This window comes from Humulus lupulus, chromosome 8 (genome assembly GCF_963169125.1).
Source record: "Humulus lupulus chromosome 8, drHumLupu1.1, whole genome shotgun sequence".
In the NCBI taxonomy this organism is placed as follows: domain Eukaryota; kingdom Viridiplantae; phylum Streptophyta; class Magnoliopsida; order Rosales; family Cannabaceae; genus Humulus; species Humulus lupulus.
The window spans coordinates 84,905,096-84,977,184 of NC_084800.1; the positions used below are offsets into that span (position 1 = coordinate 84,905,096).

A 72,089-nucleotide genomic window follows, 5' to 3' on the forward strand; every position below is an offset into this window, starting at 1 on the left:
AAGATCAGAATAAAAAGTTAATGAAACCACATGCTCCCTACGTGTTGACTCCTGAAGATAGGCGAGAATTTCTTCAATTTCTAAAAGGTGTTAAACTACCAGATGTTTTTTATTCGAACTTGAAGAAGAAAGTTACTGATAATGACTCAAATATCATTGGGTTGAAGTCACACAACTGTCATGTGATAATGCAACGATTACTTCCAGTGGGTATCCGCAATTTTCTTCCAAAATCTATATCAGGCACCATAATGGAACTATGTAATTTCTTTAGACAATTATGTTCGCGAACCTTGAATGTAAATGATATGGAGAAAGCTCAAAGGGAGGTCATTCACATCTTATGCAAAATGGAGTTGATTTTTCCTCCAGCTTTTTTTTGACATAATGATACATTTGGTCTTGCATTTGCCAGAAGAGGCTTTATTGGGTGGGCCTGTATTTATGAGATGGATGTATTCTTTAGAAAGATACATGAAGAAATTAAAAAACTACGTCAGGAATAAAGCTCGTCCTGAAGGGTCCATAGCTGAAGGATATGTGGCGGATGAGGCTTTAACATTTTGTTCCATGTATTTCAAAGGTGTGGAAACCAAATTTAATCATTCGGATCGAAATGCAGATATAGTTTATGTTCCACGGTACCTATCAGTGTTTCAATCTCAATGTCGTCCATTGAGTAAGGGACTTCAAGTGTCTCTCGATGAAAAGACTCGGAATATAGCTGAGTGGTTCATACAGGAGAATTCTTCGGAAATTGAAGTCTATGTGGAGTAGGTTAATTTAACTATCTTTATTTTTTATGTTGTTTTTAATGTAGCATATATCAACTGTAATGGTAACACTATGTTAATCAACAACGAACACCTTCGTGAGATCAAACAGAGGGATCCATTGGGCGATCATAACCTTTTGCACAAAAAAGGATTTCGTTCCTGGTTTCACGAGAAGGTAATCTATAACTAGGACATTCTTTGTTGATAGATTGAAATATAAGTTTCTTATTATAATATGTTTGCTATATTTAGATATATGACTTGCACCAGCTCGGGTCATTAGAGAATGGAGATGAGTTGCTAGCTTTAGCATCTGGGTCTGATCTTTTGGCGTACTCCTATCAAGCATGTATAGTGAATGGGGTTCGATATGTTACACACAATCGAGATCAAAATCGTATTACACAAAATAGTGGAGTGTGTGTTGCTGGGACAGAAGGTTTTAACTATTATGGACAACTTGAAGAGATACTGGAGGTATCTTATACTGGTGTATATTCAGTGGTATTGTTTCGATGTAAATGGTTCAACACGGACCCGAAAAAAAAGAAAACAATTACTAAAAATAATGTCACTAGTATAAATGTGAGCGACGAATGGTATAAAGATGAACCATACATACTTGCTAGCCAAGCTAAACAGGTTTTCTATCTCGATGATTTACTTAGAGGTCGAGCTTGGAAAGTTGTTGAAGAAGTGAATCATAGGCAAGTTTGGGATATTCCGAGCAGTTCTGATCAAATTACTGATAATGATGTTGTACATGACACAAACTCATCCAATTTCATATTGACTGTTGAGCTCGGGGAGTTGGTTGTTCAACAATCTAATCAACCAGCAACATTCATAGGCAACGTCGCTCGACCTTATTCAACTGCTCAAGATACTGATGATTTTATTAATGATGATGAAGAAGTCGAAGACGTAGAAGAAGCAGATGATAAGGATGATTTACTTGTTGACTTTAGTGAAGATGATAACACCAATCATGTTTCACCTTTAGATGTTAATTTATTAAGTGATGACAGTGACTATTGTATTTAGTTCTTGTATCTGTGTAAGAAAAACTTTATATTTAAATAATTATATATCAGAAATGTTGAACGATTTATGGATTTGTCATGTTGTTGATGTTTTGGAATTTTATGTGGTCATTACAACTATATATCCCTAAATAATATATATCTGATATTCATACTAACAAACAAATTTGGTTATATTTAGTTTAAAGATGTCAGCAGATGTATCTTCATACCATGGCGGAGATGGTGGTGGTGAAGATCCATCGGATCCTACTACGATCCCCTCCAGTTGCGAGTCAGGTATTTTAAAATTAATTTCTAATTAGACTTTATTATACAACATACCAAGTTATATGATGCACTTATTTTAAAAAATACAGTAGCTCCACTAAAGAGAAAAGGTCGTGGGCCTGCCGCTGGGAAAAATTTAGATGACAAAAGGCGAGAAGCTGGACATCCACTTCCCATAGTGGTTGACCCTATCACGTACAAGGTGGTGGGAACAGAACATGCTGCTTTTGTACGGCTTTTGGGCACCCAAGTCACATCAGTGATTCCAGGATATTACAAGGATTGGACGAGTGTCCCAAAACGGTATAAGGACAATGTCATTAGAAAAGTGAAGGTAAATTTCTTAGAATTTACTTTAATAATAATTGTATTATAATTCCAACATTATTAACATGTTTTTTCTTTATTGTAGCACATTTATCAAATAGATGGGCGGCCAGATTACAATATCGATGCTGAGATGTCTGAGAGATACCGAGATAGGAAAATTAAGTGGCACACCCACTTCAAAAAGTTCTACAAAGGACCAGATGATTAGGATGAGGTCCTAAAGAATCCACCTAAAGATATCAATGCCAATGAGTGGAAACAAATTTGTGAGTTTTTCAGGAGTCCAAAGTTTATTGCGCGCTTAGTGAAAAACAAAATAAATTGAGACCAAATGAAATACTCTACAACACAAGGCACGAAATCATTAGCAGCCACTCGTCACGAAAAAGTAAGTGAAAATATTGACTTAATTAAGTTGTATGAATTTATAAGTTTTCTAACATTCTCATTTTCTTTATTAGTTGAACCCGAACCTCATTGAGAAATGGAAGGAGTATCATTGGACAAAAAAGAGTAAGAGTTTTGTCAACGAGGATGTTGAACGAGATTATGTAAGTTTAACTTTATTATCAATTCAAATAATTATATATTTCTTTTGTATTATAATATTTTTTAAAACAGGTTAAGTTAAAGTCAACTCTTGAAGCTGAGACTCAACAGACAGTTGAATCTGGTACCGATGATTCTTCCTCGATCGATTAAATGAAGATATTAAGTCAAGTTCTTGGTGAAAGGCGAGGCCACCAGCGAGGAGTTGGCCGCACATTAAAGGGAAAATCGTTAACCCGTCCATCTCAAAGATCTCAATCTCAGGCACCACCTCAACAACCGACTGAGGAAATGCGTGAATTGGTTGACATTGTGAAGGTCATGAATGAACAACTTCAGTACGTGTATCAACAGCTTCCGCCTGAAAAACGTCCAACAACAAACGTGGATATACAGAATACATATCAACGGTTTTTCGAGAAGTATGTCGGCTCGTCTTCTGAAACTCAGACATAGCACACGTCTCAAGCTTCAGCTTCTCGGCCTTCACCAGGCCATCCCGACACGTCTGCACCAAATTTGTCATCTCAACCTTCGGCTAATCCATATATGTATCAATGGCCTATGCCTCCGTACCCTCAGGCTTATCATCCTCATATGGGTGGACCTTCTTCCCAACCCTCGCCTCCTCATATGAGTGGATCGTTGTCTCAACCACCGCCATATCCTTATCCATACATATATGGACCTGGAGGATCGTCGTTACCTCCACAGTATCCATGGTCGATGCCTCCGCACACACCACAAGCACTGCAGCCACCGCCGTCACTACCGCAGGCACCAGAAGAAGGGGACAATACAGATGACGCTGATGGTTGAGATGTATTAAATAATAACTTTTAATTAATATATTATTGCATGAATATTTAATTTGGATAATATTGTATTTGTGGTGTAATTTGAACAAATTATTAATTTTATGCATATTTAAATTTAATATTTTTTTTTGCATATTTAATTTTGATATTATAAATTAAAAAATATTATTTAAATTTTTAATTTTAATAAATTTTTTTATTATATCAAATTATTAGGGGCGACATCTGTCGCGGCTAATAATATAGCAGTCGCCGCTAATAATATTCAAGTCACCGCTGATAATATCCAATGTCGCCGCTAATATTAAATTATTAGGGACGAATTTTTATTATCAGGGGCAAAATATGATATGAGAATCACGATTATTAGGGGCGACTATTGATTTATTAGAGGCGAAAATGTCGCCGCTAATATTAATTATTAGGGGCGACATTAAAGTCGCTGCTAATAACCTACATTAGCGTCGACATATTAGCTGTGGCAGGTCAGCGGCGACATGTCGCCGCTAATAGACATTAACGGCGAATTTGGATATTATTAGGGGCGACATCCGTCGCTCCTAAATGCTATTTTTGTTGTAGTGTCATACCAAACACCCCCTTATTGTATTGTTAATATACCCATGTTCTTAAAGGTTTGTAATCTCAAACTCTTATTTTAGCTGCAACAAATTAGAACTTTTGTCAAGAGAGGCATATTCAATGTTGACCAATGAATGTGAAACAACAAAGCAAAAAAAAATAAAAGATGCATGGTTTGTTGTAAACGAGCTTCTTCATCTTTGTAAATATAAAGCTTGTTGGTTTAGTGTGAGATAAAGCCCAAGAACTCAACTTTATATTGGCAAAATTATTCTATGTAAAAGTCAATATGAATGCTAATTTTTTGGTCAGCATCTCTGATTATTATATCTGACATTGTATTGAGTCATTTACAATTTATATAAATATAACTTTTGTATTAATGATCTATATATTGTTTGCTTCAGAATGAGGCATCAATTTAAAAAACAATGAATCTGTATAGTGTTTTTTATGTAATTTGAAGTGTTGTGTTTATCATCTTTGTGCCATAAGCATGAGAGTTATGCTAAACTTATGAATTTTTACTGTCTCAAAAGCTTATCCAAGTCATGGGAGTTATCATCTTCGTGGCATAAGAAGCCAACTTGTGAAGCAAATCAATCTTTGTTATAAATTCATTGGTGAGCCCTATACTATACATGCTTAATGTGAGTGTGAACAATTGCCTTTGTCGTAATCATGACTACGTACTAAATAAAAAAATAACTCATTCAGAAAAGAAGGTGATGAAGTGTTCAATAATCAAATAACTCAGAAAATTTCAACCCTCTATTTTAAGAGAAGGATGATTCTCCATGCTCTTTTTGTTTGGCTGGAAAGAATACGAGTATAATATAATTAATTTTGAATCTAAAAATTTAATTTTTGAATATATTATTGTTGTCGTTGCTTCCACCAAATGTGTTTTTTTTTTGCTAAGACATAACCTACATTTTGTCATATGTATATTATTTGTTTAAAAGTTTGGGGTAAACACATAAATATTTGTTGGCACGAACAAAACAATATTTTTTTTTATTTGAAGAAATTATCAATATTTTATATCAGCTATTTGTTACCAGTTCGCTTTATTTTCTTTCTGCTTTTTGGTTTGGTATACTACGAGATACTGATGTTTGGTGGTGAGATATAGAGAGAGGAATGACACGATTTGATAAAGTTGGGTTGTGATTTGTACAAACTAAGCGACACATGGGAAATAAAAAAATGTCAATAGTTGATATTACCCTATTATTTACTCCGTACAATGTGATATATTCTTTATTTACTTCTAGACTTTGTGGGCTGTACCAGTATCAGCTTGAAATTTATATAGTTGAGCAATACTCTTTATCAAGAAATAATAAATTTTGGTGGTTGAATTTGTCCTTTTGATTTTATAGGCCTTTTGTATATTGCTCTGTTCTTTTCTAGGAATTTTATATATCGCATTTTGGTATAAATAGATCATTGGCTGCATTTATTTTTTCTTATTTTCTTATAAAAAAAAATGGGTTGTATACAATGCTTAGTGTAGTGCACTTGTGATATTAGTTTCGAATTTTTTATACTAGGGACCCTCATTTCTCAATGATGCATAATGTTGGTGCTGAGCTGAATGAAATAGGTTGTTTACAGGTTTAATAATTATAATAGTCTTCAAAGTTTATTAGTATGAGATATTATTGTAATCCTAAGCCATCTTTGAAACTCATGTCGAAATTTCATCATCGATTTAATATCAGACTAGAAACTTGCTCCTTAATAAAATTGTCTTCCCAAAAGTATTAGGAAAGGAAATCCGAATATGCTTTATTGATATTGTGAAAAAATGTGCTTAGCTAAAGAGGCTAAGTGACAGTTTTATAGCTATCAAGAGTAATGTTACAGCTAGAAAGGAGTGGTTACCAGTTACTGGTACAATAACAGAAAAGGGTTACAAGTAACAGAAAATGGTTAAAAGATTAAACCAGTAAACAACAAACCAAATCGTGAATAATAACCACTAATAGGTTCTAATACGCCCCCTCAAGATGAAGAGTATAAGTTTTGGACATTCATCTTGGAGACAAACTCTTTGAATTGAGCTGTAAAGAGAGCTTTGGTGAGGTTATCTGCAATGTTGTTTTGAGTAGGAACATGGTTGAGCTTTAAAGTGCCAACCTAAATTTTTTCGCGAACGATGTGGCAATCATTGTCAACATACTTTGTTCGTTCATGGAAGACGGGGTTCTCGGAGATGTGGATGGCAGTTGTATTATCACAGAAGAGGAGAGTTGGTTGTGAGTGTTTGATGCCAAAGTCACGAAGCAAAGAAAGCAGCCAAAAAACTCATAAGTGGCATTGGCTATGGCACAATATTTTGCTTCAGCTGAGGAATGAGAGACTATGGACTGTTTCTTGGAACAAAGACTTGAAAAAATACCTCATGTAATTTACTATGCTAGCATAACCTTGAATGATGCACAATTAAACTATTCCACAGCCAAAAAAGAATTGTTTGCTGTTGTTTTTGCATTGGAGAAATTTAGATATTATTTGTTAGGGGCTAAAATTATTGTCTATTTTGATCATGCTACATTAAAATATCTCTTGTCGAAAAAAGATGCTAAGTCTGGTTTGATTTGTTGGATCCTACTTTTACAAGAATTTGACTTAGAAATATGTGATAAAAAAATATCTGAAAATGTTGTTGCTGATCATTTATCTAGACTAGTTGTTGAAACTATACATGACTCCACTCCTATCTCAGAAACTTTTCCTGGTGAATAATTGATGCATGTTTCTTCATTGCCTTAGTATGCTGATATTGTTAATTATTTGGTCACTAAAGAAATACCATCTCATTGGTCTAAGCATGACAAATCTAAATTTTATTCTGAGGTAAAATTTTTTATATGGGATGATCCTTACTTATTTAAATACTGTCCTGATCAAATAATTAGAAGATGCACTCCAAATTGTGACCAATGTAAAATTATATCTTTTTGTCACGATCATGCATGTGTGGAGGAAATTTTAGTGGTAAGAAAACAGCTGTTAAAGTTTTACAATGTGGTTTTTATTGGCCTACTATCTTTCATGATACATATGTTTATTGTAAAGCTTGTGAACGTTGCCAAAAGTTAGGAAGTTTAACTAAAAGAAACATGATGCATTTAAATCCTATTCTTATTATTGATATATTTGATCTTTGGGGCATTGATTTTATGAGACCATTTCCTAACTCTTTTGGTAATTTTTATATTCGTATTGGAGTTGATTATGTGTCTAAATGGGTTGAAGCTATTGTATGCCACACTAATGACCACAAAGTTGTGCTTCGGTTTTTAAAAGAAAATATATTTTCCCATTTTGGTTCACCATGTGCTATCATTAGTGATAACGGTACACACTTTTGTAATAAGCCATTTGAACATTTGATGAAACAATACATTACACATAAAGTCTCAACACCATATCATCTGCAAATTAGTGGCCAAGTCGAAGTATCTAATAGGGAAGTTAAGCACATTTTAGAAAAAACTGTGAATCCAACTAGGAAAGATTGGTCCTTAAGACTCACTGATGCATTATGGGTGTATCGTACAAATGTCCATTGGCATGTCACTCTACAGACTTGTGTATAGGAAGGTGTGCCACTTACCTGTTCAGTTAGAACATAGAGCCTTTTGGGAAATTAAGCAGTTAAATTTTTCTTTAGACAAGGCAGGTGAGAAAAGAAAACTTCAATTGAATGAGCTAGACGAAATTAGGAATGATGCATATGACTATTCAAAAAAATATAAAGATCGTATGAATTTTTACCATGACAAAAATATTTTTCTCCAGGTCAAAAAGTCATTTTATACAACCCTCGTTTGCATTTATTCCCGAGAAAATTACGCTCTAGGTGGATCCGTCCTTATATTGTTCGAGTTGTTTTTCCACGTGGAGCTATCGAAATTGAAAATTCTAACAATGGTGATATTTTTTAAGTTAATGGATAAAAATTAAAACCATTTTTAGAATTAAAAACCGATGAAATTGATGAAATGCTCCTTGAGGACCTTGTTTACCAAGCTCTTTGATTCCTATTGATCTTGATAACTTGTGTTTTTTGTTTTGTTTTGTTTGTTTTATGTGTGATTTAATTTTTGTTTGTTGTATTTCTTACTCTCTTGGCGATGCACCGTATTGAAGTATGACTATTCTAAATTCTAACCTCTTTTACTTTTCAAATTATAATTGTGCTTTAACACATTGAGGACAAATGCTTAAGTTAAGTTTGGGGGTATCAAGTTTATATGGTTATTATTATTAGGAGAGTATGTTTTATTGTGTTTATGTTCTGTGTTAATATTTTTTATTATTGTGTTTTGTGTGGTTTGTTTGAAAAAAAACTTTATTATTTTTTGTGTTGTCTAGAAAAACATATATAATGTTGTTCTGTTTTTTATAAAATATATATATAAACAAATTTTGGTGATATTTTTCATTTTCAATGATAAAAATCTTGATTGAGTTTGAGTTTAATTCTCTTAAAAATATAAATAATTTTTAAGCTTTGTCTTTAATTATTGGGTCAATTTTACTTATAATGAAAATTACATTTTTCATAACAAGAACACTTTTGTTTCCTATAAATTGAAGTGAATTTTTTTTTTTAAAACCTCTTTTTAAAAGTGAAATTGACAATTTAATTTATTATATAAGCTTAACTTTTATTCATAATAATTTTTTAGATTTATTTTCATTGTGCAATTTTTGAGAAAATCTTTTTTATATCACCAATAATAAAAAAATGTGTGTTTTAATTTTCTTTTGCTTGAGGACTAGCTGTAACGACCCAACTATTCTAGACTTTGGACCATTAATGACTACTATACTAATCTTAAGAAAACATACATATGAAATAACCATAACTTTATTTAAAAACTGTAAAGTAAAGGATAAATACATAAAAATTCATTTAGGATATGAGATCCCATTGTTTTGAAAACAAAACATAACTTAAATAAATTGGTTACAAAATTAAGTGCGGAAAAATAATACATAGAAATCATAACTAAAAGACTTAAAAACTTCATCCTCGAATCGAACGCGCAATCCACCGATTCCATCCTGCCTCAATACACATCCTCAAGCTGCCAAGAATCTTTCCGCCGCCATAACTATTTTCCTGCACATATAAAACATAAAGGAATGAGCCTAATGCCCAGCAAGGAAAATCTACTACAAGCATGAAACATACACATACACATAACTATAAGCATATAACATATATCTATAAAAACGTACATCATATAAGACTATACTATTAATGGCCATTAAAAACATGTGACAAACCATCTAAGTCCCTGTTGACGCCATTTTTCGTCAAACAGTGAAAGAAGAGCACATAAACAATAATTGATAATGGCCAATTGAAATAAGACAACACAAACATGCAATTTTTACGTGGTTCAGCAGTTAAATCTGCCTAGTCCACGAGTCTCTGTTATTAAACTCAAGATTATCTCTGAAAATTCTTCAGCATGAATTCTTCAGAGTTTTCTCTCAAGGTTCAGAATTTCGGTCCCTTACAATGGTGCATGGCCTCTCTATTTATAGAGAAGGCTGCAGAATACTATCCCACATATTTTGGGTAGTTACTCTTTTCGTGTAAATAAAATTAATGGCTTTAAATGCCTATAATCAGATATAAAAGGAAACGTCCCCTGAAGACCAGGGGACGTATAACTGACCAAATAATATCCCACGATTCTAGGGGATTTTTAGTAATAAATGAGGATTACATCTCGTATTTACAACACTTATAGTTATTCAAGGTTTTTATCATATATCCTCCAAGGCCTTAGCTTCCCAGGTTTCTCGTCATCCTTCGAACTAGAGACATCTCCCGAGGTCACTTGGCTTTCGAGATCGTATGTGCGTCGAGCTCGGACCCCCTGATCCGAGGTCATTCCTGAAGATAGATATGTTAAGGGAGCTACCTTTCGAGATCGTGAACGTTCGAGGTCATCGTATTCGAGGTCATATCGAATCTTGCAGGCTCGATATTCAATTCTGGAGCATACTTTAAACCTTACGAGACCATTTGTTGCAAATCCAACTTTCGAGATCATATTTACCATAGCTCGAAATCTGGGTATAACATCTTGCCCCCTCAAAAGTATTTGTTCGAATCCTAAGAGAAGGAAACTTTTGAACTACTTTCTTTGGGGACCGTACCGTCATACACTCTTGAAAATGGACACGCGTCAGCTGGGTATTGCTCATTTTTGGTACTTGAGTACCTTGGAAACACGCCCACGATTGTCCGTCTGACACCTTTTCGGCGCCATCTTGTCATTGACCCCTGACCGTTGGATTTTGCAAGGATTTCGTTCAACGTTCTAGATTAATTCCTTTTTTCCATCTATATATACAAGACTCCACTCTTCATCTTCTTTTTCACTTTCGTTCACCAGAAGCGAGAAAAGAAGAAAAAAGAAAACCAGAGACCTTCCTTAAAAAGCTTCTGTCCCGCGCATGTTTTCTCGGCCAAAGAAACAAAGAAACCCTGGTCTGTTCGAGTTCGTGAGTTCTTATTTGCAACCTCTTCTTCAATCGACAATCTCTCTGCAATCGCCATTATTGTGTAAGTATGCAATCTTTGTTTTCCATTTTGTCAGTTTTTATTCATGTTGTTCTTGCTGTGTATGTGTATATACTAGTTTACATCCTTAGCATAATATGATAGGAGGTTTTGATCCGACAGGCTCTTATGCTTTTTAGACCTCCATACTGGATTTACATCACTGGCTTATACCCAGTTTTCGTATTTGAGTGAGGTTCCTATTTTCTGGGTTTTGAAATTTTTTAGGCGACGTTTCTTGTACACTAAGTTTTCGGGAAAAAAACATGGGCCTTGACAAATGCACGAAACCCAAGGCTGCCTTTCCTGGTTAACCGCCACTCTCTTTTCCCTTGATTTTCAAATTTTCAAAAAAAAATTCACTCTCCTTCCTTTCCCGTGGAACGCACGTCCTGACTCTTTAATAAGGGTCTTGATATATAGCTTGTTTTGCTCCTTAACCTCGAGCTCGTAAGTTCGAGCTCGGAACTCTTGCATGCATGGCCCTCACCATTTTTTCTTTCTCGCTAGATGTCACAGAATCTGGAAAGACGGTGGGGGTCGTTGCTGGCAATCCCGTACGAGCCAAAATCTCCGAGCCCAGAATCGTTGTTCGCCTGGAATCAACGTCGGATAAGAGAATACGATCTTGCGTGCGAGCAAGAGGACATTCGAGCTCACTACCGCCGCCAGATAGACGAGGTCATAGAGGGGAAGAGGAGAATTCTTCGGGAGGCCCTCTATCCAGAATCCTATTCAGGACCTAGGCCAATTCCTCTTGATCCTGCATTAAAGGTTACTGTCGCGTACTATCCAGGAGAGCTCAAATTTTCATTAATGGGGGAACCTTCTTCCTCGCAGCCGAGGAGAGAAATGTTTGAGGCCGAGCACTACTGGAGCTCGGTTACCACAACTAGTCAGATAACTGACATCCTGGCTTTCCACGGCCTTAGCCTGTCAGGCTCCTTGAAGTGTCAACCTCCGGTCGACCATGAACGAAGTTGTTTCGCCCCTGGGGGCCGCGACGCCAGTGTGAAATACGCGGCCTGGAGCCAGGAACATATGAGGGCAGGAGCTCTGTTGCCTTTGAAGTCTTTTTTCAAAGACTTCACGGATTTCGTTGGGTTGGCCCCGTTCCAACTCAACACCAACTCTTACAGGGTACTGTCTGCCCTGAGGTCCTTATACCACGAGATGGGGTGGAAAGGACCTTCGCCTCAAGAGATCTTATATCTCTTTTGTCTGAAAAGTAACCCCTCCCGAGCTCGGGGAGGGGATGGCTTTTACTACCTCTCGAGCTATCCCAAGGAGAAGAAGGTCTTTGGAGATCTTCCCAATCATCCGCCTGATTTCAAGAGGGCCTTCTTCTGGACAGACGGTCTGTCCCCGTCTCGACACTACTCGTTCAAGCGGATTCGTAAGTATTCTTGTTATCTTTATTTCTGTGCTCGAGATTTTAGCTCTTAGATCCGTACTTAGTAGAAATATGTTATCTTTCAGCCAATTTTTAGCGTCCCACTCCTGACGATAAAATGAAGGAGCATAGAGAGACCCTGCTCCAACTCCCCTATGGCAGGAGGTCTCTCCTATACCTTTTACATGAGGATAAGCTCCGAAAGTGCGGACTTTTGGAGGAGGGCCAGTCCACCTTTGACTGGTCCAATATAAAATATGAACACTGGGAGCAGGTGCCCCTGCCCACAGGCGCCCTCCCTCCGAGGAGAGAAATGAGGCCACCACTTCCAGTTCGCCAGAGGAGTCCGCCGTCTGGGAATGAGGCTAATGATGAAGCCTCGAGCTCGGATTTGGATGAAGGTAAAGTCCTCCCTACCTCGAGAATGTGGTCCCCCACCTTACTAAAACACAGGCCCAATAGGTTAGTCTCGTGCCCACATGATAGATACCACTTCTACATATGGAGTTGGGTAGATGACTGTGTCCATAGGTTTGATAGTGGGCTCGGGAAATACGACACCATGTATACCACAGACGAGGTGTGGAACGAGATAGCTGTTCAGTACGGGACCAACGATTATAGGGACCTTTCGAGGTTATCACCTACATATAGGGAAGGCACTCCCCCCGCCTCCTCTGAAGACGGGGGAATTTCATGGTCCCCAAGCTCGAGCTCGGGGGAGAGTTCCAGTTAGGTTTCTTCTATCATCACTTTATATGTCTGTGATACTGAAACAACTTGTATGCTTCTCTTTTACTGGCTCACTCTGTGTTGTCACTTGTGCAGGCAAGATGGACTCCGACCTCGACAACATCATCGATGGTGCTGGCGCCAAGAGGAGCAAGCGTCCCAGAGCGGGGTCGTTTAAGACTGACCAGCCGGGCAAGGGCCCCAAGAGGTCCAAGAAAACACCTCCCCTTGCTCTGCCGGTTTTGAGCTCCATCGCTGCGGCGACTTCCCAGGCTGGCGCTTCCACAACGGCGCCGTCCTCGCAGGTCGTCGCCTCTGCTGTGGCGCCGACTTCGCTAGTTGGTCCCTCCATTATGGTTGAGTCCCAACCTCCTGTGGTAGGTCAGCCATCCTCAGGTCCGCCTACTAGAAGGCCTTCTGCTTCTCGAGCTCAGAAGCTATCAATTTCCACCCACATGGATGCATATGTGGTCGATAATGCCGCTGGGTCCCATGGATCTACGCTGGTCTCGGATGTTATGTCCCGGATCGGCCAGAGCTATGGCAGTCTTGAAGCTCCCCAATGGCAGTGCTTAAATGACACCTGAGACTACACTGTTCTCTACGAGAAGAGTATCGAGCATACTGCCGCGGTGAGTATCCTTCTATAGTCCTTCCTTTTCTGCTTATAATCATATTGACCTGGAGCTAATGGTGGTCTCTTCCTTTTTCAGGCTCTTGCCTTCACTTCCCAGCTCAACTATAAGCTGAACAATGAGATCCACTCGAGCAAGTCTCATGCTCAGGAGGCGAAGGATCTCCAGCTCAAAGCATGCGATGATCTGAAGGCAGCGAATACGAAGCTTGAGGCAGGAGCCAAGGAACATGAGGACATGGCCACCGAGATCGGGAAGCTGAAAGCTGAGCTCGAGGAGCATAAGAAGGAGATCACACAGCTTCAGGAGACCAACAAGAAGCTTGAAGGGGAAAAGGCTGCTACCTTCGACATCATGGAGGATGAAAAAGCTCGCCTCCTTGCTGAGTACAAAGAGAAGAAGGATCAAGCGGTTGACTCTGCTATGTACCGAATGTGGGCCTACAATGAAGATATGGACACCAGCTTCTTAGGTCCTCACGAGGCGCCACTTCTTAAAAGGTGGAATGCTCGGCTCGAGAAGGAAGAGGCTAAGCAGCTCGAGAAGGAGAAGGCCGATCAGCTCGAGAAGGAAAAGGCTGCTCGGGACGCCGTTTCGGAGGGAGCCTAAGAGGATAGTCATGCTATTCGTCCTGATGACTCTGGTGCTGCTGGTGCTGAGAAGGTCAAGGAGACTCCTCTTCCTCAAGTCTGATCTCGGGGAAACCATCTATCGGGGCTGCGTCCCCTTATTTTTGTAACTATTCTAATTTATGCCCATGGGGCTGATACAATTTCTTTAACTATTCTTTTATATGCTTTACATTTCTCGGCTCGAAATATTTTGCACATTTTATGTTGATGAATCATTTATGTTTATTTATTCATACATACATAGTTTGGATTTAGGCTCGAAGCTCGATGCATTCATGCATAGTTTGTTCGAATTATCTGCTTCCGACCTCGTTATTCACCAAAGTCGGATATTACTTTAACCATGAACCCGAAAGTACTCATATGGTATGTAATGTGAATGATTTGGTTATATCTTTTTTGTTTAGTCACTTTTCCTCATACTCAGTTTTTTGCTCCGAGGTTAAGAGTTCGAAACTATTTTTCTTTAAGATATTCCAGCCTCGATCTCGACTTATCTCGAAATAGGTTTAGGTTCCTACTTATCATCGACTGGTTTTTGGCTGGTTTGTTCCAAACCTGTTAAGTTTGCACATCTGGTTAACTCCAAACGTTTTAGGTTTTTGGTAGTTCGATTATGTCCGAACTATCTAAGCTCGCGTATTTGGTTATCTCCAAATACTTTATGTTTTTGATAATTCAGTTATGTCCGAACCATCTAAGCTCGCGTATTTGGTTACATCCAAATACTTTATGTTTTTGATAATTCGGTTATGTCCGAACTATCTAAGCTCGCGTATTTGGTTGCATCCAAATACTTTATGTTTTTTATAATTCGGTTATGTCCGAACTGTCTAAGCTCGCGTATTTGGTTACATCCAAACACTTTATGTTTTTATTATTTTTTTATTTTTTAAGCCGATGGTATATATACCAATGATGCCCCCTTAATATCCTATGAGTGTGACCATAGGTTATTAAATTAAGAGAGATTGCAAAAATAAAAAGAGATTACATATTGAACAAAATAGATCTTTTATTTGATGGAATTCAAAAACAGACAAACTAATACAGATAGAAAATCATGGTTACAGGCAACACTCTTCCTACACTACTGATAGTAAGGTCTAAGGTGTTCGCCATTCCATGCTCGCGGTATCAGGCTCCCGTCCAATCTCGCAAGTTTGTACACACCAGGTCGGATGACTGACTCTATCTGGTACGGTCCTTCCCAGTTCGGCCGGAGCACTCCAGCTGCTGGATCTCGGGTTGCCAAGAATACGCGTCTCAACACCAGATCTCCCATTCCAAACTTTCAATCTCGAACCCTCTTGTTGAAATATCTTGTAGTTCGTTGTTGGTAGGCAGCGTTTCTCAGCTGAGCCTCTTCTCTTTTTTCTTCAATCAAGTCTAAGGTTTCTTCGAGCTGAGTGTGGTTTGAACTTTGATCGTAAATCTGAGTTCGGATAGTTGGGATTTCTACCTCAATGGGCAACATTGCCTCGCAGCCGTATGCAAGAGAGAACGGGGTATGCCCTGTTGATGTTCGAGCCGTGGTCCTGTATCCCCAAAGGACCTGGGGCAATTCTTCGGACCACCGTCCCTTCGCTTCCTCCAATTTTTTCTTCAAAGAACTCTTGAGGGTTTTGTTTACGGCTTCGACCTGGCCATTCGCTTGAGGGTGAGCCACTGATGAAAAACTCTTTATTATACCGTTCTTTTGACAAAAGTTGGTGAATAGGTCGCAATCGAACTGGGTTCCGTTGTCGGATACGATCTTCCTCGGCACTCCGTATCGGCATACGATGCTCTTTACCACGAAATCAAGAATCTTTTTCAAAGTTATGGTCGCCAGTGGTTCAACCTCCGTCCATTTTGTGAAGTAATCAACGGCGACCACAGCATATTTCACTCCGCCTTTGCCAGTCGGGAGAGAGCCTATGAGGTCGATGCCCCATACTGCGAAAGGCCATGGGGATGTGAACATGGTCAGCTCGGAGGGTGGGGCTCGGGGTATTGTGGCGAATCTCTGGCATTTTTCGCATTTCTTCACATACTTGAAAGAATCCGTTTTAATGGTTGGCCAGAAATATCCCTAGCGTATGATCTTCTTGGACAGGCTATGCCCCCTAGTGTGATCTCCGTAGAACCCTTCATGAATTTTTTCAATGATTTTCTTAGCTTCGGGAGGGGTTACGCACCTGAGTAACGGCATGGAATATCCCCTTCGATACAGCCTTCCATCCAAAATTGTGTAACGGGGAAGTTGATACATCAACTTTCGAGCTTGGTTCCGATCTTTCAGGAGAACTCCGTTTTCGAGATAATCAACTATCGGGGTCATCCAGGTCGACTCTGTTTCGATCATACACACATCTTCCTCTTCTGGCTCGTTAATGCTGGTGCTGATAGGTGTTCTATGGGTACAACATTCAGCTCTTCATTTTCGGCGGACGTAGCGAGTCGAGCTAAGGCATCTGTGTTTGAATTCTGCTCGCGTGGAACCTGTTCGATTGTATAGAATTCGAAACACTCTAACGCTGATTTTGCCTTCTCCAAATAAGCTGCCATCCTCGTGTCGCGAGCCTGGTATTCACCCAAGATTTGATTAACCACTAGCTGGGAGTCACTGTAGCAATGTATAGCTTTAGCTTTGAGCTCCTTAGCTATACGAAGTCCCGCGAGTAAAGCCTCGTATTCGGCCTCATTATTCGACGCTTTGAAGTCAAATCTTAGGGCAGAATGAAATCTGCTTCCCACTGGGGTAACTAAAATGATCCCTGCCCCCGCTCCATTTTCATTTGACGAGTCGTCGACGTAAAGTTTCCACAGCTCGTGGGCCGTGGTTATTACCTCGTCGTCGGCTATACCAGTACATTCCACTATAAAGTCCACCAATGCCTGTGCCTTAATGGTCGTTCTCGGGTGGTAGGTGATCTCGAACTGTCCGAGCTCAACAGCCCATTTAAGAAGTCGACCTGAAGCTTCTGGTTTAGACATGACTTGCCTAAGTGGTTGATCTGTCAGCACATGGATGGGATGTGCCTGAAAGTAGGGGCGGAGCTTACGGGGTGAATGAATTAGACTGAGGGCGAGTTTCTCCATCAATGGATATCTTGACTCTGCCCCCAGTAATCTTTTACTGATGTAGTAAATGGGTCTCTGCACCCTCTCTTCTTCTCGAACGAGCACTACGCTTATCGCATGTTCGGTGGTTGAGATGTATAGATACAATACTTCCCCCGTTTCAGGTTTTGATAGGATGGGCGATTCTGCTAGGTGCTTTTTGAGCTCCTGAAAGGCCAGCTCGCATTCCTCTGTCCATTCAAACTTCTTACCTCCTCTTAATAAGTTGAAGAATGGAAGACCACGATCCGTTGACTTTGAGATGAATCTGCTTAGGGCTGCCATCCTGCCAGTCAAGCTTTGGACATCTTTGTGCTTCCGAGGTGAAGGCATGTCAATCAGGGCCTTTATTTTGTCGGGGTTAGCCTCGATTCCACGGGAGTTCACAATAAAGCCCAGAAATTTTCCCGAAGATACCCCAAAAGTGCACTTTTGAGGATTCAGCTTCATGTTATACTTCCTGAGCACGCCGAAGCACTCTTCGAGGTCATCAACATGGTTCTTGTTGAGTTGAGACTTTACAAGCATGTCATCAACATAAACCTCCATGTTGTTTCCTATTTGCTCTGAAAACATCATGTTTACGAGCCGCTGGTATGTGGCTCCAGCATTCTTGAGTCCGAATGGCATGACATTTGTAGAGTCCAAGAACTTTACTTAGCTAAATGTTTAGTAGTATTATAGTATGTTTAGTGTTATCTTTGTTACCATGGATTTTTGGTTCAGACCGGGAATTATTTGGACACTCATAGTAGTACTTATAGATTTTCTAAGTTTAATCTATAGTTTAAGAATATTAAGTATAACCTAAGGTTTGATTAATGTGACTGATATTAAGGATTATATTTATTATATTATAAAGTTTAGACATCAACCAATAGGATTTTAAGCACATGTTATGAATGGTGATTAAGGATTAAAGATTTTTGAGGATTAAATTAAATAAGGGTAAAGTTTGAATGATATAGGGTCAGTCAGCAGCTTTGAATACGTTGAAGGCTTAGTCAAGGATGTTTACTCCATTCAAACTTAGCTAAAAATGTGTAATTTCGTGTTTAAATATTCAGCGTGTGCCGATATATCGCAGCACGTAGATACGGAAAACACGAGACGATGCACGGTCGCCTCGGGCATACTGGCCCAGGCGATATATCGCCTACAGGGGGCGATATATCGCCTCCTTCAGCATAAATTCAAACTCTTTTGAATTCATTTCCTTTCAGCCATTCAAACTCCTTCAATAGTCCAGCATCTTTTGAACGAGTCTTCAGCCTCTGCTGAACGATTATTCAAATGATTTTCACCTAAAAATCCATTATTTTTATTCAAGTAAAATCAAGATATTTTCATTCCCAAACTCTATAAATAGGACCTAGTACCCAGCCATTTCTTCACCTTTTACTCTAAGTTCAGAAGCTGCTAGTGCTAAGTAAGTGTGTGAGTGTAAACACCTGGTTTGGGGAAAAACTATAAACTTAAACATCATAAGCTTATCAAACACTTTGGGAAGTGAGTTCTATAGTATTTCGGTGGAGGTGTAGATTGGTCTTTCAAGTCTTTGAGGTAACCAAAACTCTAGTTCCTTTCTGTATTATGTTATTTTCTTTCTCATAGTCTTCTACTCAATCTCTAACCTTAATCTTCATTTTGGTTAGGGAATCTAAGTTCTTGAGCACATAAGTTCGGTAAGCATGTTTCTCAAATGGTTTAGTCGTTCCATCTCTTTCATTTCATCTCCTTTCTTTAGACTCACTCTTTCTTATGGTTTTAGGAGTGTTCCAAAAAGTCCCAACTCAGTCCACATATCCCGGTAACTTTGGTAAGGAAAATAGGCTAGAATCAATATGTTATGTGCTTATGTTATCTATATGTTTTATGTTATTAAATGTGTTATGATATGTATGTATGTTTGTAGGCTTGGGCATATGACCCATATGGCTAACAAGACCCCAAATGGGTTATGGGCATATGACCTACTTAGCTAGTAGGACCCCACTAATTCCATGGGCATATGCTTGTTTAATCTATGGGACCCCAAGTAATAATGGCCATTATAATAAGTGTATATTATATGTATTATGTTAAGTCTTTATGTTTCTTATGAAATTATGTGTATGACTATGTGTTAGATTTTCCTTGCTGGGCATTAGGCTCATTCCTTTCTGTTTTATGTGCAGGAAAATAAGCTTTAGAGGCGGTAAGATTCGTGACGCTTAGAGGATGTGTATCGATGATGAATGGAGTCAAGGGGCCGAGCGTTATTCGATTCGAGGATGTAGTCTCCTTTTAATTTTTATGATTTTATGTGTATTTTCCGCACTAAATATGTAATGTCTTTTATTTTTAAATCATCTTTTGTTTTAAAAACAATGGGATCCCATAATCCTTCTTAGTATTCTGTTTCTTTGTAAATAACTCTTATTTAGCAAGTTACTCAATAAATTATGGTGTTTTCGTAAAAATGTAAGTTTTATGTATAGTTTCGTTAATGGTCCAAATAGTCTAGAGTAGTGGGTCATTACAACATTATATCAATATAGCCCTTTATCCGTGATTAAGCTCGTGTGTTCTTGGTCGGGGGCATGCATGGGAATCTGGTTATATCCAGAATAGGCATCCATGAACGACATCAGGCCATGCCTCACCGTGGCATCTACGAGCTGGTCAATCCTTGGTAACGGAAAACAATCTTTTGGGCAAGCTTTGTTGAGATCTGAGTAGTCAATACAGGTTCTCCACGTCCCATTGGGCTTTGGGACCAACACCGGATTGGCTACCCAGTCAGGGTAAAAGGCATCCCTAATGAATCGGTTTGCCTTTAACCTGTCAACCTCTTCCTTTAACGCCTTCTTTCTGTCTTCGTCCAGTTGTCTTCGCTTTTGTTGCTTCAGAGGAAAGCTTTTGTCTATGTTTAGTGCGTGGCTCGCTACATTCGGGCTTATCCCCACCATATCTGTGTGTGACCATGCGAAGACATCCTGGTTTTTCTTCAGAAAAGTAAATTAATTGCTATTTTGTCTCATCTGGGAGGTGTTTCCCGACCTTCACCTTTTTCGAGGGTTCAACTTCCTCGAGCTAAATTTCTTCGAGCTCCTCTAGAGGTTCGAGGTCAACTTTCTCCTCAATCCTCGGATCAATCTCCTCGTTGATTTCTAAGACCGTTCCATCTTTATTTTTTATGATAACGAGTGTTTGAGCGCTCGTTTGCTTCTTTCCCCCCAAGGAGAAGTTATAGCATTCCCTCCCTGCCAGTTGGTCCCCTTTTAATGTCCCGACTCCGCTAGGGGACGGGAACTTAAGGGCCAGATGCCTTACTGATGAAACTGCCCCCAGCCCGACCAGGGCGGGTGTCCCGAGCAGCACATTGTAGGCAGATGGTAAGTCTACCACCACGAACTCCATTATCTTGGTCACCGAGACTGGATAGTCTCCCAAGGTCACAGGGAGCTCAATGGATCCCAAACAGGCAGTTCCTTCTCCTGAAAAGCCGTACAAAGTAGTTGCACATGCCTTCAGGTCGCGAAGGGAGAGTCCCATTTTCTCAAGGGTTGCTTTGTAAAGAATGTTGACTGAGCTCCCATTATCTATGAGAACTCGGTGGACTCTTTTGTTGGCAAGCTGAAGAGTAATAACCAGCGGATCATGATGAGGGAACTGAACATGGGAGGCGTCCTCCTCAGTGAAGGTTATTGGTTGTGTTTCAATCCTCTGGCTTTTTGGTGCCCTAGGTTCGGGTTCATAAGGAGACTCGTCCCCTGTCTTCAGCTCGTTAACATATCTCTTTTGGGCATTTCTGCCCCCTCCTGCGAGATGAGGCTTTCCCGAGATGGTTATTACATCCTCTCCATCTATCGGGGGGAGGGGGGGGGGGGCCTGTCCTCTTCCCGAGATCGGGAGTTATTATTTTGTGTCGTCGGAGGCGTGGTTACTTTCTGGCTCGCGGCCGTCAGTCCAGTACTCTGGTTTTTGACATAATTTCGGAAATAACCTCTCAAGATCAACCCTTCGATCTCGTCCTTCAGTTGTCGACATTCATCAGTTGTGTGCCCGGTGTCTCTGTGGAACCGGCAATACTTACTGGAATCCCTCTTGGATTTTTGATTCCTCATCGGGTCCGGACGTCTAAAGGGGACCTGGTTTTCATTAGCCAGGTATATGTTTTCCCGAGACTCATTGAGCTCGATGTATACCTTATACACAGAGAAATACCTCTCCCCTTTCTTTTTCTTTCCTCCCTTAGCTTCGGGGTTACTTCCTTCGTTCTTTTTCCTCTTGGAAGGATTCTCCGTGGCAGGCTTTGGAGCTGCTGGGTCCGCCGAGGTTGAGGCAGAGTTGATGTTTATCGTTGTAGTTTCGGACTGTGAGGTCGCTTTGAGCGTCGACCTCGCTTCCTCTACATTGACCAACCTCTGCGCTCGTTTGTTAAACTCGGTTATTGACCTTACCGGTTTCCCTTGCATGTCGTCCCAAAGGGCACTTCCCGGTAATACACCAGCTTGGATAGCCATTAAGTGGCCACTGTCATCCACGTCCCGAGCTCGGGCGACTTCCAGATTAAATCTTGTTAGGTAAATTTTTAGTGTTTCGCCCGGCTGTTGTCGGACGTTAGTTAAGGTGGATGCTTCTGGTCTGACCCCCACCATTGCTCTGAATTGTTTCTTAAAGTCTTTAGACAACTGTTCCCATGAGGTTATTGAGTGTCTCTTATACTTTTCGAACCAACTTTTGGCAGGTCCTGCCAATGACGTTGGAAACAACATGCACCTGAGCTCGTAACCCACGTTACTGGCTCTCATGATAGTGTTGAACGGGCTCAAGTGACTACACGGGTCGGTCTTTCCTTCAAAAGTTGGGACGTGAGGAATCCGAAACCCTTGAGTGTCAGAAATATGGGGAGCAAACGGCTCGAGCTCCTCATCAGAGTCCTCATATCGACCATTTCCTCGTTCATTCTTTAAAAGCCTAAAGGCTCTTTCGAGCTGATCGATTCTTTCCTGGACTGGGTCAGTAGGAGGTGCTGTCTGGAATTGACTGTCATTGATCGTGATTCCAGGCTCGCGTCTCCATGAGGGATCTCTACGCCTATTCAAGCGATCCCTCAGGTCCGGATTTGTTTGATCTCCATTCCCCCGACTCTGATTCAGATGATTTCGCAGGTCGAGACGATTCTTGTGACTTCCAGTATTTTTACGACCTCGGTCGTGTTTACTGACGCATCTGGTCTCTCCGGACTCATCACTGGTGAAACTCATTGCTCGGTTATTTCCCGATGGATTCTTCCCACGTCACCTCGTCTCCGCAGTGCGAGACCGAGACATCTGACTTCTCTCAGATGGTGCGCCTCTTCGCTCCTGGAAAGTCTCCATGTTTCCTTGTCTATCCCCTGCACGCCCTTGAACCTAATCTCGAACAGGTTGAGCGTTTCTGTGTGGGGGCGAAGGATATCTTATGGGTGACGGAGGGAACCGTATAGGCGACGGTGGCTGCCACCGTTGTCACGGCCTAGAGGGTCCAGAGTTTGCCCAAGACGGGTCAGTCGCATTCGGTGCGCTCCCAGGTACCTGAGTCTGAGCCTCTGCAGGAGTTCGGTTATTCTCAGTTCCTGCAGGTACTTCCACAGGCGGGTTAGGCAGGACCCGAGCTCGAGTACTCCTCTGTGGCCTGGGAGGAGCGGATGGCTCTGCTGGTGCCGGAGGTTGAGTCGGCCTCCTTGTGGCAGCATCTTTTCGTGGACGCCCACGAGGTCTCCGGGGAGGAACATGCACGTCCCTTGGAGGAGGGACTTGGTTTTCACGCGGAGGCGGGGGCTGAGCCACCTGCGCCTCTGCGGCTATCCTTGTCAACTCCTCATTCCGTTTGTTGGCCTCTGCCAACAGCTGCTTCAACTGCTGGTTTTCTAGTTCCACAATGGGAACGTACCGCTCCGGATTGTAGTACATATCCTCATCCCTTGGTGGAGGCGGTGGTCCCCGGGAATCAAAAGACCCACTCCTCTCCTCAACATCCGGGTTCTCCATTGGTTGTTTTCCAGGACGCCTTGGGTAATTTTCCTCATGCGTGTTCTGATTGTTAGTGGCCATGATTCTTTCAGGGATGAATGCTTAAGGCTCTCAATGAAAACACCAAACTGTTGACGCCATTTTTCGTCAAACAGTGAAAGAAGAGCACATAAACAATAATTGATAATGGCCAATTGAAATAAGACAACACAAACACGCAATTTTTACGTGGTTCAGCAGTTAAATCTGCCTAGTCCACGAGTCTCTGTTATTAAACTCAAGATTATCTCTGAAAATTCTTCAGCATGAATTCTTGAGAGTTTTCTCTCAAGGTTCAGAATTTCGGTCCCTTACAATGGTGCATGGCCTCTCTATTTATAGAGAAGGCTGCAGAATACTATCCCACATATTTTGGGTAGTTACTCTTTTCGTGTAAATAAAATTAATGGCTTTAAATGCCTATAATCAGATATAAAAGGAAACGTCCCCTGAAGACCAGGGGACGTATAACTGACCAAATAATATCCCATGATTCTAGGGGATTTTTAGTAATAAATGAGGATTACATCTCGTATTTACAACACTTATAGTTATTCAAGGTTTTTATCATATATCCTCCAAGGCCTTAGCTTCCCAGGTTTCTCGTCATCTTTCGAACTAGAGACATCTCCCGAGGTCACTTGGCTTTCGAGATCGTATGTGCGTCGAGCTCGGACCCCCTGATCCGAGGTCATTCCTGAAGATAGATATGTTAAGGGAGCTACCTTTCGAGATCGTGAACGTTCGAGGTCATCGTATTCGAGGTCATATCGAATCTTGCAGGCTCGATATTCAATTCTGGAGCATACTTTAAACCTTACGAGACCATTTGTTGCGAATCCAACTTTCGAGATCATATTTACCATAGCTCGAAATCTGGGTATAACAGTCCCCTTTCTAATATCTGAGGTAGGTTAGATCACATGTTAGGTTTATGATAATCCATCTACGTCCCCTGTCTAATATCTGAGGTAGGGTAAATCATAACCATGAAACATAAGAAAACATAACATAACATACTATAGCATAACTTATCATAATATATCAACATAACATATAAGCATATAAAACTATCCTATTTTCCTTACCAAAAATACTGGGATATGAGAACAGTTTTGGGACTTTGGAACACTCCTAAAAACCATAAATGGAAGGGTGAGTATACTAAAGAGAATGAGATGAAAAGAATGGAAGAACTATACCATTAAGAATATACTTACCAAAAACCTTATGTTCAAGAACTTAGATTTCCTATCCAAGAATAAAGAATAAAGTTAGGGGCTGAGTAGAAAACTATAAGAACTTGAAGAAAATAATACCAAATGAACTAGAGTTTTCGAATACCTTGAATGCTTTATGACCAATCTAAACCTTGAACCGAAATGTGTTATAAACCTTACTTCCCAAGTGTTTGGTAAGCTTAAAAAAATGATTAAGCTTATAATCCCCAACCCAAGTGTTTACACTCTCACAATAACCTAGCAACTTGCAGCCTCTGAACTTAGCTTGAATTAATGAAAAATGCTTGGTGTTAGGTCCTATTTATAGAGTTCTAGGAATAAAAATCTTCTAATTATAATCCAAATTTAAATTTAAATTTAAAATAGAATCCTAAGGAATAAAAATCTTCTCCAAATTTAAATTCAAATTTAAAATAGAATCCTAAGGAATAAAAATCTTCTAACTTTCTAAATCCCATAACTCTAAACTAACCTACAGTAAAATCAACATATCTAGAGCTCTATGACTCCGATTTATAATATATTTATACCGTTAGAAAGATAATTAAATTATATACAACTTTTTAGAAATACTATTTTTCGAAATTCATAACATAACTAGGTCAAAAATAGGTCGGAAGTTACAGTACCCTAAAGTTACGAAAAATCTATTTAATTATCTAAATCACAAATAAATAAAATACCTAAATCACAAATAAATAAAATTGTGAGTCTAAATATCTAAATAAATATCATGCTCCTAACAAATTTTGATGAAGACTAAGTCTTATATTTCCCTTATTAAAATAATGACTCCTTAATAATCATGCATATGACAAGTGTCATAATCCTATTGGCTCTATCTAAACCTTAGGTTATAATAATCATCATATTAATAACCAACAATATTAATCAAACCTTATGTTATAATTAATATTCTTAAACTATAGGTTAAACTTATAAAATCCATAACTATTGCTAGGAGTTTCCAACTAAGTCTCGGCTTGAACCAAAATCCACAGTAATGAACATACTATAACTAATACTAGCTATTACTACTACTACTACTATCTAACTAGCTAAGTAAATTTTGGGACTCTACACTAGCAAAACTTTAAGTTTGGGGGTGTGATAACTCTACAAAATAGAGTTATTTTACTACATTTTTATGCTAATTGTTGCTTAGTCTTTGAGTTTTTAAGTAACTTATTAAATTTTTAAGTAATTTTGAATTTATTAATCTTATTATAATTTTATAGATTTTTGTGTAATTTTATAGATATTTTTTTATAATATGTTGTAGTTTAATTATTTGTATTGTTGTTGTTAAGTTAGAAGTAAAAAGATGCACTTTTGAGCTTAATTATTTAAGTAAATTAAGTTGTAATTAATATTTTTCAAAGAATTAATATGATTTATTTTATAATTGAAAATATTTCATTTTGATTTATTTTATGTTTATTTTGTATAGAATTTGTTGCATTTTTGCTCTTGAAAAGAAAGAAAAATAAAGGAAAAGGTAGCATTTTCAAGGAAAAGAAAGGAGAAAAAAATGGCAAATCTGAAAACTAAAGGCCCACAGACCTTTAGCAGCCCAGGCCCACCGAAGCATCCCCTAGCCCACACCACCAGCCCACCTGCTCCCTGCCTCCTTCGGGCCCGATCCCACAAGCCAGGCCCAACTGCTTAAGCCTTCCAGGCCCAGCCGTGCCCCAACAACTTCCAACTGTGCACCATTTGGGCCTGCGCCAACCACCTGAAACCCAGCAGGCCACCACACCTATGCCAACCACCTGAAGCCCGCCTGCCCCACGACCCAGCCGTTTCCTTCACCCAGCCAAGCTCCAGCCCACGGCCCAGCCCGTAGCAACCCCTCAACCGCATGAACCACCTGGCCCAGCCACCCAACCAGCCGCCAGCACCCCTTCTCTTGAGCCCACAATGTACCTTTGTCCCCTATGTCCAAAAATGCCACATTTTTACCCAATTTTCCCACATATTTCACCACAAAATCATCATTACACCCTATAATTTACCTCTACATGCCATATTTACTTTATTTAATTAATTTAATCAATTTAAGTTGATTATTTTAATGCTCTCATTTTGACTAGGGATGTAAATGGGGCGGATCTGATCCGCCCCGATAGTGATCCGACCCGATCCGAATACACTTCCGACCCGACCCGACCCGATCCGATAGGTGTTTGGAGCGGATCGGATCGGATCCGACCCGGTCCATCCGGGTCGGGTCAGACCTGATCTGACAAGCTTTTTTTTTTTTTTTAAATCACACCATAGCACTATTAAAAAAATACTAAAGTATAAATGGAAGTTTTTCAAAAAAAACAAAGTTTTAATGAAGTATATTATATCATTAAAAACAAAGTCATTATATAATTAATTATATTAAGAATTCACCAACACATACTAATAATAAAGTACATTAACTACATTAAATCAATTATAAAACTTTGACATTCTACCCTAATCTTCAAGATCTATTATGTATGGGTCCTACAAAGAAAAGAAACAAAAATATTAATAATAGAAGTTTAATAATTTATATGATTTATTTTTAAAACTAAAATAATTACCATAGTTGGATCTATGTCATTATCTTCATCATTAATGGTGACTAGTTTAGTCGCTCCTGCAGAAGAAAAATATCAAACATTAACTATCAAAATTTTAAAACAAAATATAAGTATAAATACCTTGTTTGTCTTTCACCAACCAACTTTGAATACAGACCAAATTGTTATATATATAAAACAAAAGATAAGTATAAATACCTTGTTTGTCTTTCACCAACCAACTTTGAGTACAGACCAATGCCTCCAATGTAGTTGGATGAAGTCTCGATCGATGTGAACCCACATGTCTACCACCAGTGCTAAATGCAGACTCTGAAGCAACAGTACTAATAGGCACAGCAAATATGTCTTTGGCAATCTTGTTCAACATGGGATATTTAAATCCTGTTACCTTCCAATAATTGCATATATCAAAGAATTCATCAGTCCTAGGTAACACCTTCTCATCCAAATAGGCATCTAACTCTGACTTCACATTCTCTGCACTAGATGCAACTATAACATATGTATCATAGTTAGATAGATCATCCTCTGTTGAAAAAGATGTTGATGTATTATCCAGTTGCTGACTTCTTTCGCTTAAATCAGGACATTTAGACTTATACTCATCTAATAGATCATAACAAAGCTTGCGGGCCTTCTCAATCTCAATCTCATATAGATCATTTCCATAAAGCTTAGGAAAAAAATATTCGATCAACATAAATTTGTACCTTGGATCCAAAACAAATGCAACAGTCATAAGTCCATGAATCTCTTCCCAATACTTTTGAAACTTAGACATCATTTGAGTTGCCATATTCTTAATAAACAACTCATCTGATGTCATCCATGCTTCAATTTTCAACTTAATTTTACATATCATTGGGAAAAAAAGATTAGCAGTAGGATACTTAGTTCCAGAAAATAACTCTATCACCTCATAAACTACTTCCAACTTGTCACATAATTTCTGAGCTCTAATCCAATCATTATCTGATGGTAGACATTTATACTTAGGATCACGTAGCTTTGATCGTTCAAACACTTTCTTGTACAATAAAGCTGTTTTGAGCATCAAGTACGTTGAATTCCACCTTGTCACACAATCAAGTGACAGTTTCTTAGTACATGTCACTCCGAGAAGACGAGCAGTGTCCTCAAATTTTTCATACCTCTTTGGTGTGCCCGACCAATAAGCAACACTATCTCAAATCTTGTCAATGCTGTCGCCAATAACAGACAAGCCATCCCTAACAATTAGATTCAAAATATGTGCACAACAACGCATATGAAGTAGCTTTCCCTTTAAAAGGAAACACTTAGAATCAAATTGTTCCTTCAAAAGTGGAATCATTGCATCGTTCGTAGTACAATTATCTACAGTCACTGTACTAATATTGTGTTCAATATTCCATTCAGACATGCAAGAACTTAGAGTTTCTGTAAGTGTTGGAGCATCATGTGGGCATGGCACATATCTAAAGAATCTGACTATGCAACTTCCAAGAGTCATCAATAAAGTGAGCTGTCATAGCCATATATCCCCTCTTTTGATGATTGGTCGTCCACATATCAGTGGTTAAGGCTATTCTACTTTTATTTTTCTCCAAAACTTCTCGAAATTTTTCTTTCTCAATCTTATATATTTTCAAAATGTCAGACCTAATTGTATTCCTTTACACCATTTGAAACATAGGTGAAATAGTATTCGAATAGTCTATAAAACCACTATGCTCTACCATCGACAAAGGGTACTCATGTAGAATGATCATTTCAACCAACTTTTTTCTTCCTAGTTCAGGATCAAGATTGAAGGTAACTAAGGGGCTTGTGGTAGGATTCTTGGCAAGTTGTTTTTGCCTTACTGGACATCTTTCCATGTGAAGAAGTAAGTGTTTAGTCCCCTTACTACTCTCTCCCACTAATTTCCTCCCACAGTGATTGCAAACTGCTTTTAGTTTACCATCAATCTTTTGCAATGTAAAATGATCCCATGCAGGAGATGTTTTCTTTCGTTTTATACCTCTACTCTCATTCACATCACTTCTATTATCAAGAGATTGCACTTCTTGTATATTTGTTGAAGGAACAAAATCAACATCATCCACACAATTAGACTCGGTAACATCTTGGGTTGACATACTTATAGTTTGATTTAACCTACATTGCATCCACATTATAAAATATATCAAAATAATGATGCATTAAAAACTTTTAAAAAATGATAACTAGATCTATAAAACATCGAGCAACATTTCCCCTATTTTATTGACCTAACCATATGTCAATATCAATTAAAACAATCAAACAACACACAAGTTTTCAACCTTATGTCACCACAACACACAAATTTCTCAGAACCTACTTCACTAAGACACACAAGTTCTCAACCTTCCGTTATCACCGCAGCACACAAAAATCTCAGAACCTACTTCAGTATGGATGAATATGTAAGATATTCAAACTCTTCTAACTTTTATAAAATATCAACAAAGAAAATTAAACTTCCATAATACACAATAATAAACACATATATATACACAATAATAAATCAGTAATTCCATGCATTCAGCCCAATGCCCATTTTCTTTGTATGCGTACTTTTTGCTTGGTTTTAAATTGAGGTTTTCATTAAATATTTGTTGCAAAACTTGCTCCAAGTAACTGTGTTAAATTGTTCAATTTTATTTTTATTATTAATCAATAGATTTTTCAAGTCCTTAATTATTATACGAAATCATCCAAGCATAATTATAACCCAGAATTATCAAATATTATTAGTTATCTTAGAAGACCCTCCCCACTATTTACATGACTTTTTTGTAGATAGCAAAAGCTATGTCTGCATACATAGTTGGGGGAGGAACATCTTCATTCTGCTTCTCATATTCTATGATTGTAATGACCCACTATTCTAGACTTTTTGGACCATTAACGAAACTATACATAAAACTTACATTTTTGCGAAAATACCATAATTTATTAGAAACTTGTAGAAACAAAAGTTACTTTCATAAAATAAATAGGATATGGGTACCCATTGTCTTTAAAACAAAAAAAAATAACTTAAAGTGAAAAGAGTTACATAGAAAATGCAGAAAATACACGTAAAACCATAAAAAACATAAACAAGACTACATCCTCGAATCGAATAACGCTCGGCTCCTTGACTCCATTCACCATCGATACACATCCCCTAAGCGTCACGAATCTTACCGCCTCTAAAGCTATTTTCCTGCACATAAAACAGAAAGGAATGAGCCTAATGCCCAGCAAGGAAAATCTAACACATAGTCATAAATATAAATTTCATAATAAACGTAAAGACATATCATAACACTTAATACATACACTTATTATAATGGCCATTATTACTTGGGGTCCCATAGACTAAACAAGCTTATGCCCATGAGATTAGTGGGGTCCTACTAGCTAAGTAGGCATATGCCCATAATCTTTTTGGGGTCTTGTTAGTCAAATAGGGCATAAGCCCAAGCCTACAAACATACACATTCATAACATATCATATTTCATAACATAACACATAAGATAACATAAGCAATACACATATAGATTCTATCCTATTTTCCTTACCAAAGCTACCGGGATATGTGGACTGAGTTGGGACTTTTTGGAACACTCCTAAAACCATAATGAACAAGAGTGAGCCTAAAGAAGGAAAAGAGATGAAATGAACGGGATGGAAAGACTAAACCTTTGAAAAAAACATGCTTACCGAAAATTATGTGCTCAAGAGCTTAGATTTCCTAACCAAAATAAGAATGAGGTTAGGAAACTGAGTAGAAGGCTATGAGAAAGAAAATAACATAAAACAATGAGCTAGAGTTTTGGTTTACCTTAAAGACCAATCTACACCACAACCGAAATACTATAGAATCTCACTTCCCAAAGTGTTTGATAAGCTTATGATGTTTAAGCTTTATGATTTCCCCAACCCAGGTGTTTAACTCTCACACTCTCCTAGCACTTGCAGCTTCTGAACTTATAGTAAAAGGTGAATAATGGCTGGGTACTAGGTCCTATTTATAGAGTTTGGGAATGAAAGTATCTTGATTTTACTTGAATAAAAATAATGGCTTTTTAGGTGAAAATAATTTGAATAATCGTTCAGCAGAGGCTGAAGACTCGTTCAAAAGATGCTGGACTTATGAAGGAGTTTGAATGGCTGAAAGGAAAAGAATTCAAAAACGTTTGAACATATGCTGAAGGAGGCGATATATCGCCCCCTGTAGGCGATATATCGCCTGGGCCAGTATGCCCGAGGCGACCGTGCATCATCCCGTGTTTTCCGTATCTACGTGCTGCGATATATCGGCACACGCTGAATATTTAAACACGAAATTACACATTTTTAGCTAAGTTTGAATGGAGTAAACAGCCTTGACTAAGCCTTCAACGTATTCAAAGCTGCTGACTGACCCTATAACATTCAAACTTTACCCTTATTTAATTTAATCCTCAAAAATACTTAATCCTTAATTACCCATTCATAACATGTGCTTAAAATCCTATTGGTTGATATCTAAACCTTATAATATAACAAATAGTATCCTTAATATCAGTCATATAATCAAACCTTAGGTTATACTTAATATTCTTAAACTATAGGTTAAACTTAGAAAATCTATAAGTACTACTATGAGTGTCCAAATAATTCCCAGTCTGAACCAAAAATCCACAGTAACAAAGATAATACTATACATACTATAATACTACTATCTATCTTAGCTAAGTAAAGTTCTTGGACTCTACAATGATACTATAAATAGGCAGAGTCTTATTGAGCATTGTAACACTAAGTGTATAGAGTTGCTCTTATATGTTGTAAAAGTTGTAGGCAGTCTTTGTGTGAAACCATGATAATTCCTAGTTCAAAACTACTTGGATTATCATTACATATTTTTGCATGTTTGAGCATTTTATTTAAATTTCATCAAATATATAAAGTTTTATTAAATTTCAAGCATGGTCAATTTCGTTGTTAGAGAACAACAACCACCAAGTTTGGCTACTCGAAAACATAGAAGGTAACTTAATTATTAGAGATTAAAATCAGGTAATAAGAGAAAAGATTACTCACGGCAACAACTACTCCAGCAGGTAACTTAATGGAAGCACTGAAATACCCATGAAGGTAGAGATCATGAAACACAAATCCAGAGTCAGACCCTGAAAAAATAGAGACCCACCAAGCCATTTTCACACCTTGGTAAAGAAAACCAAATCAGAACCTTAAAATAAACTACATAGAAAAAAAAAATACAGACCTCATTATGGTCTCCTTTCTTGTACCTGGGTTATCAATCCATGGCTATGAAATTGATAAATCCCCAAATAAGAAAACCTAGGAGAGAGAGAGAGAGAGAGCCCACGAGAGAGAAGATGAGAGAGAAACCACGAGAAAAAGAGAGAGAACCCAGGTGAGAGAGAGAACTTGCGAGTCAGAGGTTGATGTCTGAACTGAAGAAGATGAAGATGAAGATGAAGAAGATGAAGAACTGAAGAAGATGAAGAAGATGAAGAAGTGAAGTGAAGATGAGAGAACCAACCTCAATAAACGTTTTTTTTTTAAAAAGCTACCGGGGCGGGTCACGACCCGCCCCGTAATAATTACTACCGGATCGGATCGGGGCAGCGACCCGCCCCACATTTCGACCCGCTTAATCCGGATCAAAATCTTCCCGTCGGATCGGAGCTCCGACCCGCCCCGTTCAACCGGATCATTTTGACATTCCTAATTTTGACTATAAATATGGAATTTCAAGACCATTTTAGGGTGCTTAATTTTGGGTAACCATCATCTTTTATACCATTTTCTCTCTACCATTCTCTCTTCCATTTTGGTGTTTTTCAAGTATGTATTTTATTTATTTTGTAATTTCTATTCTAATTATGTGCTTCTAATCTTTTTTCATAAGATTATTAAGATCATGATGAAGCAACTTGTAACTAGATAATATTTATGTTGTATGTTTATTTTCCTTGCAATGAAACAAAGTTTATGGATATTTTTCTTCTTCATATATGTCTTTCATCTTTAATATCTCATATTTTGGATTGTTAGATAATATTGCACCTTGTTCTTCATTTTTCAAAACATAATATTCTTTGTGTAAGATGTGTCATTAAATTGTACACATCCAATGCTTAGAACAAAAATACTATGTTTTGTCTTATAAATAATGATATTTGATTTTTTGTTGTTTCATTAGATTGATTCACATTAAATACTTTGAAATTATACTTTTTTTTAAAAGTGAAGAAAAATCCTATCTTTTTAGAAGTAGTTTGTGCTTAAAATTATAAATCTATTTGGAAAATGATAGTTTGACTTATTTTATCTATCATTAAAACTTGGGAATCAATATACTAATAAGTATTATTAAACTTACATTTTGTGGATTCTAGTATCTTAATAATCTTTCTTTTACAACTTATTTTCAAATCATAATTGATTTATTTATTTTTTCTCTTAAATAGCTTTACTTTAAATCTTTTATTTTATGTTCATGACATTAAATCTCATCAATCTTTGGAGCTATGTTAGAATTTATTAATTTTGGTTTAAAATAGTTTTCTTTTTTATTTTAGATAATTCCTTTGGGTTCGATCTCGTGCTTACACGAACACTAAACTCATATACGATTCGTGTGCTTGCGAGTTATAAATATTTAAAGCATACTTGTTTTGGGTCCATCATAAATCCATTTGAGGATCTTCCTATTTCAAGACCAAGAAAAAATCGAAGAAGGCCTAGATCTTTGAATCTGAAATGTTGCTTTAGCTAGGATTTAAAAGAAAAAACAACTGTGTCATTGTTACTAGCAAGTATAATATCATCAACATAGATAAGTAAGGCAAGAATTACACCTGATTTTTGGCGAATGAAGAGTGAATGGTCGGATGGGGACTGTTTGAATCTGATCATTATTAAAGTAGAGCTAAGCTTTGCATACCATTGACGGGAGGATTGTTTGAGACCATACAAACTCTTTGTTAACTTACATACCGGATTAGGAGGGGTAACTCCTTTAATAATGTATCCTTAAGAAATGGTCATATAAACTTGCTCATATAAATCACCATAAAGAAATGCATTATCAATATCAATTTGATGTAAAGATAAGATTTTAGAGGCAACTATTGCTAGTAATAATTTTAATGTAGTAAATTTAGCAACGGGTGCAAAAGTTTCAGAATAATCTATATCTTCTTGTTGAGTGTATCCTTTGGCGACAAGTCAAGCTTTATAGCGATCGATGTCTCCTTTGAAATTTTATTTTAATTTATACACCCATTTATAGCCAATTGTGTGTTGGCCTTGTGGGAGGGAAACACTTTTCCAAGTGTTGTTGGCATCCAATGCATCAATTTTTTATAGCATAGCATCCTACCATTCTCATTTGGTGCCAGCTATGGTGTAATTTTTAGGCTCCAAAGTGCAATTGGTAGCTAAGATATCATCCTTGAAAGAGGAAGAAAACTTTTCATAAGATAAGTAATTTGAGATAGGGCGAGAAGTAGAAGGTACTGTGGGTTGATATTGACATATGTAATCTTTTAAATGAGAAGGGTTGGTAATAGTTCGACCGAAATTAGTAGTATGTGGAGCATTGGTGGGCTGAATGGCATCTAGCCGAGAGGTAGTAACAGTGGAAGGAGAAGAAGCACCTTCATTAGAGTGATTAATAGGTGGAGTAACAATAGGAATATCATAGTGAATAGTAGTAACTATAGAGATGTTAGTATTTGACATAGAAGATTGTGAAAAGAATATATCTATTTCAGCATTAGGTGTAGCTTTCCGAAGATGAAAAATTGATTCATAGAAAACAACATCACGGGAGTGAAATTTTTTGTTAGTTTGAATATCAAGTAAAATATATGCTTTCATGCCATTAGGGTATCCAAAGAATATACATGCTCTAGAGCGAGGATAAAATTTATGTCTCTTGCTATCAAGACTAGAAGCATATGCTAGGTAGCCTATGTTTCACAAGTGATTATAGTTTGGAGCCATTTTGTATAATAATTCTAAATATGTTTTGAAATGAAACAATTTTGATGGTGTTCTATTCATCAAATATACAGTTGTATGAATAAGATAGCTCCAATATGATAATGAAATATTTGATTGGAAACATAATGCTCTAGCAACATTCAAAATATGTTGGTGTTTACGCTCCACAACAGAATTTGTTGTGGGCATTAAACTCAAGAATTATATTGTATGATACCCTTTATAGCAAAAAAAGATGTTAAATTAGCATTGTCAGTTCTTACCGATTTGATGCTTGTGGAAAATTGAGTATTGATCAAAGTTAAAAACTTTGGAATAGCTTGTTGGGCTTCAGCTTTTGATTTCAACATGTATACCCAAGTAAAGCTTGTAGCATCATCCACAATGGTAAGAAAATACTTCTATCCTTCAATGCTTAAAATGTGAAATGGTCCCCATATGTATAAATGTATTAAATCAAAAGGATTAGAGGCAAAATTATTGTGAGAAATAAACGGTAATCTCTTTTGTTTTGCATTATGACAAATGGAAGAAGTATTAGTATATGAGAAAGGTAACTCTTTATTGATATTAGAGGTAACCAACCTAGAGTGATGGCCAAGGCGTGTGTTCCATTGGTCCACATTATTACAGCTATTACATGAAATAAAATCTGAATTAGGAGAAGGGTTATTTGCGGCAATAATGCCTATGTAGTTCATTTTGTTGCACTTAAATGCTTATGTAAAATTTTTGGCAGCAATAATGCCTACCGTTACGAATTTAGAGCAGACGTTGGTCCCTGGGCCGTTAGGGGTATATTTGATACACGTGGCACGACCCAATTGGGTTAAATTATTAAAATTTAAAACAAAACTCTATTTATTATTCAGGTTTCTAATTTGAAAAAAAAAAAACTAACCTTGATTAATTAATATAACCAAAAAAACCGATTGTCTAAAACCAAGTTCTAAAACTAATCTAAAACAAAAAAAAACTCATAATTCCATACCCAGAAAAATCATCTTTCCCCCCACGATCGAAGAGACGACGACAACCGGAAGAGACGATGACGACACTATTGCAATACAATGTCGACCATTCGACAACCGGGGGAACAACCACCCGACTACGGTGAGTTCTTTTCTGTTGTACAAAGTTCTTTTACCCAAAGTTTTTTTCTGTTGTACAGAGTTCTTTTACCCAAAGTTCTTTTCTGTTGATTGGGTTTCATTTCTCAAAGTGTTCAGGCAGTTATTTTTGGGGGAGAATGATAATGATGCTCGATATAGAGCAGTTTGGGCGGGGAAGGGTGTCGATTTTAAAAAAATTTGGGGGTGAGAATATTGTTGATTTATGGTAGGTGGTATTATTAAATTTGGGTAAAAATGTTGTTGGGAAGCATGTGCATACAATTGACAGAGTGGGGTCCATTGAAATATATACTTTGTTTATTGAAAGGAATCTTTGTTGTTGTGGTCCATGGTTCAATCGTGTGGTAGACTATGTTGCTCTTCAAGTGTGTGAACTATATTGTGTTTCGGTTTGTGTGTGTGTGAAGTGTTGACATTGCATTTTTTATTTCTATTGATAGGTGGTCATACTAACATCTTCACTATTGCAATACACCATGGGGGAAGCTGGTTTACTCCATTCGGCAATAGAAGATATGAATGAGGTAAAGTTGATTATGTTGATTGGGTGGATACTGATTACTTCACTAGGATGGAATTGGATGGAATGGCCTTGGACTTAGGACATAAACTTCCAGTGGGTTTTATGTACAAACCAATAGGAAAGGTGCTTAATATGGGCTTCATGGTGGTAGGGGATAAGGTGATCTTAAGAATTGTAGAGGATATTGAAAGGAATCGGGCTACAAAGATTGACATATATCTTGTTTTTCCTGAAACAGTTCTACCTTTAGATTGGAAGGAAGATTCAGAAGCTGTTAAACATGTCCCTGCTAACATTTTACCTCCTCTGAAAAGATGTATTATAGAGGAATTACCAGATGATTGTGATGTCTCTACAGATGTTGTTGGTATCCCTGTTGATGCAACCATTGATGGGGAATAAGAAGAGTTTGATGCTGATCAATATTCTGAGGAATTTCATGATGCTGGCTTTGATGAACCTGATAAAGAGGAATATGAAGAAGAGTTTGACTACATGGATGATGAAAGTGATATGGAAGACCAAATACTAGAGGTAGTTGTGCTTTCGGATTCAGAGGATGATATTGGTGATGTGAGGGAGGATACAGTTGAGGAGAACCAAGACCCGGTTCAAAGTGACAGAAATAGGAAAGGAAAGCAAGTTGATGTGAGGGAAAATACATCTGAGGATAGCCAAGACAAAGTTCAAGCTGATGTGAGGGAAAATACAGCTGAGAAGAGCCAAGACAAAGTTCAGCGTGACAAAAAAGGGAAAGGAAAGCAAAGTGATGAAGATTTCATATTGGAGGAGGAAGAGTTTGAGCAAGATGTTGAAGCTGAGATAGAGATGGGTACACAGTCTGACCCTAGGAAGTGGTGGCGATCAGTTTCAGATTTTTGTACTCAAAATCTTGATGATGGAGACTCAGATGGTATATGTTCTGAGGAGGAGTTACACGAATTGAAGTCAGATGATGAGTTTGATGCTGGTAAAAATTCCCAAGAATTCAACCCAAAATGCAAAACTTCCAATTTGTTCTTGGCATGGAATTTGCCACTGTTACAATTTTAAGGAATGCAATAAGGGAGTACTTTATTGAAGGTGATCGAGAATATGTATTTATTTTCAATGATTCAAATAGAGTTAGAGTTAAGTGCAAGGGTGCAAACTGTGAGTGGATGTTGTTTGCTTCAATAGTTAACAAGATAGATGGCAAAACAATGAGGGTCAAAACACTTGTTGACAAGCATAGTTGTGGCATTGTTTTGGACAATAAAAAGCTGACCTCAACTTGGCTTGCAAAGCACTTTTTGGAGCAATTTAGGCTAAATCCGAGTATGGAATACAATGCATTTAGGGAGATAACTGCAAAGACCAAGTACTCACGTGTGTCTAGCTGGACATTTTACAGGGCCAGGACAAAAGCAAGGAAGATGTTGGATGGGTCTGTCAAGGAACAATACGCCATTCTTGATGAATACTGTAAAAGGTTGTTGGCTACCAATCCCAACTCTACTGTGAAGTTGAAAACTGATTTGGTTAATGGGAGAAGGCAATTTCAGCGTATTTATATTTGTCTTAAGGCATGTAGAGATGGCTGGTTGGGGGGTTGTAGACCTCTAATTGGTCTTGATGGCTGCTTTTTAAAAGGATATTGTAGAAGCATTTTATTGGCTGCAGTAGGCATTAACGGTAACAACTCCATGTTTCACATTGCCTACTGTGTTACTGAAAAGGAAAACACTGAGGTTTGGACTTGGTTCTTGGAGCTATTGAAGGCTGATATTGGGAGTTTGAGTCCCACCAAGGTGACAATGATGAGTGATCGTCAAAAAGGATTAGAAAATGCAGTGGGAGCCATCTTTAGTGGGTGTGAGGTGAGGTATTGTGTTAGACATCTTCATGCTAACTTTAAAAAGGAATATCCTTGACTTTTACTTAAGCAACTTTTGTGGGCAACAGCTAATACTACAACACAAGCTGAGTTTGCTCGAGCAATGCAAGAAGTCAAGGATGTCTCAGATGGTGCTTACAATTGGCTGGCCGGGAAGAACCCCACAGAATGGACTAAGTCACATATTTCAGAGTACCCAAAATGTGACATTTTGGTGAATAATTTGTGTGAGAGTTTCAATGCAGCCATACTTGATGCTCGCGACAAGCCAATTATAACTTTACTAGAGAAAATTAGATTTTGGTTGATGTCTCAGTTTTATAACAAAAAATCTGAGTTGGAGAAGATGACTCAACCTGTGGGGAAGAGAATTTTGAAGATAATTGAGAAGCAAAAAGAGGTTGCAAAGCATTGTCTGGTTACTAGGTCTGACAAGTTTCAGTTTCAGGTTCAATGCAGCAATGGTAGTGCCTTGGTTGTCGATTTGGAATTCAGAACTTGTACATGTAGGAGGTTTCAACTATCTGGGCTTCCTTGTGGCAATGCACTAGCTACTATCTGGTTCATGGGAGGTAATGTCTTTGATTATGTCCACGGATTCTATAAAAAAGAATCATTGCAAAAAGCATATGAACAGAGTGTGCATCCTATGCCTAGTCCAGATATGTGGCCTCAGACAGGACTCAACCCAATTGATCCACCACCTGAGACGAAGCTGCCTGGAAGACCTAAGAAAGCTAGGAGAAGGGAGACAGATGAACCTCCACCTGCTTTAAAGAAAGCTCAAAGAACTGGACAAGTTAAAACATGCAACAATTGTCTGAAAACAGGCCACATGAGAGAAACATGCAAATCTGCTAAGGTGGTTGAGGTATAAACTTTATGCTTTCTTCTCTTCCTAGATAATTTTTATCATTGATTAGTTGCTTTATCATTGTTTTGTGAATTTGGAGCTAAATATTTGTTTGTTCAACCTATTTTAGAATCATGTGGTCAAAAAGCGAGGTCGTCCACCACTGCAGAACCCAACTGAATCCACACTTTTAAGGAAGGAAAGAAGACTGAAACAACATGCTAAAGGAGGAACTAGTGGTGCAAAGAATGCTCAACCCGATACTGTCTGACTGGAAGGATTTTCATCTTTTGATTTTATTTTGAACTAGTGGTCGAATCTTGTATTTTGGTGTCTGCTATGTTGACCATTTTAGAGTCATGTACAAATCACCTTTTGATCATATCTGTTTTTTGAGTCATGAGAGAGTCATGCTGGCCATGATATTGGTCATGTACAGATCAGATACATTTGGCTTTTTAGGCCTATATTTTTGTACCTATCTCTTATGGTAATGAATGTAACTAGATGTTGATCATATTTATTTCACAAAATACATAAACTAGAATACTGAATTCAAAATAGACCAAGATAGACTACATTGATTCGGGGTTTCATTTTACAACAAAATTCATTACAAATCAATGCCTAGGGTGCAATAGCTTTGTCATTGTCAATACTGCACATGAAGATTACCCAAAAATAAACTAACAATACCATCAACTTCTACTTTGATTTTGTAGCCCAAATAACCACAACCAATAGAATTACAGCAAAATACATAGTATTCAAAAAGTAGTAACACTGCATTCGACCTCCATCATTTGCTTTACCCTTGCTTTCAGCACAACTTTCACAGCTTTCTCTTCCAACATTTTGAAGGTTGTGAGATTGTGTCTCAAATCCATTTGAAGAACCACTGCATTGCCGATGACTTCCAATGTCAGTTGTCGTACTTAGGGATGTGATTTCAGTTTCAAGGTCACCAATTTTTCTTAGTAATCCAGGGATGACCACCTTTGCTCGATGGCACATTGGAGGGTCTATCCTTTCAAAGAAATTACACCCACCATGAATCTGAGTTGACCAAAACATACGAAATTTCTAGTGAACACCCATAACCATTTATTCAATGAATCAGATTACAAAAACAAATGGAGACCAATCTTACCCGATACTTGTTGCATGTTCTGAATCTTCGCCCAGGATTTTTGTTTGTCCAAGTCGTTCTTTCTACCACTGGCCTTGGTGTTCGACAATGGCAATTTTTTCCAATCTCCATTAACCCGATGCAAAAGATGCCCTAACCCCCAATTCGAAGGAATTACAAGTTTTCTTCTACTGGGTTCACGTGCTATACTGTCGGGGGTGGATCGTCTGGGTGTGGTCGGGGGGAAAGCTTCATCTTCATCGTTTTTCTGGTTATGGAGTTTTGAGTTTTTTTTGTTTTAGATTAGTTTTAGAACTTGGTTTTAGACAAACGGTTTTTTGGGTTATATTAATTAATCACAATTAGTTTTTTTTTGTTTTTAATTAAAAACCATAGCCATTAATTGTTTTTGTTTTAAATTTTAATAATTTAACCCAATCGGGTCATGCCACGTGTATCAAATATACCCCTAACAGCCCAGGGACCAACGTCTGCTCTAAATTCGCAACGGTAGGCATTATTGCTGCCAAAATTTTTACATAAGCATTTAAGTGCAACAAAATGAACTACATAGGCATTATTGCCGCAAATAACCCTTAGGAGAACAATCTTTTGTCAAGATATAGAGATTGTGGAGCTTCTTAGCAATCCCAATCTATTTATGTCGAATAGGATCCTATGTAGAGCAATCATTAGAGTTAAAAATAAGTATATTACAAGTGTTGTTAAGTAAGTAAGGTATTGACAAGAGATTAAACTGAAATTATGGTACATAAAGGACATTATATAGAGTTATTTTGTCATTGATGCACACAGTTCCAGATTTGGGGACCATTAGGCAGATTTAAGTAAGTAACAAGAGGACTTTGGTCAAAAGAAGCAAAGATATTTATGTCAATACACACATGGTGAGTAGCACCACTATCAAGTATCCAAAGTTTAGTGGGAGAGAAGTTGTTACCAGAAAATTTATTCAATGTGGAATTGTTTTCTGGTATAGTAGTCTCCGAATGGTTGTGTTGGAGTTGTTGGCTGAGTATGGAGATGAGTTGTTGACAGTGTTGAGGAGTGAGTGTTGAGCTTGTGGAAGGACTCGGGACATTAAATATCTTTGAGGAAGTCCCATTTGAGTATTCATTCTGTTTCTTTTGACCATAGGGATTGTTTTGAGAACTTGTGTTGCTGCGAGTGCCATATCTGGGTGGGAAACCATGTAAGAAGTAACATTTCTCCTTCAAGTGCCCTAGTTTTTGGCAATGAGTGCAGGTGGGTTGGAGCTTTTTGTTTCTTAGTTGTTGAGATTTTTGGTTCAAGTAGGAGTTTGTAGTGTTGGGATTGATAGTAGTGGTTGGTATAGGGTTTGGTTTAGGAATTTGGGTGGGATATGGTGTGTTAATAGAATCAACAAGGGATGAAGGGAAGGGGCCTAATTTTCTTTGTCACTCCTCATGGATGACCATTGAAAACACTTTAGCAAGATTAGGGAAATGGTCAATTAATAAGATTTGGGCTCGGACAGCATGGTAAGACTCATTTAATCCTATCAAAAATTGAAGAACTTGATTTTGGCTGTGATGACCAAGATTGTTAGCAGAGAAAACACAAGTACATGGTATACAAGGCCTAAGTTCATGAATCTCATCCTAAACAGATTTGAGTTTGGTAAAATAGGTACTTACAAAATCATCACCTTGGTGCAAGCTGATGGCGATATTACGAAGCTCAAAGATAGGTGGCCCATTTCCTTGATCGAATCTGTTGTTCAACTCAGTACACATAGCTGAAGTAGTCACAAGGTACATTATATTAGTTTTTATTTCAGGAGAAACGGAATGGAGGATCCAAGACATTACCATTTGATTGCAACGATGCCAAGAATTGTGATTTGGGTCTATTCTAGAGGAGGGAGATCTCCTGTAATGCCCCAAATTTCTTAATAAGGTTTAGGACCTTGATTAGGAGGTCGGGAGGGCCATAAATGATTTATTATGATATTTAATGATTATTTGCATGTTTATGTGAATTATATTACTATATGATGGTAAATGCATGCATATGGGTTCATTTTTAATTATAAGGGAGTTTTGGTAATTTGATCCGTTGAGGGTGTGATTGTGGATTTTCATGCATGTGGGTGAATTATAAATAATACCACATTATATGTGGATTGGTTCGAGTCATTCGGCATGAGACGATCATGGAATGCAACTTTTCGGTCTAGTCATAACAGGATTAAGTTCGGGGTAATTTGGTGATTAGAACGTTGCTGGGAATTAAAGGGTAACGGGATATGAATTATTGGTATTTGAGAATATTGAGAATAACGGGAATTGGAGGGTGATAATGATAATTAACGAGATAGGCGGGAAATGACGGTTTTGCCCTTGAGAGCTGTTAAGGAAAGAATATAAGCCCAGGGGCATTTAGTTCTTTTCACCCTAAGGATATATATATCAATCATTAATGCTGTAGAAAATGTAAGAAAATAGAGCATCATCATCCTCATATCTTTCTCTCCCATGCCTATTATTCTTTCATTCTTCCTTTCAATTTTTGAGAGCCAATTTGTGGATCCAAGCTAGGAGAGCAAGGCTTAAGGGCTTAGGACCTTGGTTCAACCATTGAAGGGGATATAAATCAAGCTTGAGGTAAGATTACATCCATGAATTTAAGCTATACTCTATTTTTCAAGTAAGTTTTCAGTTCAGAATTTGAGGTGTTAGTTGTGAGAATTCATAGAAATTTTTGAGTTTGATTGCTTGGGTTTTGATGAGGGTGTGATGTACATGAAGTTTAGGGATTGAATTTGATGTTTGGGTGAAGTTTGGGATTGGGTTGGATGCTTGGTTTTCAAGGGGGATCGCAATGGAGAAGACCAGAAAAGTTTCTGGTCTGCTGATGGCGCCCTAGCGCTATTCCTGGCGCCCCAGCGCTAGGCAGGGCAGGAACTGGGCTTCTTTGACTTTGGGGCAGCGCCCCAGCGCCACTAGGCAGCGCCCCAGCGCCACTAGGCAGCGCCCCAGCGCTAGTGAATTTTCCAGCAACCTATTTTTAGGGCTCAGGATGACTTTTAAGGCTCGGGGGTTGGTTCCTTTACCTCGCTTGGGAAGATTAAGAATCCCGAGAGTGGGAGATGGATCCCGGGAGTGAGGTTTTAGATTATAAACCTTTTTATGATTTATTTTATTTATGGGATTCCATATTTGGTTATGACTAGGTGACCGCTAAAGGTTCAAAGGATTGATCGTTCTCAAGGGTCGTTCTTTTACTAATTCTTGCTCAAACCCGAGGTAAGAAAACTGCATCCTGTGTATATATGACATGCATGGTTATTCTTGATGCATGTTGGATGTTTAAATGTGACATGCATGGTTATTGTTGAGGCATGTCAAGTGATTAAATGTGATGCATGTGTTGCACGAGAAAAATGTGGTTAGGGTATGTTATGAATATTGAATATGAGATTGTTCAGAGCTTGAGCCTCTGTGTTTATGCATGGTCCTAATTATGCTAGCAGTTGTTAAGTAAGCATGTTGAATGCCCTATATTCGGATATTTGACATATGATATATGTTTGGTAGCATTGCTTGCTTGTGTGTGGCACCAACTGTTCAGGATCGGCACTAGTCGCGTATTACTGACCTGAGAGTCAGAAACGGCATAAGCATCGAGAACACTGAGCCGATAAAAGATTAGATCTAATCAATATCAACATTGAATGAATCATATGGGGTATTAATGCTGGACCGACCCTAAGTTCGATGAAAATTATAAGCGCTTGACTAGTCTAGGATTAGTTACTCTGAGCGAGGGCCAAAGGTTTAGGTGACTGTTTTGTCACATGGCTGAGGGAGCGGAATCCCATGTTAGTGACTTGGTAATTAGTCACTTGTCAAAGGGTACATACCCCCTGCTAGTGACTTGGTAATTAGTCACTTGTTAAAAGTTACAGACCCCCTGTTAGTGACTTGTTGATCAGTCACTCGTTCATTGTTTGAACTTATTTGCCTGCTTGAGTAGGGCTGTATTTGCTAGGCATGTGTCTTATGATTTGATGACATGTTATTATTGTTCATGAGCATATTGAGTTTTCTTGCTGGGCTTCGGCTCACGGGTACTATGTGGTGCAGGTAAAGGAAAAAGAAAGCTGGACCATTCTTGAGTTGGAGAGCTTAGGTGACGATGTGTACATATGCAGCTGCTCGACCACCACGGCTGAGGTTTGAAGAGGAACTAAGGTTACACCCTGTTTTGCCGCTTAGACTGGCTGACTGTAAATATTTTGTTGTAATAAACCTTTAAATTATATTTTTCGGATCCCAATGTATATAGTAAACGTTCTAATGAAACATTATATCTTAACCAAAATTTTTAATCCCTAAACCACTAATCATACTTAGTTACACGATTTTGGCCAAATGACTCGATTAGCGAGTTTAGCACTGGTTATAAGACACACCGTAATGATCCCTGAAGTTTAGGGCGTTACATCTCCAGTAAGGAAAGAAGCTTTATTCTTGGCTCCAACAGAAAGACGAAAGTCACGCCTCCATGAAAGGACGTTCTTCTCTGTCAAGAGTGGAGTGACAAGAACGATTCCAGGGTTGTCACCATTGCCTAGATAGTATGGACTTTGCTCACCATGGGATTGGGGTCGGGTGGGCGAGGTGAGAGCAGAATACCGATTGGATGTCGCAACATTAGGGTCTTCGGCAGAATCTGTAGGGTTTTGAGTCCCTGAATGTGGTTGCTGCGCACATGAGATGGGGGTATGCAAAGGATCCAGGCGGAGGCACATGAGCAGCAGTAGCTGGTGGCACCAGAGGACCTTCAAGAATGGTGGTGCAGTTTCTGGTCCGAATCATCTTCAAGAAAGCTTCAAGGGAGTTTCAACAATGGTGTAAAGAAAGAAAGGGTTTAGGGCTTCAAGAATGGTATTTCTCTCATACCATATTAGAAAAGGAAATCTGAATATGCTTTTATTGATATTGTGAAAAAATGTGCTTAGCAAAAGAGGCTAAGTGACAACTTTATAGCTGTCAAGAGTAATGTTACAGCTAGAAATGAGTGGTTACAAGTTCCTGGTACAATAACAGAAAAGGGTTACAAGTAACAGAAAATGGTTGTAAGATTAAACGAGTAAACAACAAATTAAACTGTGGATAATAACCACTAATAGGTTCTAATAAAAAGTGAGTAAAAATGTGCATTAGCTTTCTTCTTAACATATTTATATCAATTCCTTTATGCTTTGTAAACAAGACGAAATATACAAGGGAAGTATTATTTTCTACTTGGACTGTAATTAATATTATATTTTTTTGTAGGTTCTACGTTGTTTCAAAAGGAGATAAGACCATTTTTTCCAGCAACAATGAGTGAGTGAAGAAGTTGATGAGCTTGTCAAACTTTCTCTAATGAAGAGGTAGGGTAAAAAGCTAGAGTTGCAGCAACATGAATTATTTTTACTATGGTAATTTTGTATTTGAATTATTTTTTATGATAATTATGATGAATTTTTTTTTTAATGGCAGATAATTATGAAGATTGATGTAATATATATTACAATAAAAATTTGTTTATTTTTACTTAAATTTATATCATAGTTTTAAGTATTAAAATTATGAAAATAATTTCAAACTTGAAAAGAGTTGACGTGTGGCCTAATATTAGTGTGCCATGTGGATTATTAAATACATGACATGATCAAATGAAAAATGACACATGGACAAGTGAGAATGTACCACGTATTATCCTACATGGCTAGCCATGCCACATTCTACATTGCTTGCCACATCACATAATGAGTCATCTATGTCAACTCAATTATATATAGGGTTCATGTTCATCTTTACTTGATATGTAAATGTATATTTCTCCACTAACTTTTACCTACCAATATGATATTGATAGAAATTAGTGGGTAAAGGGTTTTATCTACCAATAAGTTATTTTTACCTACGTTTAGAATTGGAAGGTAAATGTCAGATTTCTTGTAGTAAAATATTTATTACCTCTATTACTTCTAAGAGTCTTAATTTTCATTTCCAATTGATTTTCTACTACAGTTTTCTAGATTCTAAATGCATTAAATGTCAAGTCCTTACTATTAATCAAATACACTTTAATATGCCTAGAGTATTTATCTATAAAAGTTATGTAGTATCTATTTTCTCCTCTTGTCAACATAACATTTAATTCACATAAAGAATTATGCGTTAAATATAGCAAGTTTAAACATCTATCAACATGTAATTCATATTTTAGATTTAACACGTAATTCACATTTATCATGGTCATTCACATCACAATTGTTAAGATTGGTTAAATATAATGGTTATGTAGACTTACACAAAGTGGTGTAAAACAATTCACGAGATTTCACTTAAGTTGAAGTGAAATTATGACTTTTGGTTGTAGGCATCTATAATTGACTCTTTTTTTTTTTAATCTAAAGTGATACAATGAGGTATTTAAGCATGCCCAAAAGTTTGGGAATATTTGGAGTTATTATTTTAGGTCACTTTTGGGGAAGCCTAATTCTCCAAAGGCTTATACACGATTTGCATCACTGTCCTAATTCTCTATTTCCTAACCATCATTGATGCTTGAGACCTTTTCTAGGAGGAAATGAGAATTGAGATTGAACAATCCTTAAACTCACAAAGTCAAGCACTTTCTTTATGAGTTTCTTGGACAAAACATGAGATTTGTGAAAGCTAGAGAGAGAAAGGGTTAGAGATAGATTTTAGAGAGTGATTAAGTCTTTCAAAACTCTATGAGGAACCTTTTATAGTGTAGACAGTATCATTATGTTTAACCAATAGGATTAGAGATAAAGAACTCGTCATTTGAAGCTTACATTACGTGTTCGTACGGACACGTTAGGCAATACGTTGCTTGCATGTAGGCGATGTATCGCCTGCCAGGGGATATGTCGCCTACCAACAGGTGATGTGTCACCTACTAGAAAACGATATATCGCCAGTTGGGCTTTTGAAATCCTTTGAATTCAGGCGATGCAGCGCCTCTTAAGGGGCAACACATCGCCACCCCCACAGGCTTTTGACCACTCCAACGGGTCTAAAATAGCTCCAAATGCTACAAAAAGTTTTGGGGATCCTTATATACCTCCATGTAACACTTTGGACCCATAAACATATTTTTTAAAGTGTTTACAATCGAAACTCAAATTCACATCTACATTATGTGAAATTCACTAAGTGTTTTATACCTAGTTTGTATAACAACACTTATTTTTTGTATTTAACCAACCATAACAGTAATTACACTTTATTTTAAAATGCTACCAAAAGTTTTGGGGATTCTTAGATACCTCCATGTAACACTTTGGACCCATAAACACATTTTTTAAAGTGTTTACAATTGAAACTCAATTTCACATCTACATTATGTGAAATTCACTAAGTGTTTTATACCTAGTTTGTATAACAACACTTATCTTTTGTATTTAAACAACCATAACAGTAATTACACTCTATTTTAAAATGCAAGGTATGTTTGGATGTCAAGTGATAACTACATATGAATTCATATTATCATGTTTGGTAAAACAGTTAGTAATCACATTGTAAAAATAATATTGTTTAATAATTACTATTTAAATTTGATAGTATTTAGTAATTATAAAATGTAATTACACCCACTTCGCATGACGACTATAAGAATTGAAGAGTGTAATTGGGACACTTCAATTACTTCCGATTACATGATTATTGTGTAAATACCTGGTTAAACAAACATGCAAAATCTAATTATTACCTTGAATTATACTCCATTCTAATTACAATGTGGCCTTCCAAAGACTATCTTACGGCGTTCATCCTAGTATTTATAATAGAATTGGTAAGTGAAACTTGATTTGACACTCTTGCCTGATATGGTTAAATCCTAAAAACTATGGGAATGTCTATGATATTGTTCACCTTGCTTGTAGTAATGTCATTTGTACACATTAGGTAGACTGCTATCCTAAACTAGGCGACCTAGTTAGGCCCATAAAGGTGATCCCAACTTAGGCGACCACCTTCCAGATATGCGATTAGCCCATTTTGAGTGTGTGTTAGTAAGCACGTTTTTGCCACGTTGCTAGCCACATTATCAAGCCAAAAATGGGTAAAAGAGTTGCCATAACATAACCTTAAAATTAAGTCATGTTTTAAAGAGTGACTAATATTTATTTTAAATAGTTTTTAAGTTAATCAAAAGGAAATTCAATATTTTTGTAATTACTTTTCCATCTGAAGTCGTGTTTTAAAAGGTAACCCTTAGAGCATCTCCAAAGGATTGCAAAAAATGTGATGCATTGTTATATTTAACACATTTTAATAAAAGTGTTACTTTAACAGTGTTCTAAAAAGTGTGTCAAATTTTGCACATGCTAAAAATTGTGCCAAATTTGGCACAACGATAAATGACCATTTTTTTATTTATCATATTGCCACTAATTTATTAATTAACAATTAATGAATAGTTATATTACTTTTTTTTATTCATCTTATTTACAATATAAAATGAAAAAAAAATTTTTGTATATTTTTAATAAACATTAAATGAATTATTGACTTTTTAAAGTTAATTTCCATCTTGTGCATTGGAGTATAATTGCAAATATTGAGCCAAATATGATATTAACTCATTTTCTGTACCAAATTTGGCACAAAATTTATATCTTGCATTAGAGATGGTCTAAGTATCTCAATTAGTATTAAAGCAACTAAAATATAACCTCATTATTTTTGTAATTATTTTCAAAATGTAGGTATTTATATAATTATTTTAGTTTTGGAGGATTATTTTTAATTATATTTAGGTTCGGTATTTCATAATTGTTTCTTATTTTAGCTATACCTATGAATAAAATTTCCTACAAAATTCTACTCATCTTAGTCCTTAGATCTATCTTATGTTAACATGGGTTGTTAAGACTAAAGAATAATGGAAAATTTTCATCACTATACGTAAAACAATTTATATATACATTAATAGCCTAAAAATATTTGAAAAGAGGACATACCTATATTTCAAAAATTGAGCATTGTCTATACCGATATTTCAAAAAGATTCCCTTTGTCTAAACTTAACTTTTAAGAAAAAAAAAACTTAATTTGTTTCTCTTCCCATAATACATCCCAGAAAATGTGGGGTTGAATCCGAGAAAATATGGATATTTGTTGCCTGAATGCACAAAATGAGTGGAGGAAACTTGGAGGGCGATTTTGTTTTCCCTTTATTCCATATTTTTTAAAAAGCTACCATATGATTGTTTTAAAATAATTTAAGATGTTTTAAAATAATTTAAGATGCTGATTGGCTATATTTTAAAATATCACTTAAATTTTATGTTATATTATGATATCTTATTATTTTAAAAATATTTCAATTACTTTCAAATCTATTTTAGAAAAATAATAAGTGAGTAAAAAGTGAGCTAACATAGTCAAAAAAAAATTCTATCTACCAAGTATTAGAAAAGTTAATTAATATGATTAATACACAAGTATATATATATTAACATATTAATAAATGTATATATATTATTCTATACTTTCTTATATTTAACGAAAAATTATTAGTTTCCGTTAGATTTAACATTTTTTTTCTAACACTATAAGTTTTAAAGTTATCTAAATAAGGTAAAGAAATTAAAAAAGTAATAAAACAATAATAAAGTCATTTAATAAGGTAAATAAATTGAATTTAAAAATAAATAATAATATATGAGCCATAATAATTTCTCTTCACATGTTTTAAAATTTCATACTTAAGTATTTAAAATGCTCTATCAATTCTGTTTTCAATACTATAACAAAATAATATATATGTGTTTAATTTTATTCTTTTCTTTCTTTCTTTCTTTTATTAATTATTTATTTTGTCATTTAATGTATTTTGTTTTTCTAAACATATATGTAATAGTGACATAAGACATAAATATATATATTTATTATTTTGTCATTTATTTTTTTAATGAGAAATCACTTATTTTAATTGTTCTATCCATCAATTAAATAATATATATTTATACATAACTTTTTGTTGGCTTTAAAAAATTTTAAATTAAATAATTAAAATTTTATCAAATAAATATTTTTGTTTACTAAGTTTTTCAGAAACTACAAATATATCGAGAAGTAAGAGCTTGAAAGAAAGGAAAAGAAATGAACAAGATCACAATTTTTACGTGATTGGGGCATTAATGAGCCTTAGTCTACGAGTCAATAGTATTGAGCTTTAGAGAGTTTAGCAATGGAGGTTTTCTGCAAGTTCAATAGCGTTTATGCGTACATGCAAAATCGGATCCCTGCTACAGTGCACAAATGACAGGTAGCTTGGGCCGGACTAATCCGGGACGAATAAGGATATAAGCATAAGTGCTCTCTAATGGAGCTATAATACAAGTGTGTAACATAATTACAGGTTGTTAATCTAGGCCCACTGGGCTGGCTTAAGCGATGTAGAGTCTTACAACTGCCCTTCGTACGTTGATATGGATTGATCCACGTGGGCTACCACGAAGATTCTAGGGACATTATTTGTCAGAGTAGTGGCATTACCGATCCCTAGGAACATCGTACGTTCCGTGTGTATCCCTTTCTGCAGGTTAGACGGACATCATCTAGCGATGACAGATTGAAGGAAGTATCTTGGTAGTGAGTTGGATCGTGAGGATGGGCCCGAAAACTTCATCCGGATCGCACATGGTGGGATCCGTCCCTTGGAGTGGACAGTTTGCCACAATGATCTAAATCTCAGAGGATGGAAATTTGGTGTCCATATGAGATTGGTTCAGGCCTATGTCTCCGGTCCAAGCTCTATACTATGCAATTATTCGCCAATCATTGGACCCAAGACGGGCCAGGGGTGTTCGGGCCCTTGGCTACTCAGTATTCGATGGGCATTGTCCTCTCTTGAGAGCCTATGAGGCCCACTTGACAATGCCATGTGTTCTTGGTGAAAAATATGGATAGCAATTTTAAAGTGAAAATTACATTTAATATGGGTTTTTTAATAAAGTTTTCAAAAATATGGCTTTTTTTTCTAGTATTATTTTATGGCTTTTTAAAACTTTTATTCTATTCTATGGGATTTTTTTCCCATATTTTTGTATAAAATCATTATTATCCCATAGTTAAATTTCTAATTATATTTATAAATGTAGAAGGGTAATTATGTAATTTCGTGTGTAGAAGGGTTATTATGTAATTTTGTAATTATTTATTTAAGTTTTTATATTATGTGGAAAAAGTTATCTTTTCAGTTTTTATATTATTTAGTTTTATTTTAATTTTATATAAGGTATTTTTTACTTTTTACTTTTTTACTTTTTATTTTTGTCTGTTTTGACTGAGGGGTTTCGCCCTTTCTTGTTCTGCAACGGATGCCGAACAGTGTTGGCGATCAGTGAGAGTGGCAGGCGAACGATTGTCTTCTCAGGCGGACGGCTGTTGTCTCAGGCGAACGGTTGTCTTCTCAGGCGAACGGTGGGCGTTGAGCAGAGTTGTATGGTGGGTTTCCATTCCTCTGTATTTTACGATTACTGTTTCTCAGGCGAACTGTTGTGTAAGGATTTTCGTTTTTCCTTCTGGTTTTCATCATCTACACACACACAGTTTCTTTATAATATGTGATTGATTTTGATTGCAAGGGAAAGGGCTCGTGATAGGTTAAGATTTTGTTTATGTGGTATTTTAGGTTTTCAATATTTTAGGTGTTATCTGGCTTGTGATGGTAAAAGTCATTGTTGGAAGCAGATCTATGGTTTTTACCATATTTCTTGTTATATATATCCTTCACTCTGTATATCTCTTCTCTTATCTATGGTGCCTGTAGTAATAATCATGTGTTTGTGTGTGTGTATATATATATATATATGTTTATCTTTTTTCTGACTTGTGTGTGTGTATATGGTTTTTATGATGAGTCTTGTTATATATATCCTTCACTCTGTATATCTTTTCTTTTATCTATGGTGCCTGTAGTAATAATCATGTGTTTGTGTGTGTGTGTGTGTATATATATGTTTATCTCTTTTCTGACTTGTGTGTGTATATGGTTTTTATGATAAGTCTTGTTATATATATCCTTCACTCTGTAAATCTTTTCTCTTATCTATGGTGCCTGTAGTAATAATCGTGTGTTTGTGTGTGTGTGTGTATATATATATTTATATCTCTTTTCTGACTTGTGACTCTGTATATCTCTTCTCTTATCTATGGTGCCTGTAGTAATAATCGTGTGTTTGTGTGTGTGTATCTATATATATATATATATGTATATATATATATTTATATCTCTTTTCTGACTTGTGATGGAGTAATTGTGATGGAAAAAGTCATTGTGGGAGGCAGTAATTGTGATGGAAGCAGTAATTGTGGGAAGCAGTTATATTTTATATCCTTCAATCTGTCTTTGTTTTTCTCTTCTATATGGTGCCTTGTAGTAATATGCGTGTGTGTGTGTATATATATATATTTATATCTCTCTCTTTTTCTGTCATAGGGTGGGGGGACAGTGTAACAAGGCTTATAATGAACATTCTCATGTTGTGTACTTTTAATGATCAAATTAGCTATGAGATCTAAGGGCTGTCTTTGGTTGTACTTATTCTTTTCTTTTGAATATTCATGTTTGTTTATTCATGTTGTTTTATAATGCTACTTGTTAATAATAATATATTTTATTGAAGATTTTTCTAATGACAAGTAATGATTATTTTTATTATTAGTAAATAGAAGTTACTTTTGCAGTAGGTTTTGGTTTTGTATTTTACCTCTATTATGTGGAAGTTAATCATTTTTTCGGCTATATTATATTTGTTCCTCAATCATTTATCTAAACTTTTTAATTCCTGATGGTTTTTTGTGTTTTCTGTTTGTGTAGCGATGGTTCAAAAGGGAGGTGATGCTGGCTCTTCTAAGCCCTATGATCATGGTGGACCCTCATTAAAATTGCGACATTTTCCTCGAAGTCCTGGGGGAGGATTGAAGTCCTGTGGTCCTGTGATTATCGATGAGACAAACAAGCAGGTATTTTAGTTTTCTTATATTCCTGGTTCAATTTTGTTTTTTTTCTTAGTTGGATGTTTAGTCATTTTATAATGAACAAATTTTTATATGACCAGTAACCGGTTTCTATCTTTTTTTTTTGTTTATTGTGATTTATTTATATTTATTTCTGTTATTGGTAATTGGTTGGATTGAGGTGATTAATATTTTAATTATGCTGTTTATATTTTAAGGTGACTGGTTTCTTTGATGCATATGTTGTTCCTTTTTTATAGTGTGTTTTTTAGTGATTCTAAGTGATCATTTATTTGTGATTCTTTACTATTCTTGTTTCTATATTTGATATGTTTTTTGTTTGTATATGTTGTATGCTTTTTTCTTTTGCTCTATAATTTTATAGGTAACTGGTTACTTGCAGGATCAAACTAGTTACCCTTCAAGTGTATTCATTTGTAATTGTTGTTTAATGTTTAAGGTAACTGGTTACTTGTAGGATGTATATTGGTGTTTAATGTTTAAGGTAACTGGTTACTTGTAGGATGTATATTGTTGTTTAATGTTTAAGGTAACTGGTTAATTTGTAGTATGTATATTGTTGTTTAATGTTTAAGGTAACTGGTTACTTGTAGGATGTAACTAGTTACCCTTCAAGTGTATTCATTTTTAATTGTTGTTTAATGTTTAAGGTAACTGGTTACTTGTAGGATGTATATTGGTGTTTAATGTTTAAGGTAACTGGTTACTTGTAGGATGTAACTAGTTACCCTTCAAGTGTATTCATTTTTAATTGTTGTTTAATGTTTAAGGTAACTGGTTACTTGTAGGATGTATATTGGTGTTTAATGTTTAAGGTAACTGGTTACTTGTAGTATGTATATTGTTGTTTAATGTTTAAGGTAACTGGTTACTTTTAGTATTCCTGTTTTCATTTCGATTTTATTTTTTAAATTGTATATGTTGTAATGTCGCTGGTTACGCTTTAAAGTAACTTGTTTCCTTAGATGTGTATGGTTTGTTTAATGTTGTAGTAATTATTTATTTTAATATTCCTTTTTATGGTATTTGTGTTATATTTTTATTCAGGCTGTGCATTATATGATCAAACCAGAGTTTCGGTTTGGAAGTAAGGTTCAGCAATGGAATAAACAAGAAGTTATAGCTTATTTGAAAAAAGTCTTCACCAAGAAGCAGAAAGCTATGTTTAGAATGACTCCTTTTGGTCATTTTTTGGATTTGCCAAGTACTGCATGGCAAGCATAGCCTGTGCATAGTGTTTTGATGAGGGAGGTTCATCAGGAAAAAGAAGAATTTGAGTTTTGGTTTAAGCTTGGTGATAAGGTAGTGAGGTTTTCTCTTAGTGAGTTTGGATTAATTACTGGGCTAGACTGTGCTGGTAATGTTGATTTAAGTATGTTTCCTGATGGTAAAAAAGGTCTTAGGACAGAATTTTTCCCTGGTGTTAAAGCAAATGACAAAGTTAGCAAAAATGAAGTTAGTAGCCTTTTTAATTCAGACAATTTTAATGCTATGGGGGATGAGCTTGTTGTGAAGTTGGGTATTGTCCACTTTTTGGCTAGTTTTTTGTTTGGGACCCAGAATGAGACAAGGGTAGACAATAAGTTTTTTGGTATGGTTGATTGTGAGCTTTCCCTGTTGAAAAAGTTTGCATTTGGCAAACTTTTGTGGGAAAGAACTAGGTGTTATATGCGCTCTGCTTTAAATGAGAGGAATGCTCTGTATATGAAGATTCCTAGAAAAGCAGATGGGTCTCTTGATAATTGGAGTTACAAGTGTTTTGGTTTTCCTCTTGCATTCCTTATATGGATTTATGAGACCCTTCCAAGTTGCTCATCGTTTTTATGTCGGAGGATTGGTTCTTCATTTCCAAGGATATTGAATTGGCATAGCAAGGATAGTGTGAGTTATCATGAAGTTCTTGAGAAAGTTTTTATAGATGAGAAGGTAGTTTTTTTCCTCTCTTTGTTTTGTGTTGTATTTTTATATCTGTTATATTTGTAAGTAACTGGTTACTTCTCATTTTTTATAACTTTTGGTTGCTATTCATGTTTTTTTTTTTTTGATTCATTTTTTTTAAAATTTAATGCAGTTTGATGTCAATCTTGTTGTTCCTAATGCGGAAGAAAAGAAATTGGGTATATTGAAGAATTTATCATTTGAAAGTGTATTCTGTCCAACCCCACCACCTATAGGTGATGACATTCCCCTATCGGAGATGCCTTTGTTGAGGCCTGGACTCTTTCTTCCAAAGAAGCGTTTGGAGGTTTGTTTTTTTTTTCCTTTTTTATTTTTTTTAAACCCTTTTTATATGTCATTATGTTTTAATGTTTTTGTTATCTTGTTAAATTGTATGTAGGATCAATATAACAAGGGGCTTCAAGATCAAATCAAGGAGTTACATGTTAAGTTGACTGAAGTTCAAGCGTCGCAAAAGTTGATTATTGGTGAACTTGGTTGCCTGAAGAAAAGTTTTGAAGCTGATTTTGCTAGAGCTATTGGTTTGCTTGTAGACATTAAGTCTGCTGTGTCTGTGAAAACTGATGGTGGAGATTTAGATTATGAAAATCAAATGGACTTTGACCATGTTTATCATGTAAATAGTTTATTGCGTAATTTTCTTTTCTTATATTATTTTGTTTGTATATCTTGATTGAATATTTCATTGTTTTTCTACAGGATTATGTTGATGATGTTTGTGTGGGGGGTACCAAGATGTTCAAGTTGATGAAAAGTTGGGGGCCGATTTGGAGCATTCTGTGAAGATTGCTTCAGATTTTGTTACTCATGTTAAGGTATGTTGTTTAAATAACATTTTGTCTAAGGAAGTAGTTTTTTTTATATTTGTTATAAATTTTAATTTTTCCTTTTTGTTTTTGCAGAGTCAATCTAATGAAGCCTCATTGCGATGCTTGAGTCCTTCAACTTCTACATTTCATGTGTCAAATGAAATGTGGAAGATGATAAATGAGTCTACTAAGAGATCATCAAAAGATAGTAATAATATGGAGGGTAAGAGCGATTGGTCAATTGTTGTCTATGATTCTTCAAGGTTGTCTGATCCTGTGGCTATTTTGCCTAAGAAAAGAGAGGCGAAGCCAAGTGCTGTTGTCAAGTCTCCTTTCATGACAAAGTTTGGTTATTCTGAAGATGAAGGTAAACATAAAAGAAAGAAGATTGTATTGGATAATATATGCCATTTTTCTAATGTTCTTGGTCAGAATCACACTGAAGAACAAGCTTCTGAGTTTCATAGTTGGATTGAAACTAAAGTGAAGCACAATAACAAGTATGTACAATTTGTTTTTATTTTTTGTGATTTTTTTTTTGGTTTTGTGTGAAATTTTTGGTTTTATTTTCTAAATACTGTTTGATTTTTTTGTTTTGTAGGTATAAGAAATATGATGATAACAAGGTTGAGCCATCGATTGATTTCACTTTCATTTTTATTGACGAGAATACTTGGTTCTACCGTTTGTATCATCTTGGGCAGTTTGTTGATTCATCGGTGAGTTTCTTTTTCTTTTTATGTTATGTTTCTCATTTAAAAAAAAAAAGAAATCTTTTGATGTGCTTGAATTCTATATTTCTGTGTTTTGATGGGGGTAACTAGTTCCCTCTGTCTTTTTTGTGTTTCCACGATGTGTAACTGGTTACCTAAATGTATAATCTAGTAGTTTAGCTGGGGTAACTAGTTACCACAGTCATCTTTTTGTGTTGCAATGCTTTGTGTAACTGGTTACCCAAATTTATACATTGATGTTTAGCTGATGGTAACTTGTTACCCACACTTTTTATTATTTGTTGTGCAGCTGATTGGAACTGGTTACCCTCTGTTTTTTTTATTTATTATGATTTGTTGTAAGTGCTAACAGGTTTCTACATAGTGGTCTTATAAGCCTTTATTTTTTAAAATGCAGCATATTGATGTCATGATGTATTATTTGAGGAGAAATGTTAAGTTGTCCAAAGGTTTGATGAGGAGGGTCTTTACTACTGATAGTTGTTTTGCCCAAAATATTGTTTTCATGTATGAGAATTTTGTGAAATTAGGCAGTGATACATTGAACATTGATGACAGTTGTGCTGCTTTGAAGATTATGAGGGGCAACTCATTATTTTGCAGTAGTCACTGGAATTTTCTTGATCATGTTCGTATGCCTGTTAATGTTAAGGATCTTGCTCATTGGCTTTTGCTACATTTTGACATAAAGAAGAGGTTGCTCATTGTTTATGATTCTATGTCGGGGGCGAGGCATGAAAATTTGAGTTTACCTATAATTGAAGCATTTGCTGTAATGCTTCTTCTTCTATTGGAGAAGATTGATTTTTATGATCGTCGTGACATAAATCTTGATATTAGTCCTTATGATGTTGCTGAGACTAATGCTTTGCAATTGAGTATTGCTAGAGGCATTCCTCAACAAGTTGAATGGTGAGTTTTTTTTTTTTTAAGTTTGCTTATCCTGTTTGTTTCTGGTTTTGTTTTTATGTTCTTAGTTTTTTATGTGTTTGTAATATTGCAGTGACTGTGGGATTTTTACAACGTATTTTGCCGAGCAATTAATTCTTGGAAAGGAAAACAAGATGCCAAAAGAAATTGATGCTCAGTTGCTTCGCCAAGACATTGCTGTTAGCTTGTATTTTCATGGGAAGAAGAAACAAGAAGATGGATATTTGACTAGCGATGAGTTTTCTGAAAAGGTTTTGGATAGGAAGCAGAAGAGGAGGAAGACTGCTGCAGAGGTTCTCTTAAGACTACTGCATAGGTTATTTAAGAAGTTTTATGAAAGGATACTAGACTTTTTTTATTTTGTCTATACTCTAAATCAGATCATCTTTTGGAAAAGGATGTTTGACTTTTGGAAATGATTACCAATAGTTAGTTTGATACTTGTATATGTTAAATTGGTACTATTTGTAAGACCTTGGTTACTTAAGGATATTATATATATCTTTTGATCTTTTCTGTGTTATTTATTTGTATATATTTACTTATTTTTTCGGAGATATTTTAATGGTAACCAGGTACTTTTGTTTGGTGTTTGTCTTATATACAAAAGTGTAGTTGGGGTACTTTTGGTGCTTGTTGTTTTTTCTATTTGTGATCATTTTTAGAGCAAAGTACCCAGTTTCTCTTGTTTGTTTTTTTACTATATTTCATGTTTAATTATTATATTTTATACATATTATACTTTTAAAGCAACTGAGATATTTTAATGGTAGCCATGTGCTTAGTTTGGTCTGTCTTTTATATAAGGGGTAACTGGTTACTTTTTTGGTGTTTGTTAATTTTTATTTGTTTTTTTTTTGTGGCAAATGTTAGATCAAAGTACCTACTTTATTGTTTTTTTTTTGTATTTCATGTTTAATAATTATATATAATAATATTCAACTTTTTAAAAGTAACTATGATATACAAAGCAATTGAGATATAATAACCAGGTACGCAGCTGGGTCATCATGTTATATACTAAGTGGTAACTGGTTACCTCACCCATAATATTATGTTTTATTTTAAAAAAAACATGTTTTCATGGTGTTGGTTGCATAAATATTTGACATATATCAACAAAAAACCAACAATTTATTATAAAGGGAATCTTATATGCTTTGGTAATCATTCAATTTATTTGAATATGTAACAAAGTTATTATAATACTCAATATCACTGTATGAATATGAAAGTCAATCATTTAATGAATGAAGCTATGATATGGTTGTTTTTCTGTAATATATCAAGCTATGACTTTTTTTTTTTCTGCTTGTTTGCCTTGTCAATTGGTGGATTCCTGCAAGTCTTCCTGTTATGTCCTGGTTGGCCACATTTACCACAGGTGATTATCACTTTTGGTTCTCCTCTTGATCTTATTCTTTTCTTTCTTGGTCTTCCTGCAGGGATTGTTGCCTTTGGAGGTAGCACCACTATGTATAAGTGTTGTGGTAGATTCCATTCATCTTTATGGGGCAAAGGATGAACATTTTCTTCATACATTGCTTTCAAAGTTTATGTTTTGTAAAACTTTGCACAGTAATCATATACTCCCAAGTTTCTCTTTGCAATTACAGCTACTGCATGCCCACAAGGCATTTCATCTTCTTGAAACCTATTGCATGTACAAGTTCTATTGTGAATATTTACTGTGAAATTGGTCCCTTTTTCATCACGAACTTGATATTCTATTGGGTTGAAAGGCAAGACTTGAAAATAGTTTTGTGATGAATTAAAATAAAATAATAAACATTTATGTACAATTAACATTGAATGTATGCTGTTCCCACTCTGTTTAGTTTATTGTTTGGTTTTTGCTGTTACCCAGAGTAACTGGTTACCATATATTGACAGAATAAAGAATAGTAAGAATAAGTTTAGTTGCATACCTCATACTTCATTTTTGAAACAATGTCATGTCTCAATTCATTTTCTGTTGCTGTAGACACTTTTGTGAATGTTCCATTTGCATTATTTGAATTGTTCCAAACCCACTTTTGAACCAAACTTCTAAGACATTCAACCAATATATCAATAGGGAGATTTCTTGCAGCTTTTAGTGCAGCGTTGAGCGATTCTGTGATGTTGGATGTCATCATGGTGTATCTTTTTGTTGGTGAGTATGATCTTGACCAAGTTTCATATTTGGCTTTCTCTAAATAGGGTCTAATGCGCCTGTCAAGTCTATCAAGGCTTCTCATGTAGTGTTCACATTCTGTTTTTGTGTATGCTTTTACTGCTGCAATGAAATTCATTTGTAGCTGTTCTCCATGGTTTCCATACTTGCTTTTCAAATTATTGAGCAAGTGATACATGCAAGCTCCATGGAACGCATTTGGGTACACTATATGTATTGCATTCTCTATGCTCTTGTGTCTGTCAGAAACAATAGCCAATCCTGTGAAGTAACCAGTTAGTTTTATAAGATACTAAACGAAATAGCATGTATTTGTGTATTGGTTTTGGGTAACCATTTCCTTTTTATATGTAAACCATATGATAAAATTGAAGCTACCATACCTTCGGGTTCTCCATATGTGTCTCTCAGTTTGGAGAAGAACCAAAGCCAAGAGTTATCATTTTCTGAGTCTGCTATTCCAAAAGCCAAGACAAAAATATTGTTGTTTGGATCTAATGTTGATGCTGAAAATAGTGTGCCGCCATGTGCATTTTTTAAGAAAGTTCCATCAACAACAATGATAGGCCTCAAGTATCTCCAACCTTTGATTGAGTTGGAGAAAGCTATGTACAAGTATTTGAATCTATCTTCATTGTCTGTGAGCAGATGTGTTACTGTTCCTGGATTTGCTTGCTTTAACATGTGAAGATACATTGGCAAGTTTTGATATGAATCATCAGGGTTCCCTCTTACTAGAAGCAAAGCTTTTTCTCTTGATCTCCATGCTTTTGTGTATCCCATGGTTACTCCAAAGTCATCATTCATGTCATTCATGATGTCATTTGGAGTATAATTTCTTTTGACTGACTTGTACTTATTCTTTATTAATTCCCCAATTATGATGCTTTTTGCTTGCCTATGATCCTCCATAACAATTTCAACAGAGCAAGTATGATTTGGAATGCATTTTCGTACATTGAATAAATCTTGATTTCTGTATTTAGAAGCTCTCACAAACCAGCTGCATGTGTCATATGCGCAGGTGATGCGTGTCGTATGGCGTACCAAATTTAACAAAGATTTTAATTACACTATCACCAATTAATTTAGTACAATGGCAAATAGAGGTCGAACCCAAGGAAACTATATTCAATTTATTATTCACAAAAACTTAACAAGATTAAAAAGAAAAAGGGGATTTTGAAATTCAAAATTAATAAAACGATTGATAAGCAAACGAAGAGTTATAACGATTTTAAAGAACAGTTAAGAATCATTCTCCACCTCAGACAATCATGCATGAATCTTGATAATGAATATTATTCCGATTTCCAATTAAACCATTAACCCCGCAGATAACGCTTAAGCAGTCAATTATCCCAATCTCCCTATTACAATCAATTACGGCTAAGCGCTCAATAATTAACTCTTTTCACCAAACAACAAACCTATTAAGCACACGATTCATTTAATTTAGTAAAAGCATTAAGAACAATGGAGATAAGTTAATCTAGGCAATAAATCAATGAAGCATATAATTCATTTAACCTAGGTTCTATCCTTCATCACAATCAACAACACTTTTGACCACATCATCAATTGCAATTTATCACAAATACTTAGAACCCTAAACTATTAGGTGAATAGAAATTCTAAGATGATAATGAAATAATGTAAACCCTAATTAGTTGTACACCCTAACAAGGAATCGCAATATTCATAAGATAAGCATAGAAGAATAGAATCGATTTAATATTAGGGAAATCAAGAGATAATATTCACATCTGAAATCAAACAATCATGTTTGGGTTTTGAATAACCCTTAACCTAAAAGAAACTAGCCAATCATCATGATGAAAAACATAAATAAAACCAAAGTATAGTAGAGTTGAGAGAAGAAGAAAACTGTTAAAATGTTGAATGCGATCTTCCTTCTTCTTCTATGCTCTCTCTGAGTTTCTCTCTCTAAAATCGTATATTAAAAAAAAAAACCCTTTCTGAATCTAACCCTAATCCCCTTTTATATCTCCCCTCAAATAATCAGAAAAATTGAATTTAAGTTCAAATTGAAACACGTGCCGCGGTAGGCACTTTCCCTTGCCGCGGCAAGGAACTTCAAAAAAGCTTTGCTGGGCTGTCGTGCCGCGGCAGGGATTTTCCCTTGCCGCGGCAAGGAACTCTCTGACTTGCCTTGTAGCGGCAGTAACTTTTCCTGTAGCGGCGAGAACTCTGCTGACTTGTCTCGTAGCGGCAAGGACTTTTCCTTGTAGCGGCGAGCTCTCTGCTTGATCACACTTTCATTCTTTTTCGATTTTTTTCTTCTTCTTTGACTTCACTCCACTGGTTAGAATCCTACAACATTATCATTTAACCAAAAACTCATCAAAAATATAGACATTATCCTAAAAAATGACGATTTAGTTTAAATGAAACAAATTAGCAAAACGATTCTAACCATCCCCAAACACACTACTTATGAACATAAAACCCTGATGAATACGAAGTAAACTTTATACAAAAATGTACTTATCAGCAGGTAACCAGGTACTCTCTTGGTTCTGATCTTTTTGTTTTGAACTGAAAGTTATGTAGCATTGCATGGTAGCCAAGAGCTGATTTGATTGTGTTCTTGTCCTTGTAAATCTGTCATTGCTCTATTTTGTTCACTCTGTAATCAGATATTACTATTTCAATTTCCTCCAATCTCTTTTTCTTTTTGAATTGTCTTCAATTATAAAATCAGCTACTTCTTCAGCAAGGTGAGGTATGTATGCCACATTGATTCCCTCATTTGTTGTGCTTGACATTCCTTCTTCAAGTAACATATGTTCATTGATGGAAGCTTTGTTTGCTTGCATTAATAATGTTCCCACCTCCATTTCTTGTGCTGTAGCTTTCTGATTTGATAGCTGAAGAAGATTATTTTCATCCATTGATTCTTGAACTATATTCACACACAATGGTAAGTCTGTTATTTTTTCTGCAACTTTTTTCTTTATTTCCAAGTAGAACAACACTGAATTGTCTGATTCAATCTTCATTGGTGGTGTTCCTTTGGCTACTTGATAATAAACTTCAATGCTTGCTCTTGTTTCCTTTATCTCCTGTTTTACCAAATTCACCAAGTTTTCAAGAGAACAATTTGGTGGAATCAATATTCCAGTCATTGTGTACCCTTCGTACTCATTTTTTTCATTTCACTTGCCTCCAAATTGAACCAAAGAAGTAGTATTTTCCATACCTGTAATATTTTGTAAATTTTTAAGTAGTTATTTGGGTGTAACTGGTGAAGGTAATTGGTTATTGTAGTCTGCAATTACATACTTCAGTGGAAAACTTAATTGGAAAATATGACAGTTTTCAAGGTAACTGGTTACTTTGTTGTTACTGAAAGTTTTGACAATTAGAATTCAGACCAATAGACCAATATGAAATGTTTTTTTTTTATCGCAAAGACAAAATTGAATCTAAAATAATCATAGTTCTTGTTTTTTTATATATTTTTGGTCAATCAATATAACTATATTAGTAGGTTAAATTATTTTTTTCAAATTTCATGTTAATTATTATGTTTTTTTTTTAAAATGGACATAATGAACTTCATGATTACCATTATAATTTGTAAAATAGGTATGAGAAAAATATAAAATCAATGGTTCTATATTATGTAGAAGAATTAGGAATTTAATAGATATTAAGTTGAATAAAATTACAGTAATATAGTATTTGACAGAGAAAGATTTTTAAAAACCTGGTTTTCTTGGATGCTTTGGACGATGGACAAGATCGTCGCCGGAGATGGAGGACGTCGCCGGTGATGGAGAAGGACGTCGCCGGAGATGGCTGGAGGTGGCTGGAGGTTCGGGTTTGTGGTTGCCGGAGATTGGTGTTCTTGCTGAAAAAAAAAAATTCGGCTGGGTATGTTTTTGATCAACTCAAAATTTCACCATGGTAGGATGTGCATCTTTAATTACAATACTACCCTCCTTAGTGGCTTATTTGTTTTATTTTTTAATGTGGGATAACTTTTCCCATATTCTAATTTTCTGTAGTTAAGTTTTTCCATATAAAGTAAGTAAAGTTTAATTACCATATTTTTGCACATTAATGGCTAAAAAGCCATATTTATGAAAAATCCCCAATTTTAAATTCATAGTTTTAATTTATAATTTTTTATAGAAAAAATGTATTTAATTTAAAAATTAGAATCACCATATATAATTATATAAATAAAAACATAAAAAATACCAAAATTTAAACTACTAAATTTTAAATTAATAAGCAACATCAAATAATTACTTTATTAAGCACGCACAAATAATCTAAAATATATATAATTTACAAATTACGAAAAAACACATTCACACAAATAAGATTATAAATATTAATGAAGTGTGGGGGAGTAAATCTCTCCAAATTCATAAATTTTAATTTTTCTATCTTTGGAAGGATGAGAGGGAGTGATAAGTTTTGTTAGCAAAAATTTACATATATTCTTATTGAAATATTAAGAAATATTTTATTAATTAAAATAAGTTTTTTTAAAAAAAATTTAAAAATCTTATACAAATGGACAATGTAGTAATTTTATGATTAAAACTCTCAATATCTCCCATTATCTTTGTTTAGTATTTATAATACTAAACAAAGGGATGGACAACTATTTTCTCTTTTTTTTTTTTTTTATCTGAAAAGGAACTACATTAAAACTCAGAAAGAACAATGGTAACCACAAAGGGGATACCTCCCTAACCAAAAACACGCCAAAAGAATTAGTTTTGGTGCCCCACACGCGAGGGTATGAGCCGGCCTATTGTGATTCCTAGGAATCCAAAAAACATTAGCCTCGACAAGTTTAACTAAGTCAAAAATACAGTAAAACAGATGGGCACATTTCCAATCAGAAATAGTTTCATTAATCATCCCATTGACAAGAACGTGGCAGTTAGAGAACACAACTGGAGAAGGCCATCCATGAAAGCACGCCTCTTGAAACTCCAAGAGCAAGGCCATCGCTTCCACCTCAACCGCCGCACTCGCCTCTATCTTAAGGATCTTCAGAAAAATGATCTTGGAATTGCCATCCCTCACCACCAGAGCCGCAACCGCATTGCCATTGTAATGCCCCGAATTCACCGATGTGTTTAACGGCATGAATAATTGGCCGGGAGGGCCATACTTGCTTAATTATGTTGTTAATTGATTAAATGCATGTATATGTTGATTATATTATGATATGATGTGAAATGCATGCATGTGAGTCCATATTTCTCATTACAGGGGTGTGATGGTAATTTGGCCCGTTGAGGGTAATTTGTGTATTTGGGTGCATAACTTGATTTGTGAATGAGATTCTATTATTATGGAGATATATTCGAGCTAAGCAACATGAGACGGTTATTTTTAGTGGATTAGCGGTTTTACCATAATGGGGTCAATTTTGGGGTAATAGAAATGTTCATTTGATGATAAATTGGGAATATTTGAGATCAGGGTGAAATTTTGGAGGTTTTGACTATAATGTCCCCGGGGGTGTTTTCGGGACCCCGAGCATTAGGTTTTATTTGAGGTTACTTAAGTTTGAAGTAGCTTATCAGATAGAACATACGATAAGAAAACCTTCCGTTCTTCCTTTTCAAAGTTCGTTTTACCGTTTAAGCCTTTTTGACGAAATCTTGAGTTCTAGGAGTCGGAATTGAGTGAGGATTGAGGCATAGCGATCCTAGGGAAGATTAGAAGCTTCTTAACCGAAGGATTCGACGGAAAACAACCCAATTGAAGGTAATCGAAGTTTAAGTTTTGAGTTTTTCCGAGTTTCTAAGCTTTGAACTGATTTTGTGAATTGTTGAGTTTTCGGTTCATTCAAGCCTTGGGTTTTGAGGGTTTTGATGTTTGGGGAAGCTTGAAAACTTTGTTTTGATGATTGGGGAATGTTTAGGTGTGTTTTTGGGGACGTTGAAGTGTTGAAAACACGTGGGAGAATGGTTCTGGGTTGGGCGCCGCGGCCCTAGCTCGAGTTAGCAGGTGGCCTTTCTGATTCGCTGGGCTCCGCGGCCCTTGTGTGGGGCGCCGCGATGCTTGCCTCTGGAAATTCTGGGGGCCGCGGCCCAAGGTGCTAGGGCCGCAGCCCTTGCCCTGTTTTCGCCCCGTTTGCTCGTTTTGACCCCGGGAACCTAGTTTTAGGCCTCGGGAGTGTCCTTGCTATTTGGATTAGTTTGGATTGATCTCTTGGAGGCTAGATAATGGTTTGAGAGCCTTGATTATCTTGATTATTGATGGTATCCCATATGTGTTGTGATTAGGTAACCGCTAAAGGACTAAAAGCTAAACCGTTCTCAAGGGTCGTTCTTTTGTTCATTCTAGCTCGAATCAAAGGTAAGAGAACTGCACCCCAAGTGTGACATGCATGGATGTTCATGAGGCATGTGATTGTGAGAATATGGACATGGATTGAATATAGAATGCTTAGCATATGTTGCTCACTGGTGCACGGTACTGACTCATTAGTCAGGTTTGGCAAAGGTGTTAGTATCAGCTGTGAAGCTGTGACTTATTAGTCAGGTTCAGCAGTGGTACTGGGCACTGATCACGTTGAGCTGACTCATTAGTCAGGACGGCCTTGGCGTGTATCACGCAAGCCGATAAGATTTGATCTAATCGATTATCAGCATTGAATGACTCAAAGAGCATCAATGCCAGACCGACCCCGAGGGTCGATGAATGAAATAAGCGCTTGGAGGCTAGTGGCTTACTTAGCAGCCACTCTCCCATTTGAAAACAGTGATGTGCTTGTCAGTCACTCAGTATGGTTTACCAGAACCTGTTGAAGGCTAGTGGCTTACCTAACAGCCACTCTTCCATTTGAATTAGTGACTTGCCTGTCAGTCACTCAGTGTGGTTTATCAGGACCTCATGTGATGTTCACTCATTTGTTTAAAGCTTATTGCTCAGTGTGATTATAATGATAATCATTTGATAATGTTTATGAAAAGTGTTATGTTTTCTTGCTGGGCTTTGGCTCATGGGTGCTATGTGGTGCAGGTAAAGGGAAAGAAAAACTCACCTAGCCTTGAGTGGAGAGCTGATGTGGTGTTGTGTACATATGCGGCCGCTTGACCACCACGGCCAAGGAGTTCTCAGAGGAACTAGGGGGTTTACCCTATTTTGCCGCTTAGGTCGGCGGGATTGTAACTTTACGACTATAGTGACCTTTTTGTACTGAGAACCACTTGTAAATGTTTTGCTTAGCTCTGCAGAGCAGTTTGTAATAGAATCTCCATTTCCTTTTTAATGGTTTTATACCTTAACCCGTTAATTACACTTAGAGCACGTTTTTGACCAAAGGACTCAGGCAACGAGTCAAATTTCCGGTCCACCGTTCACCGTAACTGTTCTGGGTAGCCAGGGCGTTACAGCCATCCTTATAAGTAACATCCACAAACCCTCGAGTAATCCCAATAACTGAGGAGAGAAAGCCAAAGATTCCTTGTATTGTGGTATCCTTTTGTGTATTCTTCTCCATAGATTTGGTATGGAGAAACTCCTCAACATCTTTCTGAATTTTGGCTGAGTTCTCCATCCCTTCTCTTCTCCATCCCTCTTACATTATAATATACTTGTTTTTTTTTTATCAAACTAATAATTTTATTTAAAATCTAATTACCCTTAATTATAATTCCTAAATATATTTAAAAACTTATATTATTATTAATAGAGAAATTTGCAGCCAAACCCCTTTATGTTTGTTTTGTTGAACACTTAACCCCATTTTCTTTAATTTTGGTGGGAAAACCCCCTTATGTTTGTTTTGTTAAACACTTAACCCCCTTTTCTTTAATTTTGGTGGAAAAACCCCCTTAAGTCCCGTTCCGTTTGCAATTCACTGTTCTGTGCATTGACCCCGTTATCCACACAATCCAACTCAGCCTATCTACCAACGTGGCTGCTTTAATACACAGGTGGCAAATTAAAACTATTTTTGTGTTTTGAAAATAATACATAATAAAATAAATCTAATAAATAAAATCCAAATCTACGATTTTTTTCCCCAGAATATGCCGACTGTGAATATTGAGGTCAAAGCTTTGGATAGGGTTTACACACACCTGGTGCAATTTAGCTTCGACCCAATCAGAAAATCAACTCCTCCAATATCAAAAGATACTTACGCTCCAGATCTGGTAGATTTTAGGGCCGATTAAAAGAAAAAAAAAACCGTTCGGGGTTGGAGAGTTTATGGGTTGTTGTCGACTAATTGATGTAATAATTAAAAAGCAGTCACGTTGGTAGATAGATTGAGTTGGATTGTGTGGATAACGGGGTCAATGCACGGAACAGTGAATTGCAAACAGAACGGGACTTAAGGGGGTTTTTCCACCAAAATTAAAGAAAATGGGTTAAGTGTTCAACAAAACAAACATAAGGGTATTTTCCCACCAAAATTAAAGAAAAGAAGGTTAAGTGTTCAACAAAACAAACATAAGGAGGTTTGGCCGCAAATTTCTCTTATTAATATATTTTTTAAAAATAATTATATAAAATATTTGAAAATGGAAAGGTTTTTATTATAAAAAATCTTTCATTTTTTCCCCTTGCTTTTCCCTTAACTATTGTTTTTCTCATATGGATTAGTTCCACGTGCAGTATAATAAAACTGTCTTTAGCTAGGCAAACCAACTCAATAGTACATAAAGTGTTGGGTTCTACCATTAGGGAGCTACACTGTTCAATACATATAAAGCTAAAAAAAAAAAAACCATGCCACTACAGATAGGATCGATGGCAATTTGCCAAGTAGTACATTAGCTGTGTGCAATTTGGGATCGTACTCACTAAATCAAACTAACTATTATTTATATTATGATAAGAACGGCATATTCATCTCATACTCTAATAATTTGGTCCCACCTTTTAGCCAAAAGCCTGATTTCTTTTTCCACTCTTCCATTATTTCTTCAACTTTTGGGACCCCAATGCATGTGGAGTAACACAAAATCAATGCATGCGAATTACTCCACTTTAGAATCAGTAACATTCTTCCCTTTGAGTTTCTATAAATTGGTATCCATTCTCTCCTTCTCTCCTCACTCCACCATCTCGCAATTAGCTATACAATATTAAGAATTATTTACTACTAAAATATTCCAAATGAGAGCTATGGAATCCTCATTATCTTCCACAAATTTTGTCACGCTCCTCATTTTTCTTTGGGCTACTTTCTACCTAGACTCAACCTTGGCGGCCGCCGCCGGAGCCCGGCCAGTATCTAAAATCAGTACCGAGTTCATTAGAACATCTTGTAGCCAAACAACCTACCCAAAACTCTGCTTTAGTTCTCTTTCAATTCATGCCCAAAAGATCCAAACAAGCCCTCATCTTCTAGCCGGAACAGCCTTAAACGTGACACTCTCCCAGGCCAAGGCCACGACCACCATGATGTCGAGGCTTTCATTGAGCCACGGACTGAGGCCCAGAGAGGTTTCGGCCATGAAGGATTGCGTTGAGGAGCTGAGCGAGACCGTGGACGAGCTCCGGAGGTCCATTGGTGAGATGAGTGAGCTCAAAGGCCATGTTGATTTTAAACTCATGATAAACGACATTCAAACTTGGGTCAGTGCAGCTTTGACCGATGAGAACACTTGTTCTGATGGGTTCCAAGGGAAGAAAATGAATGGGAATTTAAAGACGGTCGTTAGAGGCAGAATTGTTAATGTTGCCCAATTGACTAGCAATGCTTTGGCTTTGATCAACAGATATGCTTTGATTCGTGGCTAAAACCTTTTTTTTTTTACTTTTAAAAGAATTATTACTATATATTAAGGTTTGGTTAAGTTTGGACCAACTTAATTATGAGTAGTTTAATTGTCTGGCGAGATCTACTGGCGTGGTCATTAAGATCTGTTTTTGTCATTAGTTGTTTCAGCGTGAGATTATGATTGTAATTAATTGATATATTTATATATATATATATATATATATGTAGCCCGTATGGTATGGTTGATATTAGATGTGTCGGTAATGGCATTATATTTGTAAAATAAATATTATGGTACAATTTATATGAGTATACATGGTGTATAATGTGCACCCCATTTCTTAACTTCTTTATCTCTATCTTTATTATTATTGGTATTAAGGTAAATACATATTTGGTATGTTTTGTTTTATCTAAATATAAATTTACTAATATTTTTAATAATACATATCCTGTAATTTAAATCTTACATCAAATTTGATTAATAAAAGTTTATTAAACTGTCATTAATTATATGTATTTTAAATTTAAATTTTATTATATGAAAATTTGATTATAATGATAAAATTTAATCACTAAATTTTTGCCAAAAATAATAAAAAATAAATATAATTTTAAATTACAAGATAATAAATAAACATTATTAAAAATATAAATTATCAAAAGTTTGTATTCAGATAAAATTCAGAATACCAATACAAATAATTATTATTTATTATTATTATTTAATGAAACTAGGTCGTTTAAAATTATGAAAGAGACCGATAACTAAATAATTGAGACTATTAAGATATTTGGGTCGTTTTCATTAACGTAATTTATGGGAACATTATGGAGAGAAACACGTTATGCGGATTCTCAGAATATATCTATGATTTGATTTATATTTTCAACAAGAGCGGTCCTAACTAACTATCATGGAAAAAGAAAATCTAAAAAACTAGAATGACGTGGACAAAAGCAAAATCTCATTTAATTTTGGCTAAACCTCATATTAATTAGCTGTTAATTTGTTTTCTTTTCTTTTAATTTTGTCAAATGCATTATCATTCTCGAGTGTCCCTCCCTATTGAAAAAGATAACGACTAGAAAAAAGGTGAAATAGAAAAAGCAAGTCTATATATAGCTTCAAACTTCTCTGCTTAATCTTCGGCGTTATTGCCTGCACAAATAAATTCAACTGAATTAAAAGTAATAAAGAACTAAAATTATAGCAGAAAGTTTAGAATGTATTTTTTATATTATTATTATTATTATGAGTAATGATTTGTGCAGTCAAAATATACACAAAAATATTAAATATACTGATAATGATATGACAATTTAATCTAACCAATCACATTTATTAAAATTGAGATTTATTGTTTTAAAATACAAGAACACGTCATTGTGTGTAATATTTTTGTATATATTTTTGGTGCACATATTATCACTCTATTATTATTTAATTTTCATTTTTAATCTATAATTTAAAACTTTGAATAAAAGAAATAATTTTAAATTAATTAGCTAGAAGGGTGGGGATATCTGTGTCGAATTGACAATGATGTTTCTCCGAGTATTTGATAAAGTATGGGTTGATGCTAGTTTATAGCTACTGAATATCATTTAAAATCTTTTTGAAAATTCAAAAAACAAAAACAATCAAATAAGAGATTAAAATGCTTTGCCAACTAGTTAGTTTTTTAAAGATGTTTCGCAAAACAACCTTTGTTAATAAATTTAATGTAAAAGTCCCTTGAGGGTAGCTCAAGCTCAAGTGATTAAGCGTGTAAGAGTGTATAGGAGATAAAAGGGATTCTAATATGTATAAAAAAAATGGT

The 72,089-nt window shown here is 36.1% G+C and overlaps 4 protein-coding genes across 4 annotated transcripts; 2 read left to right on the plus strand and 2 right to left on the minus strand.

Moving 5' to 3' along the window:
- The first annotated feature begins 37,495 nt into the window (after positions 1 to 37,495).
- LOC133795733 (uncharacterized) lies at positions 37,496 to 40,000 on the plus strand. The gene is made up of 4 exons (XM_062233190.1): positions 37,496 to 37,970; positions 38,084 to 38,854; positions 38,945 to 39,747; positions 39,860 to 40,000. Exons 1-4 carry the CDS (start codon positions 37,496 to 37,498, stop codon positions 39,998 to 40,000), a joined length of 2,190 nt encoding a protein of 729 aa, XP_062089174.1.
- A 356-nt stretch (positions 40,001 to 40,356) lies between these two features.
- LOC133795734 (uncharacterized) lies at positions 40,357 to 40,990 on the minus strand. The gene is made up of 3 exons (XM_062233191.1): positions 40,880 to 40,990; positions 40,490 to 40,785; positions 40,357 to 40,387 (listed from the first exon to the last, which is right to left on the minus strand). Exons 1-3 carry the CDS (start codon positions 40,988 to 40,990, stop codon positions 40,357 to 40,359), a joined length of 438 nt encoding a protein of 145 aa, XP_062089175.1.
- A 19,203-nt stretch (positions 40,991 to 60,193) lies between these two features.
- LOC133795735 (uncharacterized) lies at positions 60,194 to 61,346 on the minus strand. The gene is made up of 3 exons (XM_062233192.1): positions 60,914 to 61,346; positions 60,283 to 60,791; positions 60,194 to 60,226 (listed from the first exon to the last, which is right to left on the minus strand). The coding sequence occupies exons 1-3, from the start codon at positions 61,344 to 61,346 to the stop codon at positions 60,194 to 60,196; spliced, it is 975 nt and encodes a 324-aa protein (XP_062089176.1).
- A 7,884-nt stretch (positions 61,347 to 69,230) lies between these two features.
- LOC133798001 (21 kDa protein-like) lies at positions 69,231 to 70,611 on the plus strand. Its single transcript, XM_062236161.1, has one exon. The coding sequence runs from the start codon at positions 69,660 to 69,662 to the stop codon at positions 70,284 to 70,286; it is 627 nt and encodes a 208-aa protein (XP_062092145.1). The 5' UTR covers positions 69,231 to 69,659; the 3' UTR covers positions 70,287 to 70,611.
- Positions 70,612 to 72,089: the final 1,478 nt, after the last annotated feature.

Bases quoted from the DNA above. Each gene is read 5' to 3' on its own strand.
- LOC133795734 (XM_062233191.1), bottom strand. From the start codon at position 40,990: ATGGAGATTGGAAAAAATTGCCATTGTCGAACACCAAGGCCAGTGGTA. The intron at 40,786-40,879 runs GTAAGATTGGTC...TGGTCAACTCAG, and splicing joins GAACATGCAACAAGTATCGG to ATTCATGGTGGGTGTAATTT. The intron at 40,388-40,489 runs GTATTTTGCTGT...CTTCATGTGCAG, and splicing joins TACTACTTTTTGAATACTAT to TATTGACAATGACAAAGCTA.
- LOC133795735 (XM_062233192.1), bottom strand. From the start codon at position 61,346: ATGAATGACATGAATGATGACTTTGGAGTAACCATGGGATACACAAAA. The intron at 60,792-60,913 runs GTATGGTAGCTT...GTTACTTCACAG, and splicing joins CACATATGGAGAACCCGAAG to GATTGGCTATTGTTTCTGAC. The intron at 60,227-60,282 runs GTATGCAACTAA...TATGGTAACCAG, and splicing joins TTTCAAAAATGAAGTATGAG to TTACTCTGGGTAACAGCAAA.
- LOC133795733 (XM_062233190.1), top strand. From the start codon at position 37,496: ATGGATGATGAAAGTGATATGGAAGACCAAATACTAGAGGTAGTTGTG. The intron at 37,971-38,083 runs GTAAAAATTCCC...ACTTTATTGAAG, and splicing joins AGATGATGAGTTTGATGCTG to GTGATCGAGAATATGTATTT. The intron at 39,748-39,859 runs GTATAAACTTTA...AACCTATTTTAG, and splicing joins AATCTGCTAAGGTGGTTGAG to AATCATGTGGTCAAAAAGCG.
- LOC133798001 (XM_062236161.1), top strand. From the start codon at position 69,660: ATGAGAGCTATGGAATCCTCATTATCTTCCACAAATTTTGTCACGCTC.